At 45.1% G+C, this 70713-nt stretch overlaps 7 protein-coding genes across 7 annotated transcripts in view; 2 read left to right on the forward strand and 5 right to left on the reverse strand.

Annotated features, from left to right (window-relative positions):
- Window positions 1-1778, reverse strand: part of rit1 (Ras-like without CAAX 1) — an 8154-nt gene extending 6376 nt beyond the window's left edge. Inside the window, exon 1 of the mRNA XM_063009490.1 lies at window positions 1663-1778. The gene's annotated coding sequence lies outside the window, so the exon portion shown is untranslated. The remainder of the gene's footprint in view (window positions 1-1662) is intronic.
- A 5215-nt stretch (window positions 1779-6993) lies between these two features.
- On the reverse strand, window positions 6994-18995 carry syt11a (synaptotagmin XIa). Its single transcript, XM_063009498.1, has 4 exons — window positions 18792-18995; window positions 11889-12721; window positions 8700-8820; window positions 6994-7894 (listed from the first exon to the last, which is right to left on the reverse strand). The coding sequence occupies exons 1-4, from the start codon at window positions 18823-18825 to the stop codon at window positions 7584-7586; spliced, it is 1299 nt and encodes a 432-aa protein (XP_062865568.1). The 5' UTR covers window positions 18826-18995; the 3' UTR covers window positions 6994-7583.
- A 6144-nt stretch (window positions 18996-25139) lies between these two features.
- Window positions 25140-37008, reverse strand: smad10a (SMAD family member 10a). Its single transcript, XM_063009507.1, has 12 exons — window positions 36877-37008; window positions 32596-32836; window positions 30672-30846; window positions 29341-29364; window positions 29029-29250; window positions 28007-28183; window positions 27822-27917; window positions 27671-27724; window positions 26873-27056; window positions 26621-26789; window positions 25793-25931; window positions 25140-25695 (listed from the first exon to the last, which is right to left on the reverse strand). The coding sequence occupies exons 2-12, from the start codon at window positions 32830-32832 to the stop codon at window positions 25484-25486; spliced, it is 1689 nt and encodes a 562-aa protein (XP_062865577.1). The 5' UTR covers window positions 32833-32836; window positions 36877-37008; the 3' UTR covers window positions 25140-25483.
- Window positions 37009-39385: 2377 nt separating this feature from the next.
- On the reverse strand, window positions 39386-43317 carry snapin (SNAP associated protein). Its single transcript, XM_063009515.1, has 4 exons — window positions 43197-43317; window positions 41585-41631; window positions 41388-41506; window positions 39386-40514 (listed from the first exon to the last, which is right to left on the reverse strand). The coding sequence occupies exons 1-4, from the start codon at window positions 43310-43312 to the stop codon at window positions 40407-40409; spliced, it is 390 nt and encodes a 129-aa protein (XP_062865585.1). The 5' UTR covers window positions 43313-43317; the 3' UTR covers window positions 39386-40406.
- A 1954-nt stretch (window positions 43318-45271) lies between these two features.
- On the forward strand, window positions 45272-50781 carry chtopa (chromatin target of PRMT1a). The gene is made up of 6 exons (XM_063009525.1): window positions 45272-45514; window positions 46711-46804; window positions 47750-47900; window positions 49061-49241; window positions 49329-49460; window positions 50102-50781. The coding sequence occupies exons 2-6, from the start codon at window positions 46740-46742 to the stop codon at window positions 50299-50301; spliced, it is 729 nt and encodes a 242-aa protein (XP_062865595.1). The 5' UTR covers window positions 45272-45514; window positions 46711-46739; the 3' UTR covers window positions 50302-50781.
- Window positions 50782-52120: 1339 nt separating this feature from the next.
- matcap2 (microtubule associated tyrosine carboxypeptidase 2) lies at window positions 52121-57293 on the forward strand. Its single transcript, XM_062989223.1, has 7 exons — window positions 52121-52332; window positions 54519-55111; window positions 55185-55328; window positions 55432-55564; window positions 55642-55947; window positions 56748-56845; window positions 56939-57293. The coding sequence occupies exons 1-7, from the start codon at window positions 52308-52310 to the stop codon at window positions 57095-57097; spliced, it is 1458 nt and encodes a 485-aa protein (XP_062845293.1). The 5' UTR covers window positions 52121-52307; the 3' UTR covers window positions 57098-57293.
- A 4175-nt stretch (window positions 57294-61468) lies between these two features.
- The window catches only part of eepd1 (endonuclease/exonuclease/phosphatase family domain containing 1), a 14904-nt gene continuing 5659 nt past the window's right edge, over window positions 61469-70713 (reverse strand). The window contains exons 2-7 of the mRNA XM_063009535.1: window positions 68564-68615; window positions 64447-64557; window positions 63517-63663; window positions 62999-63137; window positions 62526-62720; window positions 61469-61935 (exon numbers count right to left, since the gene is read on the reverse strand). Coding sequence (XP_062865605.1) covers window positions 61727-61935; window positions 62526-62720; window positions 62999-63137; window positions 63517-63663; window positions 64447-64557; window positions 68564-68615 — 853 coding nt within the window. The 3' untranslated portion in view covers window positions 61469-61726. The remainder of the gene's footprint in view (window positions 61936-62525; window positions 62721-62998; window positions 63138-63516; window positions 63664-64446; window positions 64558-68563; window positions 68616-70713) is intronic.

A 70713-nucleotide genomic window follows, 5' to 3' on the forward strand; every position in this document is an offset into this window, starting at 1 on the left:
AGCACTTTTCCACAACATGTCTGTACTGTGCACCATTCTTTTCCCCGTCAATCTAGGTCAGACTGCCAGGCCCTTCTGCTCCGTAACGCAGTGCTACCGCCACAATACTTCACAGCAGAAAACCTCCTGCTACCTCAGAGGACAGTCTCCCGAGTGACTGCGCCCCAGAAACTAAAAATTTACTTTTGTAATACCGAAACCAAGCCTAAACAGTGACATTTAGCTCTGATTTAGAGGTCACAAACAGTTTGGGGAAGGCTGTTTCCTGTTTCAGCATGACTGCCACACTGTACACAAAGCAAGCTCTATTTAGACATGGTTTAATGGGTTTGTTCTGAAGGATCTCCAGCGGCTAGCACAATTCCTGGACCTCAACCCCACCGAATACCTTTTGGAAACTCTTTTGACTGGATGGGAACCAAATATCAACACACACACACTTAAAAATCATGTGGAAAGCCTTCCAAAAAGAGTGGAGGCTGTTATAGCCGCAAAAGAAGGCAACTTTATCGTTCATGGTTTTGGAAAGAGGTCAAGCGTCCACATACTTTTTGGCAAATAGTGTATACATCAATCTTATCAATCTAAAAAAGTAAATACAGGTTAATCACTTTGGTTTGGTAGTTTTTACCTAAAAGATCATTTGGTCTAATAAATACTTTAAAAATTTGCAAATGTAAAGTTTAATTTGTAGAATTTGCCTAAAATTTGCAAAAAATAAAGAGCATTAATGGAAGAACGTTACATTTTGTCTGCTTATTGTTGTTGTTGTTATTGTTATGATTAATACTTCGTTTAAATATATATAGTTTGATTATATTTTATACAACTACAGTAATAATATACTTATAACGACGTTTTAACCCATTAAAAGTAAACATGTAAGTAAAAAGTCGACTTTTAAAACAGATATAATGAATAATTCATGTATTTACAGCACTAGCACAGTGCTGCTTGTTATAGAAGAAGCCTGGAGAGGAATGTACCGGGAGCTCGGTCACTCCCTGCCCGCTGGAGCGCGTCCGAACCCGGCGTTTGGTTTCAGGAAAGGTCGGTGATTCGAAATGAGTGGAGTCACCGTAGCAACTTGGTCGGTGGTCTGCATACGCGATTTTACTCATTTAATTAAGAATTAAAATACTTAATAAGCATTAGCATTCTTATAAATGGTGTAAACCGTGTGAGGAATGTGATCTCGCTTATAAACACGAATATTAAATGTGATAAATGATTCATGTAAGTTTGGCTGAGAGGCAGCAGCACAGTGACTGTAGTGTTAATGCAACAACCGACAACCTGCATGTTATAGTAACTACTAATTCAGTTTAATACATGAGCAGAACTCATAAAGAGTCAGTAAATAAACTAAACTTGTGATTACAGATTAACTTTTTAGTAAACATAAAAACAGAAGTACATAAAAGCGAATTGAAACGTTTAAACTCCAAGTTTAAAGTCCCAACATATAAAGGAACTTCATTTATAACGTGTGTATGCAGTGAACAGTCACATTCCAGCAAATATCTTTAATTATTATTAAAATCAAACGTTTAAAACATTCCACAGTTTATAAATATGCCCTTGTTACATATTAAAATACATATTACTCTTATTATAAATAAATATTAATAATCAAAAAGTGAAGTTAAAGTATAATCTCACCGTTTATCACAGTATGTGAGTCTCCATCATTCCTGCTGCATTAATACATGTGATCATATTAATAAAGTTGTTCAGTAACAACAGTTCAACTGGACTGTAAACACACACACACACACACACACACACACACACACACACCGTGCGGTCCTAGAGTCCATGGATTGCTAGTCTAATCAGACCAGACATCATCTGAAACGAAAGTAAAATACAGAAATAAACACACACACACGGTCTGTTTTCAATCACCACCGAGTTCCAGACTCTGTAGATTAAGTAAAAACAGTCCAGGTTTCTGAAAGACAAAAATGCAGTTCAGTAAGAAGTGTTATATATGTCATTATTATGCAATTATTAACAGTTATGCAAACCAAACTTTGAAATTTAAAGTATTCAAGCAAATAAACAGAATAAATGAGAATTTATTAGGCATGTAACGATGCACCACAAGACAGTTAATAACCGACTCAAAGATTCCACGATTCAAATCGATTTGACGTGTAAAATAAATCGATATTCACTTTAAACAGCAGAGGGCACTGGCGCTATTCACCTCGCCTGGTTGACGTCACTGGCGCTATACACCTGGTTGCCAGATTCAGGGTTTTACATTTACATTTTCGGCATTTAGCAGACGCTTTTACCCAAAGCGACTTACAGTTGTGACAGTATACAATATAAGCAATTGAGGGTTAAGGGCCTTGCTCAAGGGCCCAACAGTGGCAACCTGGCAGAGGTGGGGTTGAACCAACAACCTTCTGATTACTGGTCTAGTACCTTAACCAATAGGCTACAACTGCCCAGCCAAATTGGGCTTAATTCAAAATTGTTTTTGCATAGTTTGTACCTACCTCAGAAATAAAATGAAATTCATTATTCAGATAAATAAAAGATAATCAGAAATACAGTATTTTATTTTATTTTTTTAAGAGAAATAATAAAAGGGAAAAAAATCGTATCTAAACAGAACTGGATTTTGCTAGAAATGACGTCTTAGTCAATTGAACGATGCAACAAATCAATAAAGAAAATGAACCATATGGTCTTTTAGAGCAGCAGGAGATTTTGTTAATGTTGCATGTCACAATTATTCAACCCCGACAGAATCGTACTGATCTTACAACATACTGCTAGTCTGTAGGACCTAAAGTTGGGTTACAACATGATTAAACCATCAGGACTCAATAACCAGCCCTCATCTGCTTCTGATATATTTACGTCTTCTGTTTACTGAAAGATCATTTTGTGGATCAGAAACAAACCAGCCGTGTCAAAAATAATGTTGATATTAAAAGTTCTAAAATGTCAGCTGATGATTCTGTGCCCCCATAAACATGGAACAGTGGTCTCTAGCAGGGGTTTTGAATTACATCTGATCACAAGGACGAATTTCCTCAAGGAATAAAGTGACAATTTGAGTTTTCTTCACAGCCCTGGTAAACAGATCACTGATCTAATAAATGAGAAGCACTGTATTTAAAAATAAGAAAAAGAAATGGAAGCAGTACAGGTGTAGCAGATCAGATCAGATTGGATTTTATTTGCACGTTCATCGTGTTATAACTGATTCACCATACAGAACACGTCAGCGTTAGTGTAACATGTTTAGCATAGATTTATTACAGCGTTATGCACATCACGTGTCATCAGAAGCATTTTTTAAATCTTTACATAAAATGTACCGACTTTACGTCGTCATCAAGGAACCGGGCTGATATATTTTTTAAAGTTTGCATCGCAATTGACTGTACAACACATGACAGCACTGGGAGGGACTGAGCGAGTAACAGTGTCTAATCATATAAAATATTATTAAATAAAAATAAAGGGCAGAAAGTGCTGCTGCCGGATAGTGCATTTAAACAAACGAGACTCTACAACCGCTCAGGTTTAGATTTCTATATAAACAAGAGGCTTCGTACGCTTAAGAAATGAGCAGGAAAGACAAACACGTCAAAAATATAATAAGACTTATTTCTGTTCGCTTTAACAGGCGCTGATTTGTGTTGGTTGCTTTGTGCAGCGATTTGAAAAGGAAAGAATAAATATTAATTCATTACAATTAAGTCCTTATTAAAAATGTACGATACATGAACTCTGAGTCTCCCCGAGGTCGTTTACAGCAGTCGTGTGTAAATGAATGATGTTAAGTTATGAATATTTAGGATGTTTGGAGGTTTTTTATCCCTGGTTTGTGCGGTACGTCTTGCATGCATTGCACCACAGTAAGCACGTCATGTTTAACTGCACAGGAAATATCAGGAGCGTTACTGTAGTGGTGCTGTGTCAGGATGGTCTGACCTGCATTAAAATAATGAAGACGGGAATCAGCAGAGACTGGAACAGAGACTTCTACTGGCTGCTGGAGATTAGACGAGGTTATCGTACAGTTTAGGGGTCTCTGTATGAATCCACTGCTGACCGGTGAAAAGAAGCGCCCAAAAGCATCATAACTTTCAGAGAATGTTGTGTGCCAGCCTTTGACTTCTCATAAATCTGTCCGGGCATTTACTTTCCTTCACTTTACCACGTTACCGCTCACAAAAGAAAACATGGCAGACTCACCAGACCCAAACCTTTAGTCATCTCCTCATCCCTTTTACAATCCCTCCGACGCTCAAAATGCTTCTTTACACCAGCCAGCGGCGGATTCAGAACCTGTTAAGCACTCGACCGGGCCGACAGCACTGCTGGGATATGAACACGGAAGCTCTGCAGTAATTTTCTCTGCAATAAATCTCCCATATACTTGTACCAATAGCCCGTTGATTTTCCGGTCCTATCACGTGTGACCCCCGGTTGGCCTCGGCCCCTTTGGTTGAGAACGTCTGGGCTGGCGGATTAGATGGCTGCAGCACCCGAACCACAGGTACGCAGTTTTTATTAGTGCTTAAAAACAGAATAAAAAATACAAATGCACAATACTGTATCGCATTTGATGTCCTGATTTTTTTAAAACATATTGATCTATACGTATATTAATGCTAATTAAAGGCAATAGTTTTATGAATGAGGCCTTTAATCCACAGACTGCTTACAGTTTGCAGAAACTTAGAACCATAAGATGCTGCGTCCACCGTCTACTATCCATTTTACACCTCCGGACATCAAATCATGTCAATTATAAACGTAAAATTAATACGACTGGTGAAACGCCATCAAGATTATAATACATATCAAACCCTCTTGATTAACTAGCACGACTACAGTACGTTATACAGTCTGTGATGGACCGTTTTTTGGCTTTACCTTTCCAAATGTGTCAGTTTCATCACAGGATTTGGTTTTCATCATAAATTCTTTTCTATAACGAATAAAAAATATCATAAAGTGCAAAAATTTGCATATTAGTCACATTTCCATTTTTTAGAACATGGGATGGGCTTTATGTGGCTTTATAGCAGTCGTGTGCATTATCATGAGTCTAATTCCAGTATTACATCTATAAGAGAAACAAAGCTTGGGGTTACAGAAAGGTGAGCTTCTCATCACACTTTGTACAGTTGGTTACGAGGAATATTAAAAGCAGGCATTGAAGTAAGGAAATCTTTATAAAATACGCTCACGTTCACATCCAGCAGGGAGGTAAAGGACGCCGAGTGGACCGATGTCGGGAAACCTCGCTATGTACAAGAGATGTCTGACTGGAAATGAGACCTGAAATCTAATCCACATCCACTGAGGATCCGGTTCGTTTCTTCTTTCTCTCGATCGATGTTATGAAAGCTCACGCCCTCTCGATTTCAGATCGAACCCGCAGGATCGAGTGCAGGGCGGCGGTTTGTTTAGAACTCATGATTTTTATTTATACAGACCCTCATTTATGAAGCCACGACCCTCTGCCAATGAAACCAGTTGTTTTTGAGGGCTGTGTCTTAAACCATGGTACATAAATCTGTTCTGATTGGCTGAGATAGACCAGCTGAGCAGGACTAAACTGCAGTAGGCTGAACTGCCAGGAATACAGAGGAACCTCGATTTAACATATTTCGGATTTAATGGACAAAATCTGGAAAATTCTCGCAAGAAGCGCACAGAGACCTGTAGTTCAGTAATCGTCCACCAGGCGGCGCTCATCTCTCTCTGTTTACATGAGTGTTAGGCTTTGTTTTGTCAGGAGGCTCACTTTGTTCTCTTCATTTTTCAAGTTTTAGTGTTTACCAGCTCCATCACAGTCTGGTACGGAAACTGCACTGCAGAGGACAGGAAGGAACTCCAGCGTGTAATAAAAACTGCACAAAGAATTTCTGGAACGTCCTACCCTGCACTACAGGACATTTATCAGACCAGGGTGGTCAGGAGAGCCCACAACATAATTAAGGACAGCACACACCCCCAAAACTACCTCTTTACTCCTCTACCATCAGGCAAACGTTTCAGAAGCCTAAAGGCCAGAACAACAAGACTGACAAACAGTTTTTACCCACAAGCAGTCAGGCTTGTGAACAAACACGGACTATCACATACACAACTTAGCTCATGAACATTGTACATTCTCTACAATGCACTATTGCACATTTAAATGACTGCTGCTACTTGCACATAATGTTGCACAATTTACACTTTAAAATAACTGCTGCTGTATTTTTCTGTATTTATGCTGTATAACACTGCATAATTTCTGCACCTTATGTAACTGCTGCTATGTGCCTTTTGTACTGCCTTATTTTATTTCTATTTTTTTCCTCTGTATATAAAACTTTTTTTTATAGTTTAAATTATATATTTTTAAAAAGTTTTTTCTAGTAATATTCTGTTAGTTTAATTTTGTTTTATGTTTAATACTTATTGATGTTTGGAGGACGAACAAAGTAAGAATTTCATTGTACAGTGTAACTGCTAGTTCTTCTGTGCACATGACAATAAAACTCTTGAATCTCTTGAATCTTTAGTTCTGCACCAGTTCGGCTCCAGACATCCTCCACGACACAAGGTGAATTAACCCCAGCCCCCCCCCCAGTAGTACAGGACACCCATTTAAGTATTTATTTGCAGGTTGTACATGACATATTAACATTTCTATTTACGTTGTTCACTTTACTGTTGATCATATGTGCATGTTTAGCACTTTTGTGGACCTTAGCGCTTAGTTTTTGTCTATTTTCACCCCCACGGAAAATAAAAACCTCTCTGTTAGGACAATTGCACTCTGCGGACCAGTGCTCCGCCCTTTTAGTCCGTTAAATCGAGGTTCCACTGTATAAGGCTAAGGTAAGAGGAATAAACTGCTGTAGGTTAAGTGGGACAGAATAAACTGCTGTAGGCTGAATAAGCAAGGCTATAATGCAGTGGGTCACAATGGACAGAATAAACTGCTGTAGGTTGAATGGACAGAATAAACTGATGTAGGTTGAATGGACAGAATAAACTGATGTAGGTTGAATGGACAGAATAAACTGATGTAGGTTGAATGGGACAGAATAAACTGCTGTAGGTTGAATGGACAGAATAAACTGATGTAGGTTGAATGGACAGAATAAACTGATGTAGGTTGAATGGACAGCCAATCATCAGATTTCACCACTTCATGGTTGGTTTTGAAACTGGGCGAACAGAACCGGCGGTGGTTTGATGTTTCTACGATGTCAGGATGGAATCATGTAGATTTTTTCCCACCTGCAGCCCTGTTCCAGTTACGTTTGTCCCTTTATTACAGGTTAATAGCACAGTAACGATCACGGTTTATTATATTCACAATAATCGTCTCTGCTTTCCGTCTCATGAATTTTTCTGACTACAAACGTATCCGAACTCGAGAAGACATCGTCTGTTTGTCGTCCCTTTTTTCTCCTTCCAAATAAAAGAAATGGGAAGTGGTGATGTTTAAAAAGACGTATATATCATGACAGTGATGACTGGAACATGCCGACATCCAAATTCTTCAGACCAGTCTGACATCGGGAACGAGGGACCCAGAAGCCGCGCTAGAACTCGGACAGGTTGTGCCACTTGGCGATCTGCCGCCGCGGGTTGTCGCACACCTCCCTCCAGTGCGTGACGCCGGAGGGCGTGGGGCTCTGGCCGCCCAGCACAAGGCGCCCCACCACCGCGTTCTTGGCGGTGCGATCGAAGTCGATGAGCAAGAACTCGACCGAGACGTCCACCATGAGTTCGGCCGGGACGTCGTACACGAACGACTCGTTGAACACCGGCTCCAGCGTGCACTTCTTCACGTGCGTCTTCTTCTTGGCGATGCGCCTGCGCCCGTAGAACACGTTCACCTTCACGTACGGGTCTGTATGGAGACAGAGGAGAGAGGAAATACTTTATTTAGAATAGGATAGAAGTAGAAATTAATTTAGAAAACAGCTGTAAAAAGAAGAAATGAAAAGAGTCGCCAAAGTGCTTACAAAAAGAAAAGAAGACAATAAAAAGACTGAAATTGGCGCTCTGATGGCGTATCTCGAGTTCGGCTGGCCGGGTGCCTACATGAACAATTATCGTCTCGTCTGAGGGAGGGAAGGTCGTAGGGATTCCTCATAAGTGCTGCAGTTTTGACCTCTACTGGCTGATCGATGGCGCTGCACAGAGACGGGGGATAATGGAGATCAGTGCTTAACTCTCCGTGCACGATACGGATCTTCGTATGAACCTGCCAGTACAGGTAAAAAGAAGTGGTCGGTGCTGCACACGTTTCGGAGGGGGCATGAGTTAGTCACAATGGTCAAGAGTGGAGGTCTGCAGGGAATCGGATACGACTAGATTGGGGCGAAATTGGGGCAAAAGTGGTGACAGTGGGAGGGCAAAAAGGGAAGGAATAAAAAAAGCAAAACTATGTGGACACCCTATTTTAAACCCATAAGCACCATGGTACAGCAGCCTCAACTATTCCGGAATGGATTTCCACAGGATTTTGGAGTATGCTTGTGGAAATTTGTGCCCATAATAAATGGGAGACTCGGATCATGGCTGACATTTCATTTCATTTGATCGTTTAATCGTTTAATAGGCATGATTTTAAGAAAGGACTTGAGCTGGATAAATAGCAGAGATGTCCACATACTTTTGGCAACACAGTGTAAAACATAAAGGAGACTTACTGCCCGGCAGGCTGGTGATGTCCATGGTGGGAAGATGTTTGGCTTTCAGTACCACCACGTTGAGCCTGTGGGTGGCGGGATGGTAGGACAGAGACACCAGGAGCTCACCGCGTCGTCCACACTGCAGCGGGGGGACAGAAACAAAGGACCACGCCCGGTCAGCAACAGGTGATCACATGACCTTTTATCACACATCACAGGGTAACACGTAACGTACGTTTCACGCAAAGGGGCATAAAACACTGTCCGAATCAAGAGGCGACGAGGAGGTTAATGATCGGGTGTTCACATACTTTTGAGCATATTGTGTTTTGTCCACATACTGTGAGTGCATAAAGTCTGAGGCTTTCTTAAGTACGTCTGAAATCTTAGACCTGATGATGCTACAGATGGCGGGATTAACGACCACATCCTCCCTGATGCGCCGGTTTTACTAGAGAACGCGGCTAATCTCCCATGATGCCGCAGGATGACGGTTAATCCCTCTATAAACCCACGCTTGTTACGTAAGAGCATCACGCCAGGACTCGCATCACTGTTTATTTCTTCAATCTCACGGAGAGCAGAACCACGTACGGGCAACCGTGTGTGACGCAGAGACGTTCACAAGTCACAAAATACGAGTATAATAAACACAGAACATATATTGTAAATGTAACGTAGAAATAAAGAAATAATCTGTAAGTTCAGATAAAAACAACAACAGATTAGCGAGTGTATTTAGCCGTTTTACTTCGTGTCTTTACTTTCCTCCTCATTGTGTAAATGAATGTAATTTCTGTAACAAGAAGGTTCCAGTTAAAAGCTTCAACTGATACGTTTTGTTTTCATTACAGAACAAAAGCGCTCGATAAATCACGGCACAGCGGCCAAAATCCCAAACACGGCAAAAACAATCATAACCGCTGCTTACCTTAGCTTCTGTTCTTCCAGACGCTATTACATTTATAAGCGTGCGTCCCATTAGGAACAGAATCCGTTATTTTGTAAATGTGCTTATAATTAAAAACCTCCAAACTTTTCCCGGTCGTGAAGTAAAACAGGAAGTCGTTAGAAAGACGATCAAGCGTTTCATTACCACGTCATCTGTGTGACGCAAACTGAATAAATGCAAATAACAGCATTTCTTACTAACAATTACAATCAGAAGCTCTGATTGGTTCAGAAAGCGTCTTTCAATCATTAGCGCCGATTCTGTAGGAGCATTCCATTCACCCCGGTTGTTCCTGTGAAGTGCACTACGTAGGGTATTCCACCATTTTAAGTGAGATTCAGATCCAAAGGTAACGAAAACGTTCAAATGAAGTGAGCCTCTGACTATGCAGTGCATCTTTAGTGTGGAAATAAACTACTGCTCCCATAATGCATTGCAAATAATGCAACGCTCTTACGCTCGACCCCTGTGGTTGGCAGAGGACACTGTGGGTTAAAAGCATCCTTAGACTCCCTTGAATCGAATTACTTTTCCCGTTGCTCAGGAGTCCAAGTTTTGCACTCCTTATACCAAGTGTCTTTATCCTGCACCCACTGTTCCACCCTCCTTGCTGGAACCGCTTGTACATGTTTGAATTTCACTACACTCGTCGATGCTGCAGCCGCGGCCTCTGCTGGCCACTCGAGGCGCTGCACGGAGATGGTGAATAACGGAGAGCAGTGCGTGACTCTCTGTACGCTATACAGATCTCTCTGTGTGAACCGAAACGATAACACAAGGTAAGATATGATAAGACAAGGTAAGATGAGATGAGATATGAAAAGATAAGATAAAATAGGACAAGACAAGACAAGACAAGACAAGACAAGATAAGATAAGATAGGACAGGATAGAATAAGACAAGGTAAAATAGGATAGGATAAGATAAGATGAGATAAGAAAAGACAAGGTAAGATAGGATGAGATAAGAAAAGATAGGATAAGACAAGGTAAGATAAGATAAGAGAGGATAGGACAAGATAGGATAGGATATAGTAAGACAAGAGAAAATAGGATAAGACAATATAGGATAAGAAAAGAAAAGATAAGACAAGATGAGATAGGATAGAATAAGACAATAAGAGATATAACTGGGTAATTGGGTATGACTAAATTGCGAGAAAAGGGGAAAATGCATAAACAGGATGAAAAGATGGTGAGAATTACCCGTGTTCTCATCTCTAGTTACTCTGTATTACCACCACATTTGTGTGAGAAATAAGGATGCGGTACCCAGTAATAAATGCGCTGGTGCCTGGTCCATGCGTGTGTGTGTGTGTGTGTAATGACTGCTGATATAAGTGCTGCTTCTCCGGATGGAGTCTCGCGTTTCCTCTAAATGCAGATAATAGACGTTTATGGACGTTGACGGACACGCCCTTCCTCTCCCTCACAGCTTTAATGCTCTGATGAACCCTCGATCGATACACACTCGCACCCGACACACAGCCGCCCCGGTAATACGGCTCCCAGTTTAGTCGTAGCCAGTTCCTCTTCCTCTGCTGGAGACCCCAGTGGTGAACCCTTCTTATTCGCCCGTACTTTGGTGGATCGGCGTGTGAGGTCGGTCCCGCACAGGTAGAGTCACGCACAGGTAGAGTCACGCACAGGTAGAGTAACGCACAGGTAGAGTCACGCACTCCACGCTCCTCCACTTCTGTACAGACGCCTCGGGCTATTAACCAGGGTCCTGACACAGAGTCGAAGACCACACCCACTTTTTAGTCCCGTACTTTCCCACCCAGCAGACCAGCGGCCGATATACAGCACGTTATGCTAAGCTACAAGATTCAAAATAACGTTTAGCATTAGCATTTAGCAGGGTAACCTACAGAGCTCCAGGCTAAACTAAACCAGCGCATGCTAAGCATTCTTTGTGTCAGAAATAAACAACAATGCTACAACACAGTGAATAAACCGCTATACTGTTGTAAGCCAATCAAACAGCACACTAAATGCTACAAGCTAAACGTAAACAATCGCCACCCAAATACATCTACAAGCAGTTCAGGAAGAACAACCTGCAACATGCTAATGCTAAAAACATAAAAAGCTATCATCCCAAACTAAGATCTAAGCTAATTAAGGCTAATTAACACCCTGCAACCTGCTAACATGCTAACGTGCCCCTCAATGCTTTGCTACAAACCAGAACAGACTAACAGCCTAACAAGCAAGCACATGCTAAGCTAACCGAGGCGCGGTTCGGTCCGTACCTGAACGTTTCTCCTGCTGATCTGCTGGCTGATGTGCACTCTGCCCGCGCTCAGCTCCACGCCCGCCAGCGGCACCAGCGCCTCCCCGATCACGTCGTCGCGGGCGAAGCGGTCGAAGCTCAGCACCAGGAAGTGCAGCGTGAGCTCGGCTAGCGAGCTGAACGCCACGCCGTAGAAGGTGAAGGTCTCGTCGAACGCCGGCTCCAGCGTGTTCCTCATCACGCGGGTCTTCACGTGGTGCTTCTTCTCGGGCAGGACGCTCATCTTCACGTAGGGGTCCGACGTGCCCGTCTGCTCGTTGACGGCGGGGAGGCCTCGCGCGCCCACGATCGTCACCACCAGCGCCTTCTTGGTCAAGTTGTAGTCGACGGCGAGATCGAGGCTGCCCAGAGAGGGCGTGTCCAGGCCGAAGGGCGTCGGCGTCTTACTGGAGGACTCGCTCCCGCCGCCGCTGCTCCCGCCGCTCTCCGAACAGCAGTAATTGGCACGGATGGGCAGCGCCCGCTCCAGCTTCGGAGGCACCAAGTGGTTCATCTGCAGATGGGCGTGGCCCTCCGGGTCGCACTCGTGACCCCGTTGCCAGGAGGACGACCTCCGGCCCACGCGGATGATCTTGTTGGCGTTGCTGAGGCTCTCGGGGTAGATGCTGATGCCCTTCAGCATGTGGATGAACTTCAGCGGCGGGTCGGTGGGCGAGTCGAACGGGCCGCTGTTCAGCTTGAACGACACGCGCCGGTACTGACGCTGGCAGAACGTCCACAGGAACACGCCGACCGTCACCGTGACGACCAGAACACCCGCCCCGAGGAACCCCGCCAGCACCGGCGACACCTCTGTCAGACAGACAGACAGAGAGACAGACAGACAGAGAGAGAGAAAACACACGTTTAATTAAATTCATCAAAATTAATGGCTCTTCTCCAGACCCTGGCCGATGCCCACTGTTCCACGTACTTACATTTACAGTATACAGTCTAAGCAATTGAGGGTTAAGGGCCTTGCTCAAGGGCCCAACAGCGCAACCCTAACCTGGCAGTGGTGGGGTTTGAACCAGCGACCTTCTGATTACCAGTCCAGTAGCTTAACCGCCAGGCTATTTTTAATGGGTGCAGTCAAACTATCCCTATTTATATGGGCACCGGAAATTCTCCCCCCTCCTCCCTCAGGCACAGCCAGTCCTGTTTGGGCACCCGGAGAGGTTGGTAGCACCACATGGTCATCAGACCAGACAGCTTTTATTCTGGCAGGCATTTAGCATGTTCTCCATTCGCTATTTTCCCTTGTAAAGGCTCCAGTAAGAATGCAAATACATCCACAGCATAGAATACAAGCCAAGCATTTGAGGACAAGGGGCCTTCATGAAGGGCCCAACAGCAATCTGGCAGTGGTGGGGTTTGAACCAGCGACCTTCTGCTTACTAGTCCCGCAGCTTAACCACTAGGCTGCTTTTAATGGGTGCAGTCAAACTATCCCTATTTATATGGGCACTGGAAATTCTCCCTGCTCCTCCGTCAGGCACAGCCAGTTCCTGTTTGGGCACCCGGAGAGGTTGATAGCACCGCCTAGTCATCAAACCAGACAGCCTTTATTATGGTAGACATTTAGCATGTTCTCCATTTTCTCCATCCACAGCATTGAGTACAAGCCAAGTCACTGAGAACAAGGGGTCCAACAGTGACAACTTGGAAGAGATGGGGCTCAAACCGACAACCTTCCGATCTGCTTTTTTTGTACCCCTGATTGCACTCTTGAAACAGGCGTCCACATACTTTTGCAGTCCGAGTGGATCGGCTCCAAATTCCTTAAGCACGGGTGAGTGGGTGGTGCCCAGAGACGGACTGGCACAGGGTGCAGTCCGGCTTGGCACCTAGTGTTTCGACATGGTGCTGGACCCACCACGACCCTGATCAGGATAAATTGACTAGTCAAGGTGACTGAAAGAATGAATAAATATGAGAATATGAGACCGAGACGGACTAAAGGTTTCGAATCAAGTTGGTAGAGACGGTGCCGCACGATAACATGGGACCCGGGAACTTGGGTTCGATCCGAGCCTCCGGTCATCCACTCTGGTTTCCTGCCAGTGAGTGTGTGTGTTGCTCCGTGATGAATTTAATTCCCCCCCAAACACACACACCAACACGTACAGTGTGTATTCCCGCTTTGCGTTTACAGTTTCTGGGTGACGCCGTACCCACCGGGACCCAGACCAGGCAGAATGTTTTCCTGAAGCGCTCTGGTTGGCGTTCCCTCTCTCCTCTCTCTCGGCGCTCGACCCTCGGCGGGTAACAGCGGGACGATTGTGGTCACGCCGGCCGAGCTGATTGAAATTCTGCTCTCATCCTCGGCCCGCTGAGCTGATGGGAACTGGACGTGTCGTAAACTCTCCGTACAAGGAGCCGGCGAGGAAGGACACGACAGGCCGGGCTATTATTCTGAAGGGATCTGGGCACCGCGTGCCACCGGTGCCACTTCTTTAATCACGGCTGTATTTTTCATTATAAATAAACGTTGCTCCATGCTTCTCTGTGCCAGTCAGGCTTAAAGGAACGGGCGTGGCCGTCACAAAGTGCATACGGACACAAGTATGTGGACACCTGATCGTGAGCTGGCTGGACGTCCCAAATTAAAACAATAAAAATGAAAATAATCACCACAGTAACTGTACTGGGATGAATTGGAATGTCCATTTTAAGCCAGGGTTTCTCTTTAGATAAATGCTATTTTGACCTGTCGGGTACAAATTCCTACAGACACACTCCTGTGTCAAAATCCTGCGAGTTGAAGTTTTAGAATGTCCAACACACTCATGGTCAACATCCATCATCCATCATCAATCCATCCATCATCCATCCATCCATCATCCATCCATCATCCATCCATCATCCATCCATCCATCCATCCATCATCCATCCATCCATCCATCCATCATCCATCCATCATCCATCCATCATTCATCCATCCATCCATCCATCATCAATCCATCCATCATCCATCCATCCATCCATCATCCATCCATCCATCATCCATCCATCATCCATCCATCATTCGTCCATCCATCCATCATTCATCTAGCCATCATTCATTCATCCATCCATCCATCATCCATCCATCCATCATCCATCCATCCATCCATCATTCATCCATCCATCCATCCATCATTCATCTAGCCATCATTCATTCATCCATCCATCCATCATCCATCCATCCATCATCCATCCATCCATCCATCATTCATCCATCCATCCATCCATCATTCATCTAGCCATCATTCATTCATCCATCCATCCATCATCCATCCATCCATCCATCATTCATCCATCCATCCATCCATCATTCATCTAGCCATCATTCATTCATCCATCCATCCATCATCCATCCATCCATCATCCATCCATCCATCCATCATTCATCCATCCATCCATCCATCATCCATCCATCCATCCATCCATGACACATGCACAGACTCATTCATTAACCCATGCATTTGGTTTAAATCCCATTACCCACCAATTTATTCACCAACCATCTCATTTATCTACTCATCCACCCGTTCATCCACCCAATCATCCACCCAATCATCCACCCAATCATCCACCCATTCATCCACCCGTTTATCCACCCGTTCATCCACCCGTTCATCCACTTGTTTGCAGGATATCATTAATCATCATAACTACATTAAACTACACTGCCGTAAATTCTCCTGAATCGACTAAAGCCGAGGCCACGCCCTGAGCGTCTCCTGATGGAGAACACATGTTACATTGAGCCTCAGACGTTCTGATGTTCTGACGGCAGCCTCAGACGTTCTGTCCCTCAGACGTTCTGTCCCTCAGACGTTCTGATGTTCTGTCCTTCAGAAGCTTCTGCTGCTGCACGTCCGCCAACAAACATCGCGTCTCCTGCAAGGTCAAAGTCATTCCAGGTCAAAATCAATACGCTGGCTGTAGAGCATCAGGGCTGAAGGGGCTCCTGATTCATCTCGGTATGATTTGATTAGATGGAATGAGGCCTGCTGGTTGAGACATATCCAATCTCTCGGTGTCATGCTCATCATGTGCCGTGAGTTAAGAGCTAAACTCAATCAGAGGAACACCTAATGAGATTTTTTATCCCGTCAGCGTTAACGGGGGAACAATTCACAGACTAGATGGTTCTGTAAACACGTCAGGACAAATTAATTCCACTCAATTCCACACGCCATGTGACTGTGTCTCGGTGACCAAGTGCCTCTTTGTTTGGAAGGCTGAACTGAATCAGCTCTGTGACTGAGAGAATATCAAATCTGTGAACATGTTTAGACTAAGAAGGATCTCAGGACTGGTGGGTAAAATCTTCCTCCATGAAACTCCCACACAGAGGCGTCTGCTGTAAATCACAATATAGATCTGCTCACAATAACGAACGTCCGACAGGAAACGCATCATCGTCCCACAGTCTCACCCACGCCATCATACTGACGGATCCTTCAATACTACATTTACATAAATACATGAATTATATAACATTATTATTACCTGCTGACCAACCAACTTATATACACGTCCATCCATCCGTTCATCCATTACATACAATCATGTATATATCCATCCGTCTGTCCGTCTGTCCGTCCGTCCATCCATTCATCCAGTCAATCATTTATCTAAACTTCAAATTTCATTAATCAATCCAATAGTTTAACCAGTCATTTGTTTATCTAAAGTTGCAGATCAAATTTAATGGATCTATCCATCCATTAGTCTATCAATTCATCCATTTATTTGTCCATTTAGCCAACAATCCATCCATCATCCATCTATTCATCTATCAATCCATCCATCCATCATTTCAAACATCAACCCCTCCATCAATCCAACCATTTATCAATCCATCTATCCATCCATCCATGCATTCATAGTCATTTATCTAAACGTACATATGAAATGTAATGCCTCCATCCATCTACTCATACATAACAAAGTTCATGCATTCATTTATATATTCATCCATCCATTCACCTAAACTTCAGATTTCAATAATCCATCCATAAATTTATAGACTTTTTAATTCATTATTTATTCATCTAATTAGCATCCATCAATCCATAAACATACCAATTTATCTATTTATTAATCTAGCCATCCATCCATCCATCCATCTATCCATCCATCTATCAATCCATCCATCCATCCATCAATCCATCCATCTATCAATCCATCCATCTATCCATCAATCCATCCATCCATCCATCAATCCATCTATACAGCCATCATTTCAAACATCAACCCCTCCGTCCATCCATCCATCCATCCATCAATCCATCCATCCACTCATCTATCAATCAATCCATCCATCTATCCATCTATACATCCATCATTTCAAACATTAACCCCTTCGTCCATCCATCTATCCATCCATCCATCTATCCATCTCTCCATCTATCCATCAATCTATCCATCTATCCATCTATCCATCAATCCATCCATCTATACATCCATCATTTCAAACATCAACCCCTCCATCAATCCATCCATTTATTTGTTTGTTATTTTTCCATCCCTTCCTCCATCAGTTGATCTTATTAGTGAGTCTATTAAAAGTGATCTGAGTTCTGTGATTTCAGCACTTGATGAAATTCTTTTCCGACACTTGATCACAGTAAAATTATAAATCATTAGGAATTAATTTACACCCGTAAGCAGTAAGTGTTTTTATAAAAGCCGCAGTGTACGGTGAGCTCTGTATAGAACTGTTACTGCTCACCATCACTGGGGTAAATATGATAAATGTACTGTACAATTATACTGCAGTAAATAAAACCCCGTTCGGCTACTCAGAACGACTGCAGGTATTTAAGTGAACTTTTAGGACTCTGACCCACTTCATTACTGACATTATGACCTTAGCTTTGCGATTCCTGGTAACCCAGTGTTTCCCCCACTGAGACCCTGACCAGAATCAATGATATTAAAATGAAATGTTTTTTAATTTGTATTGAACATATTTCTATATAATAAGTGTATCGAAAATAAAATGTACTATTATTATTATTATTAATATTATTACTGTTGTTGTTGTTATGAGTATCAGACAGGAACGGACAATGACGTCGTCGGTCCAGCCCTTTAGAAGCACACAGTGCGGCTTCAGTAGCAGCTTAATGAAATAAAATCAATAGAATCTCATCTGTAGAGTTAATGTGAATTATTAGAGAGTTTAGGAAATGACTAGGGCAGGGAGTGTCTGATTACAGGATTAGATCAGATGCAGAATGATTGAACAGGATGGTACCATGTGTACCACATTCACTACACCCCACTTATTATTACAGTATTAATATTATTATTATTATTGTTAGAACTACTATTGTAGTACTATTATTATTACTATTATTATTTATATCACCACTATTTTTTATTACTGTCGTTCTCATTATTATTATCATTATTGTTCATTATTATTACTATTGTTACTGTCACAATTACTGTTATTATTGTAGTTGTTGAATTTATTATTATAATTATGACTGATACTATAATTATTATCATTGGATTTACCAGTATTATTATTCATAGCATTTCTATTTTTTATTATTATCGTTCTCGCTATTACTGTAATTATTTATTATTATTATCATTACTGTTGTTACTGACACTGTTATTATTATTATTGTTATTATTATTATTATTATTATTACAGTTATTGCTGTATTTTCAGTATTTAAGCAGCACAAAGAGAAATCTCTGGAACATTCAGTACTCGAGTAAAATCTGATTATAATGATCAGACCCCCCGTGTATTTCTGGAACCCTCTGAATAAAGCTGAACTGAAATGATGAAATAAACAGCATGATGTTGTGAATCCGTGAATCGCAGCATCAGCATCAGCAGCCTGAGATGAAAACATGAATTGGGACTCACCGTAGGTGGGACTCAGGCTGGTCACCTCGGCCATGTTGAACCCCGCAGTGCCTTTAAAAACCCTTAAAATAAATAAAGTGTATAAAATAAAAGTAGAAACGGGTCCGCTGGTTATTTCATGTCCGTGAATGATGAGGATTCGGGATGGATGGATGGATTCTCCGGGCTGTGCGCACTCCCGCGCCGAGAGCGCGCCTTCTCCACCCGAGCGCTGCTCAAACACGCGCAGGCCTGACGGGAGCGCGCAGCAATCACGTCACCGGCAAGCCCGAGCTGTACTGCGCATGCGCTAATGTTCTACCACATCCAATCTGTTTTGATCGCCTCATCCTGGTCGGGGTTGCTGTAGGTCCGGGGCCTCCCAGGAACACACTCTTCCATTCATTCAATCACACGCTTGCACTTAGGTGCATTTTTTACTCGCTAATCCACTGCTGATTGTTTGTGAGAAGTGTTCAGTGGTAGTTCAGTGCTTAAAGTACAGGACTAGTAACTGGAAGGTCACTGGTTCAAGCCCAACATTTGCAAGGTTGCCACTGTTGGGCCCTTGAGCAAGGCCCTTAACCCTTAATTGCTTGCAATAGACACAGTCTCAACTGTAAGTCGCTTTGGTTAAAAGTGTCTGCTAAATGCTGAAAATGTAAATCTGAGCGTCCATTATACGACAAGCGAGGTCAGTGGGAGAACATGCAAAAATCCTAATACACAGTGACCTACAGGGAGTGCAAATGTGGCACAAGGGCACACCGGGACCCACAGCACGAGAAGGTCTGTGAAAATCAAGCCACCATCTTCCAATCAAGCCCCCCTGTGTAGATACTTATATCTATAAACATGGTTCGAATCACAGGGGGGATTAATACCTGGACACCACCACCCCCCCTTCACCAACCACTTCATCCTGGTCAGGGTCCCTCCTTGACAAGACTCAGGAACACCTACTGGCAATTTTAGAGCCGTCAATCCACCTTGACATGCAAAACTCTTCACAGACATTTACCAGAATCGAGAATCAAATCCACCTGACCTGATCTGACCCGAATTCGGTGGGTAGTTTGTCATGTTCTCCCTGCCATGAATTAAGTGAATGTGTGAGTGTGTCTTTCCGGGTGGCACCAGACCCACCCAGACCCTGACCAGGATGAGGTGGTTGGTGGAAATTAATGGGTGGTGCTAATTAGTACTAAAGAACATCACTATGATGCACTTATGATGTACCAGTTGTATGGGTCGCAGTGCTGCAGTGGTCGCTTAGTGGCTCAGAAGGTTGCTCGTTCAAGTCCCACCTCTGCCAAGCTGCCAATGTTGGGCACCTGATCAAGGCCCTTAGCGATCAGTGTATCGATATTGCAATGCATCGGTCACAACTAGATAAAAGCGTCTGCTAAATGCCATCGTATAGAGTATTTAAAACGACGCACGGCTCATTAGCGCCTCCTAAAGGCCAGTCGGAGAAGTGCGTGTTTAGCATGTGGAACAAAACGTGCTCTACACGTGGTGCCCAAAAAATACTGAAATGCAATAAAAATCGTGAAGTAACAATTAAAATCACATCATATTTGTATCAAAAATTTATTTTACTTAATTTTGGTATACAGTGAAACATACAGAACGTCGTTCAACAAGAAAATCAACCGAATTACAATATCAATAAAAGAGTCCACATTTCACAGCTGATTAAATACTGATAAATATTTATTAGAAACACGTGGAATGCTTCAGATTTTCCAGGTTCCGCTTCAGTGATTGTCATGTTACCGATCCACAGAAATCTTTTCTAAAGCGTGAGCCACGAAGCCACGAAATTAATCCTCTGGTCTCAGATACACCCGAACATCGATATATTCCAGAATAAACTGACTAGCCGGACTACAGATGGGTGTTACGATTAATCCTACATACACCGGACGGTTTTCACCCGGTTTAAAGCTGAAACAAAGATCCTCCGCTGAATAATATCAAGTCTTGTTGCACGGAGCAGCAAAACGAATCTATTCTAGTTCTGTTTCATACTAGATGTGAACAATCACCGCTGATACACTAAATATCTGTTTGTGTAAAATATTATGTACAAGGTAAAGCAAAAAAGCTGAATGGACTCGCGAATTCGAGCTCGGCGTGAAAATAAAAAGCATCACAAACAGCACAGAAGAAAGCGGGCGCGTCCGCTGCCTTTGGGATGGTTGTATGTCACACTTTACCCCAAATGTGCCCGATCGGCAGGGCATGTTCGGCAGAGACATGTTTGGCATCCTACGTCCGCTTCTTTACTTTTCACATACTTTTTAATATATGTGGTCAAACCAGCGCTGTTTATATTGGTACAGAGAAGTTAGAAAAGATGTTTGAGAACTTTCTACACTATTGAAAGAATCACTGTAGTCGCTGTATGTATATTTTTGACCCGTAATACACAAGGAGGAACACGCTACACTCAAGTATTCCTCCACCGCTCGTGTCGGCAACCTCGACCAGACAGATTTGGTCGTCCTTCAGTCACCCGAGCGCCCGACAGTCCTGCCGATAAGCAACAAGTGGGGTGAAAGTGTAACTTTAAGAGTTTAAGTTCTTGTTTAAATGCTGAATCCGCATCCCAAGCACTAGCGCACTCACACACAAGCAGGTAAATTCAAGTTCTGAAAGCGCTAAGCGAGGAGACGAGAGGCTAAACGCTAAAAGCTGTGTAGGTATAATCCTGTATATAAAGGCTTGGAGTCCATGTGACCTGAGCCAGCGTGATCCAGGAATGTTGCATCTGTCCGTTGCAGCCATCGTTTTCCGTTTAGAAACCTGAAAGTAGGGCGCGTCACTGTTCCGTGTGCGTGTATGTGTGTGTGTGTGTGAAGCAAAGCCCAGAACTGATTTGGTTGAAGCGTGAGGTGTGAGTACAGACGTCAGCAAACAATCATATTCCGGCGTCTAACCACGTGGATCCACCGTAAGTTCATGATGAGGTATTCTGAGGCTTTGGTGTGACACCACATGGCGAACGATTCGCTCCTACGTACGACGAGATGCGGCACCATGAACACCGAGACGGAATTCTCTACCACGTTAAAGCTACGATTATCCACGTCCTGTTTATTTATTTATGTATTTTTTGGTCTGAAAACGAATGAGCTTGAAGGCTACGCTGGATTCGCTCACTGTAGACGGCAGGAGTTCTGATCCGGAGGGCCGATCTGGAGCTACTGGAGTTTCCTGTGGTTTTCCTCTGAGGGTGAGGAACGCCCGGCGGGCGCCGCCGCGCTCCGTGAGCGTCCACGTGTTCACCTGCGTGTAGGTAGCGCGTACGTTGTGTCTGACGTCACTGCTGATGTCGCTATATGGCTGAAAGTATGCGGATCGCCCTCATAATGACTGGCGTCACCTGTTTCACCCACATCCACTGTCGACAGAATTCAACGTATGATTTAGATTTAGAAGTGACCCGCTTTCCGACTCAGCAACAGTTTGGGGAAGGCTTGTTCCCGCTCCTGATGCTCCAGCATGACTTGATGTTGCTCTGGAGGAACCACAGTGGGACGTAGCTCTGGCTTCACAAGTGCTCGTTTGACCGAACGGACACAAATTCCTACAGACACAATCCAAACTTCTATCTTTTTTAAAATGCATTTTCTCCCCATTTTCCTCCCAATTTAGCGACTCAGTTTTTGTCTTCCGCTGCTGAGAGATACCAGATTGCATCCGAGGAGAGCACGTCACTGTACACGCCTCTTCCGAAACGTGTACAGCCCTCCTCTTCTCGCCCCTGCATTCTGCACGGGCGTCTCTTCCTCCAATCAGGGTCCTTACACAGCGTATGAAGACCCACCCACCCACACATAGTCCGGCCCCCACCCTGCAGATACGGTGGCCAATTAGTATCTGCTGCAGGCACTGCCAATTATGCCCGCCAGATGGCGCCCAGCCGACCAATGACAGCACAGAGGAGTTCAGAAACTCAGTGCTGGTGTGCTAGTGGAATATCCCGCTGCGCCACATGGGTGCCCTCAAACTTCTATGTTAAGTTATCTCAGAACAGTGGAGACTGTTGTGGCTGCAAAAAAGCTCATAGTTTTGGAACGCTGTGTCCAAAAAGCTCACGGTTAGGTGTCCGCATACTTACAGCCTTACAGCGTTTATATTGTAAAACTTACTGACTTCAATTTGAATGATTTCTGCAGCTGTCGGCATTCTAATTCATCCCAGGATTCTAATTCACCCCATTGGGGTTAAGAACACACCTCTGAGCAGAACCCTGGAGTTTTTCGGCACAGAACTTAAACCATTGTGTTAGCAGTGGGTGTGGCTAAAACACCTTAACTTAAACGTTACTGGGGTGTCCACATACTTTGGGCACGGCTGGATGGGGATCAGAAGGCCTGGCTCACAATCGGCATTCCAATTCCTCTTAAGAGGGTTCATTGGGGTTAAGAACAGACCTTTGAGCAGAACCCTGAAGTTTTTCGACACAGAACTTAACACACCACGTATATAGCATATGGAGATCGCTTCGACCTTGTACAGGGGTGTGATCATACTGGAGCAGGAGCGGGCCTTCCCTAAACTGTTGCTACAAAGTTGGGAAGCATATAAGGCAGGTGTAGGGCAGGTGTAGCCTTGCAGTTAAAGTACTGGACTAGTAATCGAACGGTCGCTGGTTCAAGCCCCACCACTGCCAGGTTGTCACTGTTGGGCCCTTGAGGGAGGCCCTTAACCCTTAATTGCTTAGGCAGTATAATGCAGAAAATGTAAATATATAAGCAACTTAATAAAACTGATTAAATATAATAGACTTGTTAGTAGCGGGTGTGTCTGAAACACCTGAACTTCATTATTAGGAGGGCGTCCACATACTTTTGGCGATATAGCGCACATGTCAATCAGAAGTGTATCCAGGACTGTAGGAGGTAAATGTGTGGTCATAAAATGTATTTATTCTCTCTCAATATTGCAAATCTGTATTATTATTATTATTATTATAAATATGTGTGTGTGTGTGTGTATTATTACTATAATTTAACAGTGTGCATACGTGTGTGTGTGTGTGTGTGCAGTCGTTTCCCTGAACGTAACCCTGGTTTGCAATGTCATTACGACAGCGGTGTGAAAAAGTATTTGCGCCGCCCCCCTTTCTGATCCCCCCTATTTGCATAACTGTCACACTGAATGATTCATTAATTGATTAATTGATTCACTGGTTGATTCAGTGATTCATTCAATGTCTGTTTTGCCACTGCTTTAGCCTGGTCAGGGTTGCAGTGGGTCCGTTCATTGAGCTAAAGGTAGGAAACACTTCGGACAGGTCGCCAGTCCATCACAGTGCACACACACACACACACACACACACACTTAGTTTAATTTCTAGTATCTCTAGTTAACCTGACTGCATGTTTTTGGACTGTGGGAGGAAACCGGAGCACCCGGAGGAAACGCACACAGACACAGGGAGAACATGCAAACCACACAGAAAGAATCGAACCTTTCTGTTGTGAAGAAGGGAAGCAGCAAAGCTACCTACTGCATCACTGTGAACTAAATGATTCCAGATCATTGAAGTGTGTGTGTGTGTGTGTGTGTGTGTGTCCTGTAATGGACTAGCCTGTCTGGGGTGTTTCCTACCTTTCGCCCAATGAATCAGACCCACCGTGACCCTGACCAGGATGAAACAGACAATAAACGAATTAATCAGTTCATGAATCAATTAATGAATCATTCAGTGTGACTCTTATGCAAATAGAGGAATCAGACGGGGGGGGGGGGGGGGGGGGGGGGGGGGATACTTTTTCACGCCGCTGTTTGTACATACAGCATCTCGCCTGACTTGCATATGGATGAACAGTAACATCTCATGTGTCCCCACTGACCCCGCCCGTGTAGATCACAGGGCTGTGAAAAAGTATTCAACCCCCAACATTCACCACATGGCCAAAAGTATGTAGACACTCGGCCATGAGATTGTTAAGCATCACATATAAAAACCACGGCTGGTAATATAGAGTTTGCTTTCTTTTGCAGCTATAACAGTCTTAGCTCATAGCCTTCTAAGCTCAGCCGATGCTGGATAGGCAGTTGTAGCCTAGCGTTTGAGGTACAGGACTAGAAATCGAAAGGGGTCTGGTTCAAGCCCCACCCCAAGGCCCTTAACCCTCAATTGCTTAGACAGTACACTGTCACAGTACTGTAAGTCGCTTTGGATAAAAGCGTCCGCTAAATGTCGAAAATGTAAATGTAAACGGATGGGGATCAGAAGGCCTGGCTCACAGTCGGCATTCCAATTCATCCCAGGAGTGTTCACTATGGTTATGAACAGGCCCAGAACTCAATCAAACCATTGCGATCCAGGGACAATTTGGACCTGTTAGCAATGGGTGTGGCTATAATACCTTATTATTACGAGGGGTGTCCACATACTTTGGGCACTGCTGGATGGGGATCAGAGGGCCTGGCTCACAGTCGGCATTCCAATTCATCCCAAGAGTGTTCATTAGGGTTAAGAACAGACCTCTGAACGGAACTCAACTTAATCTTTACGAGAGGTGTCCACATACTTTGGGCTATAGAGTGCATATTTGAAATGTTCAGGGGGTTGAATACTTTTTCACAGCTCTGCATATGTGTGTGTGTGTGTCAGGAGGCGCGTGTTACCCTGTGTGTGTGTGTGTGTGTGTGTGTGTGTGTGTGTGTGTATGAGGTTCCTCCTCCCGCTCTCAGTTAGACGGTCCGGGATCCGCCAGCGGCATGGTGTGCAGGACCTCGTCCAGCAGCTGCAGGGCGCGGTGCAGATGCACCTCCACCCAGCAGGGGGTGTGCGTGATGCTGTGCCGGGGGTAATCCGGCCCCCAGCCCTTCACGAAGCTCAGGCGCAGGATGCACAGCCGGCGCAGGTCGTCCACGCCGATCCCCGCCGCCGCCGCCAGACCTGCGGGGCGAAGCGAACAGGAAGACGCGCGTCCGTATACATCCGGATAATAACCGTACAGCGAGCTGCCAGCGTGTGAAGTGAAGTGCGTGCTTACTGATGGCGGGTGCGATGCCCCCCACGCTTCCCGGACCCGGGATGTTCCCCGCTACGGCGGCCGCCTGAGCCGCAGCCGCCGCCTGAGCCGTCGCTGCCTGCTGCTGCATCTGCCGGTGGCACTGACGCAGGTCGAACACCTACACACACACACACACACCATAACAGGGAGCTGCAACAGCGACTCCTAGTGGCATCGTCAGGTATTCTGTACACGTTGAAACTCTGTAAGACGTCTGGAAGGCAAAGTGCTACCCTGTTGCCCTTCCTCTGAAATGCACAGGGGAACTGGGTATGCCAAATTGACCCTGTTGTACTGGTGTAGGCGCCTCGACCAACCAGCAGAGGTCACAGTTGTGCCATTTGTGCCTGTCAGGATGCCAGGCTGGGTTGAGATTCAAACTCCACAGCTGCCTGCTGCTACACCACTGGATATCACTGGGAGACGGATTTGGGCGTGTTACAGGAGGCGTGTGCTACCCTGTGTCCCTTCCCCTGAAATGCACAGGGGAATTGGGTATGCCCAAATGACAACAATGCATTTTTGGGTCATTTTCCAATTCCTGTTGCAATCCCCTTGCCAAAGCGCCACCCGTGCACTAGATCAGGAGAGCTGACACTATCACGCAGGCCATTTTTTCCACCTGCCAGGGGTGGGTTATCACGCTAAGCCTTTATTAAATGACCTTTTTGTATTGGTGCAGGCACCTCGACCAACCAGCAGAGGTCACAGTTGTGCCATTTGTGCCTGTCAGGACACCAGGCCAGGTTGAGATTCAAACTCGACAGCTTGATGCACCGCTGGATATTTCTGGACAGCTGCACTGACCTTGATGTATGCTCCGGGGTAGATCTTGTGGACGGCGTCGCCCGGTGCCCGCCCCGCCTCCCGGTCCAGGTAGTAACTCTGGACGAAGACGGCGTGGTCGCTCAGGCATCGCATCCACACGTCGCCCTCGCCCCGACACTCCAGCTGCACGCCTTTACCTATGTGCAGCCTGACACACCACAAACAAAACGGCACGTTAAAATCCGATGGGGATCGAGGAGCCTCCTGAACGCCGGTGGACGGCTCACAGACCTGGCCCTCTCGCTGGCCTCCGTACGATGGACGTTGCTGAGCTGGCCGAGACAGAAGCGGTCTCCTCCGGATGGATCCACGTAGCCGTCCACCGTCACCACGGGGCAGCTGGACAACACCTTAAACATCTCCCCGACCTGAACGTCCATCTCGAAGTAGGAGATGGAGCACCAGAACTCCGGCCCTGTGGATCCCAAACGTCATGAACATGTTGAGAGAGAGATCTACAGGATCAAGAACTTCATACGACAGTAAAACTAAAGTGTTCAAGCTGATTAAACAAACACGACTACAACGGCTGGACACTGAAAGCCTCAGTTGACGTTCTGGCTTATTCCAGATCTGTTGAGTGTGGCAGGACACAGGAGTTTATTTAAACTGAGCTGGAACAGTAAAGGGCCTTCCCTAAACTGTTGGTTTAGAGTTGGAAGCCTATTATTTCCTTTATATGACTGATTTATTACACCTGTTAGCAACTGTTGTGGCTGAAACACATAAATTCAATTATTAGAAGGGGTCTCACAGCAAGAAGGTACTGGTTTTGATCCCCTAGGGTCCTTTCTTTGTGAAATTTGGCATGTTCTCCTGTGTGTGGGTTTCCTCCGGGGACTCCGGTCTCCTCCCACAGTCCTAAGACATGCAGTTAAAATAAATAGAGCTACTAAAATCTGCCCAAGTGTGTGTGTGCGAGTGTGTGTGTGTACTGGCGACCCACTGCGACCCTGACCAGGATGAACCGGTGGTCAAACACACATTGAATGAATGAATCTATATGAGATCTATATGTTCCTGCATTACCTGGATGGTTGGAGACCGGAGGAGGAAACGGTGAGGAACTGTGATGCTGAGACCCTGAACATCAGAACAACACACAAACACACAGCATTAGCAGGCTGCCTGTGGTGGGACTCGAACCAGCAACCTCTCTTACAGTACGATCGGTACTTACAGTAGTGCAGGTGGTGGAGGGGAGGCTGGTGGGCGCGGCTGGTCTGCTGGGGTCCGACGGGCGTGTAAGACGCCGTACTGCTGCCCGTCCAGGTAGCTGAAACATTCAAAGTGGTCCGAGGGATTGAGATGCGATCCAATGTACCGCCGTAATCGAATGTTTCCCTGTAACGGGAGCTTACTCACTGTGGATGGAACCCGGGGCCTGGGCGTGTTTAGAGCCGCCGTAGCCGTTCTGAGTGGGCGGGGCCTGTGGGGGCGTGGTCGGGGGAGGAGTCTGGGTCATGACCTGAGCCTGAGGGGATGCGATTTGCAGGAGACCCTCACCATGACCCCCCTGCATGGGCATCATCGAGCTGGACGCTGCAGAGAACAATACAAAGGGATTCAGAATCATAAAGTGAGAGTGATTCAGAATCATAAGGTAAGAAAGTGAGAGTGATTCAGAATCATATAGTGAGAAAGTGAGAGTGATTCAGAATCATAAAGTGAGAAAGTGAGAGTGATTCAGAATCATGAAATTAAAGTGATTCAGAACCATAAAGTAAGAAAGTGAGCGTGATTCAGAATCATAAAGTTAGAAAGTGAGAGTGATTCAGAATCATAAAGTTAAAAAGTGAGAGTGATTCAGAATCAAAGTGAGAAAGTGAGAGTGATTCAGAATCATAAAGTAAGAAAGTGAGAGTGATTCAGAATCATATAGTGAGAAAGTGAGAGCGATTCAGAGTCATGAAATTAAAGTGATTCAGAAGCATAAAGTAAGAAAGTGAGAGTGATTCAGAATGAGAAAGTGAGTGATTCAGAATCATATAGTGAGAGTGATTCAGAATCATAAAGTTAGAAAGTGAGAGTGATTCAGAATCATGAAGTGAGAAAGTGAGAGTGATTCAGAGTCATGAAATTAAAGTGATTCAGAAGCATAAAGTAAGAAAGTGAGAGTGATTCAGAATGAGAAAGTGAGTGATTCAGAATCATATAGTGAGAGTGATTCAGAATCATAAAGTAAGAAAGTGAGAGTGATTCAGAATGAGAAAGTGAGTGATTCAGAATCATATAGCGAGAGTGATTCAGAATCATAAAGTTAGAAAGTGAGAGTGACTCAGAATCATATAGTGAGAAAGTGAGAGTGATTTAGAATCATAAAGAAAAATTGATTCAGAATCAAAGTGAGAAAGTCAGAGTGATTCAGAATCATAAAGTGAAAGTACCCGGTGGAGAAAGTGGCATGTTGGGGTAGAGGGGCGTTGGCGGGGGGCACCGTGCCGCCTCCGGGGGCATCTGTAGCGGCGGTAGCGGTTGTGTGTAGTGATCCGGAGGGGGAAGCTTCATCGCCCCCTGGTGGTCAGCCTGAGGAAGTAAACAGGGAGGAGGAATGTCCATCTGAACGCAGTCGTGCGTGTACTCCTCTTTGATCAGCCGGCCGGGCGGAGCTGCAGGGCAGAATATAATAGACGTGTTACCATAGAAACTAAGTGGCGTGCACATGTTAGACCAGCCCGCCGTTTATAGCGTAGACTCACCTGTGTTCTGGAGGCTCAGACCAACTTAAGAGAGAAAAGAGAGAAATAATTATATTAATAATTTATATTAAACTAAAATACACGACATACAATCAGTTCATTTATTCACATCACTAGTAATTCACAGGCAGGTGTATCGACTGCTTATAACCAGCTGTTATAACCACTAGGGGAGCTATACTACTGTCCACAGTTTTGGAATGGGATGTCCAAACAGCTAACAGCCAGGTGTCCACTTACTTTTGGCCATCTATTCTAAATCAGTGCAGCTAAGGAGCACGTCATGCTCACGTCAGCACCTCAACCAGCCTGTAGGTGTCACTGTTGCTACAGCAAAGATAGCGTCTGTGAAATGCCCATCCAGGCAGATGGCACTGCAGATGGCGCATGAACCTGGCTGGCACATAAGACGCTATGCGAGGTGATGGTACCTACAGGGAGACCCTGAACTCACTGGACGACATAAAGTATCATAAAGTGAGAAAGTGAGAGTGATTCAGAATCATAAAGTGAGAGTGATTCAGAATCATAAAGTGAGAGTGATTCAGAATGTTAAAGTTAGAAAGTGAGAGTGATTCCGAATCATAAAGTGAGAAAGTGAGAGTGATTCAGAATCATAAAGTGAGAAAGTGAGAGTGATTCCGAATCATAAAGTGAGAAAGTGAGAGTGATTCCGAATCATAAAGTTAGAAAGTGAGAATGATTCAGAATCATAAAGTTAGAAAGTGAGAATGATTCAGAATCATAAAGTTAGAAAGTGAGAATGATTCAGAATCATAAAGTTAGAAAGTGAGAATGATTCAGAATCATAAAGTGAGAGTGATTCAGAATCATAAAGTGAGAGTGATTCAGAATGTTAAAGTTAGAAAGTGAGAGTGATTCCGAATCATAAAGTGAGAAAGTGAGAGTGATTCAGAATCATAAAGTGAGAAAGTGAGAATGATTCAGAATCATAAAGTTAGAAAGTGAGAATGATTCAGAATCATAAAGTGAGAGTGATTCAGAATCATAAAGTAAGAGTGATTCAGAATCATAAAGTGAGAGTGATTCAGAATCTTAAAGTTAGAAAGTGAGAGTGATTCCAAATCATAAAGTGAGAAAGTGAGAGTGATTCCGAATCATGTGAGAGTGATTCAGAATCATAAAGTGATGTTCGTCATCACGTCAACACCTCAACCAGCCTGTAGGTGTCACTGTTGCCACAGCTGGGACAGCGTCTGTGGAATGCCCATTCAAACAGATGGCACCGCATATGGCGCATGAACCTGAACTTTTTGCTGGGCGCTACCCGCTGGGCGAAGATCACGTGAGTGTTAGCGATGGTGACTTACCGATGCCGGGTGACACCACTCTCTCGTAGTGATACGGGTTCACGCACACGTTGTCGTATTTCAGATCGAAGGCGAACTGGCAGAACTTGACGTGCTTGAGCTCGTTCTTGTGCAGGTCCGGCCAGCGCCACAGGCGGGCGTAGATCACGTGAGGGAAGCCTTTACGCCCGGCCACCTACACACACACACACACACACACACACAGAATCATGCGTGGTAAACTGTCGGGTTGAGAGGAGGAACATCAGGAGCTCAGAGATCTCACTCCGAACCTAGCAAGGCAGGAATGCCACTGTATGCCAATTGGCAATTTTATCATTAGTGGAACAAGTGGACCCAAAGCGCCCCTCACCACCTTCACCCCTCACGCCCCCCTCCTCCATCGTTCTCTTTCCCTGGACGCGTGATCCCGACATAATCAAGCCGGACGTCGAACTTCTTAATCAGATGTAATCGTGGCACAGTTCTGCTATAAATCACCTTGTTGCCATGGACACGGTTGGCAAGGGATACCGGAGACTTAATAGGTACGGGCGAGTTCCTCAAAACCACCGACGGCTGGCAGCGGGCACGGTTCAGCTAGTTCAACCAGATCAGATCAGATCCACCCCAAACCTTCAGACCTCCAGATCAGATCCACCCCAAACCTCCAGATCAGATCAGATCCACCCCAAACCTCCAGACCTCCAGATCAGATCAGATCCATCCCAAACCTTCAGACCTCCAGATCAGATCAGATCCACCCCAAACCTTCAGACCTCCAGATCAGATCTACCCCAAACCTTCAGACCTCCAGATCAGATCAGATCCACCACAAACCTTCAGACCTCCAGATCAGATCCACCCCAAACCTCCAGACCTCCAGATCAGATCAGATCCATCTCAAACCTTTAGACCTCCAGATCAGATCCACCCCAAACCTCCAGATCAGATCTACCCCAAACCTTCAGACCTCCAGATCAGACCTCAAACCTCCAGATCAGATCCACCCCAAATCTTCAGACCTCCAGATCAGATCCACCCCAAACCTTCAGACCTCCAGATCAGATCAGATCCACCCCAAACCTTCAGACCTCCAGATCAGACCCCAAACCTCCAGATCAGATCCACCCCAAACCTCCAGATCAGATCCACCCCAAACCTTCAGACCTCCAGACCAGACCCCAAACCTCCAGATCAGATCCACCCCAAACCTTCAGACCTCCAGATCAGACCCCAAACCTCCAGATCAGATCTACCCCAAACCTCCAGATCAGATCCACCCCAAACCTTCAGACCTCCAGATCAGATCCACCCCAAACTTTCAGACCTCCAGATCAGATCCACCCCAAACCTTCAGACCTCCAGATCAGATCCACCCCAAACTTTCAGACCTCCAGATCAGATCCACCCTAAACCTTCAGACCTCCAGATCAGATCCACCCCAAACCTTCAGACCTCCAGATCAGATCTACCCCAAACTTTCAGACCTCCAGATCAGATCCACCCCAAACCTTCAGACCTCCAGATCAGATCCACCCCAAACCTTCAGACCTCCAGATCAGATTCACCCCAAACCTTCAGACCTCCAGATCAGATTCACCCCAAACCTTCAGACCTCCAGATCAGATCCACTCCAAACCTTCAGATCAGATCCACCCCAAACCTTCAGACCTCCAGATCAGATCCACCCCAAACCTTCAGACCTCCAGATCAAATCCACCCCAAACCTTCAGACCTCCAGATCAGATCTACCCCAAACCTCCAGATCAGATCAGATCCACCCCAAACCTTCAGACCTCCAGATCAGATCCACCCCAAACCTTCAGACCTCCAGATCAGATCCACCCCAAACCTTCAGACCTCCAGATCAGCATGATCAAACCACCATATGAAGGCGTTGCTGTAACAGACCCAGATTTCCCGTTAAACTTGCCAAACTCACCTGCAGTCGCCCGTCCAGCGTCCTCTGGATGGTGACGCACTTGCTGGGATGGACGCCGTTGGTGGTGATGGCGGTGATGAGCGAGTCCAGCTCATCCTTCTTCTCCTTCAGCTTCTTGACCAGGCTCTCGATGGCTCTCTTGGCGAATCCCTCGTTCTCACCACCCTGCCTGTGGCACATGAGGCTGTGCACGATGCTCAGGCAGGCGTCGTTACTGCTGGGGGGATTCACCGACATCCTGCTGCCCGGGGAAAAGGATGGGTACAGGGGTGGGGGTGGGGGGTTTATACATACAGTTTATACACTTTACATACAGAACATGTGTGTTTGGGAGATCTTAATCAGCCCTCCATGACTTGCTGTTTCACTGAGGTATAAATGTGACACAGGGGTCAAGCACACAGGGCCAGAAGCGCCACTGTACCCTCACAACACGCTCGTCGAATTTGTACACAGGGCCACTGTCATCCCGGAAGAGGAAAGGGCCTTCCCTAAACTTTTGAAGATAGATCTTACACACCAGAGGCAGAATAAACCCATACCGGAGGCGAGAATCAAACTCAAGTCTGTAGGACCCATGTATCTCTGCAGCACCCAAGCAAAATAATGGTAGTCGCTTCATAGCCACTTTTTGGCGCTTCGAGGGTGCAGAAATGGCGACACCGACCTGAAGAACAGTTGAATCTGAAACCCTTGATTCGATTTCTGGGTCTCCGACTGAAGGTCACGGGATCGAAACGTCAGCGGGTGGGTTTCAGCCCCCCTCCCAAAAAACGGTCTAATCTCAGCTATGTGAGCGTGTGTTCCTGGTGTGTAACTCTAGACCCACTGTGACCCTGACCAGGATGAAGCAGTTGGTGAAAAAGACGGTGTCTGGAGGCGAGGATCAGACCCCAAAGTCCCCAAAACTGAAGATTTCAAGAAGGTCAAGAAACCGGTTGAGGTCAAGGGCCCGGTTTTAATGGGAAACACTGGGCGCAGGGCAGGAGCACCCTGGACTCGGTGCCAATCCATCACAGGGCTTCAGCCGGCCGACAGCACATTCCAGGCACATCTGGAGATTAGGATCTCACAACAAATTCGTATCACTGGCTGTGCCTTCGACCTGACCGGGTGTCCAATCAGGCACAATTTGCTGTGCCTGAGGGATGGAGGCCGACTGGGTTTCATTGCGTCTGTGCAATAGCGACCTCTGCTGTCATGCGAGGTCATAGCACGACTCTCCGTGCGCGGTGCGGCTTCTGTGTGGTATCAGATACATAATACGGTATTTTTTTAGGCGTGGTCACGTCTGGACCAGAATTGGCACCGTTTTTACTCTGGCGCAACCCAGGTTTGGGACCTGCACCGACGAGCGCACCTTCTAATAGCCTGGCGGGTTCGGCCGCTCCACCCCCCTCCGTGCAGACGCCGGACCTGTCGATAGCACCGCTGAGATTCGAACCCTGTATCCTCAGATCTCTGCAGTCGTGGGTTGGCACAGCCACGCAGAACAAACTGGACGCATTTTTTTAATAACAACAGGAAATCAAGCCGCTTCTCTTTTTGCGGAGGTGTGATCGGTGCGGGGCGCAGAACGGGTTTCGGTTGGTACGCGCTGCACCCCTCTCGCCTCGAGCGAGCGCTGGGGTATTACCGCGTTCTTGCATCATGTTCACTGCGGCTAACCGAGCGTCTGCGCGATGCTGAGAGGAGATTCTGTTTCCACGGCGAGTGATGCAAAGACGGACCGTCCGAATGCAACGCCTGGTCAGAAGTATGTGGACGCTCTGACGAAGAGCTCAGTTCAGTGCTGTTGGGCCCCTAAGCAAGGCCCTTAATCCTTTAATTACCTGGATAAGGTGTGGATAAGAGCATTTATTCAGTGATGCGTGGTTGAGGTACCGAACTAGTAATTGAAAGGTCGCTGGTTCAAGCCCCACCACTGCCAGGTTGCCACTGTTGGGCCCTTGAGCGAGGCCCTTAACCCTCAATTGCTTGGACAGTATACTCTCTCATGCTGGAGGAGGAAAGGGCCTTCCCCAAACTTCTGAATCATATACACTTCATTTCACATACCTGAGGGGTGTCCATATAATTTTGACCATAAGTGTTTGTCCTATGAAGTGGGGACGCAGACCGTATCAAGTCAATGATATGAGCGGCTCATTCATTCATACTCACTAACAGACTCATCCTGATCAGGGCCGTGGTGGGTCAGGTGCCACTCGGGTACTCAGGTAGGCACAGGGCGGGATTACACCTGGACAGTGTGCCACTAATACATTTGCTTAGAGCGGCAAATCCACCTTCCGCATCATTTTGAGAGTACCTAAAGGGAAAGCCACGAGGGTCTTCCTCGGATCTGGTCACCGTCTGTGGAAGTTTGGCATGTTCTCCTAACATCCGCGTGAGTCCGAGATGTAAGTGTGTGTTGCTCTGTGACGGATCTGTGCCCTTGATCAGGTGACACCGGACCCACTTTGGCCCTGACCAGGATGAAGGAGCTAAAGAATCATAAAGAAACATCAAAGCTGTAAGATTTTTAAATTCTACAAATAAATTCCTTTCATGTCAGAACTTCAAAGCAAGGCCGTGGTTTTTAGGGTGTGGACACGCAGCATGTCCAAAAGTTTGTGGACGCCCCTCTTAATTGCTTTCAGATCTGTGCCGACAGTTTGGGGAAGGCCCGTTCCTGTTCCAGCGTGACTGTACTGCTGTGAACAAAACGAAGTCCATGAAGTTTAAGTTCGGAGGAACTCCAGCGGTCTGCTGATCACCTTTGGGATGAATCGGAACGCTGACCTTGAGTCAGGCCTTCTCGTCCAACATCAGCGCCTGACCTCACAAAAGCTCCGTCAACTGAAGGGCACAATTCCCCACAGACACAGTCCAAAATCTTATGGAAAGCCTTCTCCAGAGGAGTGGGGACTGTTATAGCTTTAAATGCCCATGTGTCCTCAGACTTTTACCTGGTCAGGGTCACAGTGCATCCAGCATGATCAAAAAACAGTGAATGCAGGGCAGAATCACATTCTGCCCATTATGCCAGTCTACCACAGAGCAACACACACACACACACACACACATTCACTTGCTTACACACACACACACACACATTCACTTGCTTACACACACACACACACATTCACTCGCTTATACACACATACACACACACACACACATTTACTTGCTTACACACACACACACACATTTACTTGCTTACACACACACACACACACACACACATTTACTTGCTTACACACACACACACACATTTACTTGCTTATACACACACACACATTTACTTGCTTACACACACACACACACACACACATTTACTTGCTTACACACACACACACACATTTACTTGCTTATACACACACACACATTTACTTGCTTACACACACACACACACACACACATTTACTTGCTTATACACACACACACACACACACACACATTCACTCGCTTATACACACACACACACACATTCACTTGCTTATACACACACACACACACACACACATTCACTTACTTATACACACACACACACACACACACATTCACTCCCTTACACACAACCAGTGGCAGTTCAGAGCTGCCAATCCACCTTCTGCATGGGCTCATAGGAAACCCACATGGGATGGAATCGTGCCCAGGTGCCCAGAAGTTTTGATTCTCTATCTGACCACTTAGCAGGGTTCGAACCCAAGTTCACGGGACCCGTGTTGCTGTGCGGCACCCACACTATCCTGGTCAGGTCTGCAGTGAGTCCAGAGCCTATCGTGTAAACACTGATGCCAGTCAATCGCATCATACTTACATACATCTTAGGCTAAGTAAGGGCAGCCTGACCAGCCTCGTGCATGTTGGGGTGTGGGGGCAAAGCGGACTACCCCGAGGAACCGACATTAGAAGAACATGCCAAACTTCGAACAGCAACCGGAGCTAAGGAGAAGAAAGTAGTTCTGGCAACCCGGTCATGCCATGGCAGGGGCACGCACCGGGCACCGTGGGGTTCAGTCGCGTGATGCCAAGGCGGCCGCGCCTTCTATGGTCACGTGACGTCATCGAGGCGAGGGCAACAAGCAAAACGAAAACCGGGCATCGCTGCGGGCACCGGTGCGTCGATAAACCGAATAATCGATTCATGCAGCGTTGCGTAACGTGACGCGAAATGTACCGAAACGCACCCCGAAAAAAAGAGCGCACCGAAACGAGCGCGCGCTAAAAGTCGCACCTGCTTCCCTCAGAGGTGCGCACTTCCCAAAAAATGTGCATCAAGGGGTGAGTACTCACACATCAGGCCGGGCTGGTCACGCACACAGGAGCACGGTGGGGGTCGAAATCGATCCCAAAAATTCCTCCTCCCACCCAGCCGGTACCTCCGCTCAGGCTTTGATCCGAGCCGCTACAGCCGCATCTCGGCGCCCGCCGCTCCGCTCCGCCGCTCCGCGCTCACTACCATCACAACAAAAAAGCGGCTGGACCCGGTGCGCGTCTCGCCAGGCGCCAGCCAATCGGCAAGCAGCGGCCTCTGGAGGAACGGCGCGCTCGGAACCAATCAGGACGCAGCATTTCGGGGTCTGCGCGTCCTGTCTTCATCCTTATTGACACATCGGCGGCGCGCATCGGTGGGTTTGTTTTAAGGTGGCGCCGCTGAGATTACTGTGTACCCCCTTAATTACCCCCACATAATCACTACCCGGTCCACGGAGTCCCTACCAGCCTGTGCCATCCTGTGCCAACCTGTGCCAACATATGCCAATTAACCCAGACTAGCTAAACACTGTATACAGGTGGTGGACAAAATAATAGAAACTGTATATTAATAACCATAGATCAGCTTTACAGCTTGAGAAATGCAGCAACTAATAGAGTTCCAAATATGACCAACCCATTACCCCTGATACCCAGGGTTCAAATCCCCAGCTGTGCTACCGGCCCATCATTACCCCCACATAATCACTCCCCGGTCCAGTCTGTGCTGACCTGTACCAACCTGTGCCAACCTGTGCAGGTCTGTACCGACCTGTGCTGACCTGTACCAGCCTGTACCAACCTGTGCCAATTTGTACCAACCTGTGCCAATTAACCCAGACTAGCTAAAGACTGTATACAGGTGGTGGACAAAATAATAGAAGCAGTATATAAATAGCCATAGTTCAGCTTTACAGCTTGAGAAATGCCAGCGATTGACTGGCATCCTGTCCGGTGTGCTACTGTTTGTGAAAAAGCTTCACATTGCTCGCTGAAAACAGCAGGACGACATGATGTAAGCAAGCCGTAGCCTAGCGGTTAAGGTACTGAACTAGTAATCAGAAGGTCGCTGGTTCAAGCCCCACCACTGCCAGGTTGCTGCTGTTGGACCCTCGAGCAAGGCCCTTAACCCTCAATTGCTTAGACTGTACATGTAAACGTTAGTTTGTGAGACTCGTCCCTGTTTAACGTTCCACACAGCCGGACGAAATCCGTCATCGTTAAAGCGTCCGAATATTCACAACAACGTCCAGCACGGATTCTTATTCTGTCTCGACCTTTAACCTGATCAGAAATCCCCTAAACCTGAGGTCAGCGCCGACTGCCCTCTCGCCCTAACACCCTCCCGCCTCTCCCATTACAAAACATGTATTATTTACACAGGATGTGAGGAACATCGCTGAAATATCACTGCTCGCTCACAGACGCTCTCACTTCTCACATCGGTTCCTGTTGGTTCGTAAAATACATTTACATTTGCATTTGTGTACGCGTGGATGTTTTTGTTTTTATCAGCACATCTAAGTTGTTCCCAGACCAGGACCGTCTCTTGGTACTAAGGGCATCCAAACCAGGAGGCCCAAACAAGACAGTGTCAGATCAGTGGTTCTCAACCAGGTGCCCGGGGCCCACTAGGGGACCTTACCCTGTGGCCTCCATCACACACCACAGAACTGGAAAAGACTGAGCACACACAAACACAGGACTACGGGTCACACACGAACTATGCAGCATCTGCACACACACAGTTAATATTTAATATTTAAAGCAAAAATGTAAATTCACTTTACAAGAGAGCAAAGATTTTATTTTTTTTATCTTTTAGAGTGTAAATAATTTTAATTACTTGTATTAATACTACTACTACTGTCTTTCTTCTTCTTCTACTGCTGCTACTCTATTGGAGAGATGCCACTCGAAATTTCATTGTACTTGTGTATAGTGACAATAAAGATTCTATTCTATTCTAATGAACCTAGACGGGGGTCACGCTGCATTTGATTGTTAGGAGACAACTTTTCCCGGTCGTGAAGTAAAACAGGAAGTCGTTAGAAAGCCGATCAAGCGTTTCATTACCACGTCATCAGAAGCTCTGATTGGTTCAGAAAGCGGCTCTTTCAATCTTTAGCGCCGATTCTGTAGGAACTTTCCATTCACATTATTATTACATTACTGTGAAGTGCACTACGTAGGGTATTCCACCATTTTAAGTAGGGAGCGACGCTTCATCACTACGCCGGAAGCTGGCTGGAACATTTACACATTGTGTGTGTTGCAGGTTAAGACCGCCGGAGCGTTATTATTATTATTATTATTATTATTATTAGAGAGCAGAAAATGACACGATCAGAATGATGTCATATATATAATTGTCACACATAACTGATGTTAACACATGTTTCTGACTTTCGTTGTATACGAGTCATATTTTGTGAGTCACGAGTCGAGTCCGAGTCATTTGAAACGAGTCACGAGTCGAGTCTGAAGTCGCTGTGTGTGCTCTGGCGTCCACATACTTAATGTATATGCTAAACAAAGAGGCTTAAAGATCTTTACATACTCGCCTTTAATAAAATCAGAACCGTTTACATGCAAATAAATCACGTTCAGAATCTCAAAACATTTACACGTGAACCATGCGACAAATAATTAAAAGCACGACAGCGTTACGTACATGCTAGATTTAGAGTGTTTTTTGATCAGAATTCATGCTAACAAGTAACAGTGACGGTTTGAGACCTCACAAAGACTCACCAAACAAAAAAAGAGTCAACTGTTCTGCATAACTTATTTAAACACGTAGCTAGCTGATTAGCTATTTAGCAAGATGCGACACTTATCATGAATGAAAACGAAGCCGCGTGCTACTTTAGCGACATGCTACAAGTAACACAGCTCTGATCTGTAGATCTACAGCCAACAAGACAACGTAAATTATTGCAAACTAATGGAAAACAGAAACACTAGACGTCAATTAAAATACAAATTTAAGCGCCACGCCCCCGCCCTGCCCACCCCGCATGTATTCGCTTAGCCAAGGCGTCTGCAGGCTGATGTTTGCTTCTTCAGGTGATGGGAGTTTACCCAGTTAACCTCTGCCTCACCAACCAGAGGAGCACGCTACACCCAAGTGTTCCTCCACCATCGGTGCAAACGTCTCGACCAGACAGCAGATGGCGCTGCTGCAGCAGGAACAACAAGACAAGCAACCCGATTCGACCTTCTCTCGCTCAGACGTGGCGTGGTGTGTCTGTAGAGCGCCCGACCAGCCCGGTAGCACAGTTTATTTACATAAACGGTATAGTTAGACTAGTTAAAGTAGTCATTTTACACTTACATACACTAAACATGCCAGCAAATCTGAATCAGCTTATCGGCTACATTCGGAGTAAAGATCAGAACCACTATTAAAATTATTTTAATTATTAGCTGGGACTCGTTAGCAGTTAGCATTCCGTTTGGCTGCTTTACTATACACTATAGATGATGGTGCACGTCACTGGAACTACAGCACAGTGTTCATTCTTAAAGCTCCGTAGGTTGACGTGATGTTTGGGGTCATCAGGTCATCAGGGTTTGTTGGGAGAGCGAGTGGAAAACGCTCCCGACGTTTCCAGCATGGTTTTTCGGCGTGCCGTCTCCTTCGCTACGTTATGGTTCAACCGCCTCAAACGTTCCTGCGCGAGATACGAAATACAAATAATCACTTCACTGCAAGTACGAGGGTCTTCATAACGTTTCTGACTGTATATTACCACCACGGTCATACACCGATCAGCCATAACATTAAAACCACCTCCTCGTTTCTACACTCACTGTCCATGTTATCAGCTCCACTTACCATATAGAAGCACTTTGTAGTTCTACAATTACTGACTGTAGTCCATCTGTTTCTCTACATGCTTCAAAGGTCAGGACCCCCACAGGACCACCACAGAGCAGGTATTATTTAGGTGGTGGATGATTCTCAGCACTGCAGTGACACTGACATGGTGGTGGTGTGTTAGTGTGTGTTGTGCTGGTATGAGTGGATCAGACACAGCAGCGCTGCTGGAGTTTTTAAACACCTCACTGTCACTGCTGGACCGAGAATAACCCACCAATCAAAAATATCCAGCCAACAGCGCCCCGTGGGCAGAGTCCTGTGACCACTGATGAAGGTCTAGAAGATGAGCGACTCAAACAGCAGCAATAGATGAGCGATCGTCTCCGACTTTACATCTACAAGGTGGACCGACTAGGTAGGAGTGTCTGATAGAGTGGACAGTGAGTGGACACGGTGTTTAAAAACTCCACTCATACCAGCACAACACACACTAACACACCACCACCATGTCAGTGTCACTGCAGTGCTGAGCATCATCCACCACCTAAATAATACCTGCTCTGTGGGGGTCCTGACCATTGAAGCATGTAGAGAAGCAGATGGACTACAGTCAGTAATTGTAGAACTACAGAGTGCTTCATAAAATGGACGGTGAGTGTAGAAACAAGGAGGTGCCTGATCAGTGTAGAATGTCCTATAAGCTCAGGGTCAGGTGTCCATATACCTGGGCATTCTGAAGGATGTTGTTGACCAGGACGACTCTGCGTCTGGCATTCAGCAGCTTCTTCACGTAAGGGTCCAGGTCCAGGGCGACCTTCTGATGTTCATTAATCCTGCACAGCTCTGAAACACAGAATCTAGATTCAGCACCGAGAATTCAGTACAGGAAGATTCTGATCACGCCTGTACTGACACACGTACCCGTCGCCAGGTTATCGATGTGCTCCCGGAGCTCCACCTGACTCTCTCTGTACACAGAAACACAGAGGACGTTAAACCGCAATATTAATCATGTGTGAAACGTGTGGATTAAATCAGTGTCAGAATCGAGGCAGGATTACATGCGATAAAAATAATCAAATCATTACAGGTTAAACCACAAGGATTATCTCAACTGGGTAACATAGACCAAGTCCTGCGCTTATTTTTAAATACTAAAGAAGTGAATCAAATTTAATTACGAATTAAAGTAAAGTTTTGCTTTTTATATACAAAACTGAATGATTACATTTCCCTGTTTCATCACCACTTTATCCTGGTCACGGTGGGACCCATTTCATCAGAATTACTGGGCACTATGAAGTCCCTGACAGGACGCCGGTCTATCACAGGGCTTCAGGTCCTGGGTTCGACCCCAGGCGGGGCGGTCCGGGTCCTTTCTGTGTGGAGTTTGCACGTTCTCCCCGTGTCCGCATGGGTTTCCTCCGGGAGCTCCGGTTTCCTCCCACAGTCCAAAGACATGCAAGTGAGGTGAATTGTCCATGACTGTGTTGGATATAACCTTGTGTAATGAGTAACTACCGTTCCTGTCATGAATGTAACCGAAGTGTAAAACATGACGTTAAAATCCTAATAAACAAACACACAATCACAGGGCTTCATTCTGTCTCTCTGTATCTTTTAGTCTACTTTATAGTCATGAGTTCTATTGTAATCATACGTATGTGTTCGCACCCTGGACCTTCTTACTGTCCCTTTGATCGTTCTGTTACTTCCTCATCCTGAAAGTGTTCACACCTCGTTCAACAGCTGCCCGCATTCTCCACCAGTCAGTAGATTTAAATATTTTGGATAGAATTTTCTCAAAAACATTTAAAATCTATCACAATCACCCCCTCAGACACAACCAATCATGTTTGTATGTACAAGCCTGACCGGTCTATAGCACCGCTGGGGATTTGAATCCTGGATCCCAGCAGTAGCCCAAGCGCCTACTTGAGCGCCCACAGAGTTCCCTGGGTAAATCTTGTTATAATAAACATCTGTATCTGTTTTATGCTCGCTTTTGCTTCCTCCTAAATGTATTTCCTCATGAAAGGACCTCCAAAACAATGAGGTTCCCATGAGGTTCCATGCCAGTAGAGGTTGTTAATGAGACATATTGGGAGATTATTTGGAAGCTATAATAAACAGCCCACTTTATTAAAGATAAATCTTGGAATAAAAAAATACATTTATTTGGGATTTTAAGGATTTTTTTTATCCATTAATCCAGGAAACATTAATCAATTATTTACAGTGTCATTAAAATGAAACATTTCCAAACCACCTTCTGCTCTGCACTTGAAAACTGTTATTAAAGCTTATGTAATGTATTTTACCAGATAAATACTGGAAATAGTCTGTTGATTTCTTTATTTTTAACAGAAATAAAGAGTTTGCTCCTCAAACCGTCTGATAACAAACCCAAAAAAACGAAGCCTCGTGACGTCACCGCGATCATATGACACACTCCTGTCATGTAAGCAGTTCTGACTGATTATCTGAAACCCAGAAGCACACAGGTCAGAGGTTTAGATTTAGATTTATGTACCTGATTGAGTAGACATGAAGATCGAGCTGCTGCACGGCAGGTTTCAGCAGATCAAGCAAACCTTCAGCCAGAACATCGCTCCCTGATGGAGACTCCACCGCCGCCAGCGCTGCCATCTTCCTCAACACACGAACTCTCGCGATGCTTCAGTCACGAGATTTCATGCGTGACCGGAGCCGCTTGTTTGTTACCCACCCGCATTCCGACACATCCCACCTCATCTCAGGATTAAGTGTAAAACTATATATAATATAAGATAAGATGAGGTAATATAGCCTTTTATTATCCTACAGGGGGGAATTTGTAACGTTACAGCAGCTTTAAAAATATACAGATATAAAAAGTTTTATACATATATTAACAAAAGAAATGTAAGAAATGTAAACATATATAAAAGATATACTGTATAGAAATAATATATATAAAAAATTACAAAAATACAAATTACAAAAGAATCACAGTCTTTGAAAAAAACTCAGAAGTAATACACCGATCAGCCATAACATTAAAACCACCTTCTTGTCCATTTTATCAGCTCCACTTACCATATAAGCACTTTGTAGTTCTACAATTACTGACTGTAGTCCATCTGTTTCTCTACATGCTTTGTTAGCCCCCTTTCACCCTGTTCTTCAATGGTCAGGACCCCCACAGAGCAGGTATTATTTAGGTGGTGGATCATTCTCAGCACTGCAGTGACACTGACATGGTGCTGGTGTGTTAGTGTGTGTTGTGCACACGGTATTTAAAAACAGGTTAAAAAGGAATGTAGAGAAGCAGATGGACTACAGTCAGTAATTGTAGAACTACAAAGTGCTTCTATATGGTAAGTGGAGCTGATAAAATGGACAGTGAGTGTAGAAACAAGGAGGTGGTTTTAATGTTATGGCTGATCAGTGTATATTGCATTGTTTTAGTGAACTGCACATAGTATGAGAAGTATTACACAGGATTACAAAATTTATTGCACATCGAATTGAACAGAGTATGACTTAAATAAATATATTTATAAAAACGTTTAGTAAGACCAGTAAAATAGTTGTACCCTGGAAATGCATGTGTAATTATTATTGTTAGTAGTAGTAGTATTTTTTATTAGTGTTATTATTATTATTATTATTATTATTATTATTATTACTATAAAAGATTCAGGTGGAAGTTTTTGTGTTATATTCTATTATAATATTATATAATTGCTATAAATGTTTTTCATGTTCAGACTCAGACTCAGCTTTACTGTCATTCAACCACGTACATGATAGAACGAAATACAGTTACCCAGGCCTCGGTGTGTGTGACATGAATAAGATAAGTATAAAAATAGAATAAACTAAGAAACTAAAAAAGTACAAGTAAAAGTATTTACATTTTAAAGTATTGCACAAAAAAAACTGCAGCAGCTTATGTTGTCTAAAGTGCATAAATGTTTGTTATTATCATTATGTACTAATACTTCTAGTTTTTCTCTCATTTTTCTCTCACATTATTATTATCATCATCATCAATGTGTTTTGTATATGCATTTTTTTAATTGACTGAGTTTTTACATGTTCATGAAAAGGTATATTTTGTATTTAATAATATTATTATTATGATTATTATTACTGTGAGACTTTTATACATTCTGCTTCGTTTGCATTAATTGCTGTTTTTGTAGTGTTACCCTGTGTTGCTTTTATATAATGTCTCATATTTTCTTGTGTTTATCTGTTTTTGAGAGGACGGTTGCTTTCTATATTTTGTTATTATAAGTACTAAAATGTTAATTTCTTCTTTTCTGTATATTTTTTTAAAGTGTTGTAGGTTTTTTTTAAATAATAATAATAATAATATTAATAATACTAATTATTATTATTGTATTTTATTTTATTGTAAATAAATCCCTACCTACATTGATTGTTTACAGAGGTAACTTGTTGCAAAGGAGTTGTGACTGACTTCTGGATTATCCAATCATGCTTCGAGAGTTAAACCATCCAGCCAATAAGAGTGCAGTAGGCGGGAGTTGTTGGTCAGTAGTTTGTTAAAACCAGCGTGGGTGGAGCCTGGTCTCCATTTTGCTCCGCTGCAGCTGTTAGAACCATTTTGTGAGGGAGGGTTTAGGACAGGGTTATTTTTTATCAAACATTTTAAAATATCGCCAGTTTTCTGGTGATTATTTATTTTTTAATAAGAGGGGGGTACGAAGATATAAGTACTTTAGAAGACGTTTGAGCTTTTAGAGAACAGCTGAGTCAGTTAGCAGGTTAGCTGAAGTGTTAGCCGGGCGGCTAATAAATCTGCGCGTAATAACCGACATTTACACACATTCCAGCAAAGTAAGTATTTAATATCTATTATTCAAATGTTAAAGTTTTTGTAGTATGTTGTGTAACGTCTCTTATTTCTATACTGGACAAAGAAAAGGGCCAAGAAAGCGGATTAGCTTTAGCTGAAAGCATTTGTCATGGTGCAGTCACATCACAGTGTTCCGCACAGCGCATTCTTTTGTTTACTTTAAAATTCTGAGGTTCAATTCGACTATTTTCATCTTTTAATATCTAACCATTAACTATGAGATAACAAAAGGTCAATGGATGTACATTATTCTTTCACAAAAGAAAGTTTGATTCATAGTTTGACCTTAATGTAAATACAAACTCATTTCCAGAAAAGTTGGGACTTGCTGTAAAATACAATAAAAAGAAGAATCTGTGATTTGTTAATGTACTTTTTTTTTTTAATCTTTATGTAAATGACAAAAGCAGTGTTTTCATTAATCAAATATATTTTGTAAATATAATCAAATTAGAATTTGACACCTGCAACAGAAGCAAAAATAGTGAAAAACTTATAAGAAGTAAACAATAATCAAGTTACACTTTAAAAATATACATTTATTTATGGTTTTAGCTATTTAAATGTTAAGTAGAATGATGAATGCACAGGGATCACGATTGGGTATAAAAAGATCCACCAAACTGAATAAATAATTTATCAAGCAAGCTCACACACACGATGTGGGTATTTTACCATCTACCGTACATAATATTGTAAAGAGATTTATCTTTAAAAAAAAAAATCAAGTTGATGAAAAGGAATCTTGTTTTTATTACATTTTACAAACGCTTTAATGTATGAGACATGTCTCATTATTACTCGGTCATGGCCTTAAAGTACATTTTCAGCACATAGCGGACCTTTTTGAAAACAACGTATAGTATTGTGACAGTATATTGCCTAAGCAATTAAGGGTTAAAGACTTTGCTCAAGGGCCCAACAGTGCCAGCCTGGCAATGCCACTGCAAATGCCAGGCACTGGGCATTTATCTCATTTTAATCTTAACTAGCTTTATTTATTTATTTAGTTAAGGTGCTGGACTAATAATCAAAAAGTCGCTGGTTCAAGCCCCACCGCTTCCAGGTTGCCGCTGTTGGACCCTTGAGCAAGGCCTGCGAATGTAAATGTCGTAGAGCAAACGTAAAGCGTCCACTTGCTGATGATGCTTCTTCTGACCCGTTTCCCCTCCCACAGGAACGACAAGAGGCGAGCGCGAAGAGAACATGAGCAACCCCTCGTCCCAAAAAGTCGTGCTGAAAAGCACCACCAAGGTGTCGCTGAACGAGCGGTGAGGCTCCATGCATCCTGACAGCATTAGCTCAAGCCCGGGGGGGTGAAAATACAATCATGCAGAGGTTCTTAAAGCACGGAGCGGCGAGCCGCGCTCTGTGGAGGTCTGGGAGAGGAGATACCAGACCTGGCACCGCGGGTAGAACGCCCACGGCGTGTGTACTGCTCACTGGGCGTTTATCTTATTTTTTATCTTAAATATCTCTATTTATTTATTAAGTTCTGGCCGTCTTGTGTGAGCAGTACACACCCTGATCTGAGAGGGTATTAGTAATCGTAGTGAGGTAAGCTACCTGCAGAATGGCCCTCTGGAACATGCTGGTGAATAGATGAGCGGGCACACGATGGGCACGTTTCTACCCTCTCAAACAGACTCTCTCTTTCCTAGATGCACTTTCCTCCTCTTCTCATCTTTCTCTTCCTTCCTCTCCTAACAAACAAGGTGCCTGGTCCATGCCTGGACGTGACCCGCATCCCTCGACCCCCATAACGCGGTTCCCTCACGTCCCTCCAGCAGGAGGAGTCGAGGTCACGGTCCGGGCTGTAAGTGGCCAGGTTTCCAGACACCCCTCTTAAGTCCTGGACCGCCTTCACCGGTGTCGTTTTAAACCGGTACCAGGGGTCCGTAAGTGGCACGAAGCTTCTCATTCTCCTCTTTGGTTTGTTCTTTCTTTCTCTGTGCTGCTTCCTCTCTCTCTCTCTTTATCTCTACAGCTCCTTTAGGCCTGTGTCAAATTCTGAACATGCACGCCGGGGTGTCGAAAGCCTTCAAAAAAAGAGAGAGTGTAATCAAAGCAGTGCCTGAGCCCATGATGTGTGAAATGATTTGATTTGGAAACCTCCTTTCCTCGTTACCCCCCTTCCCTCTCCTCCTCCTCCTCTTCCTTCCTCCCCCCCCTCCCCAATCTCTTTCCTCCTGCTCCTTTGGCTTGTGTCCCACAAGATTCACTAACATGATGAAGAACAAGCAGCCGGCGGCGGTCAGCATCCGGGCGAACCTGCAGCAGCAGCACATGGCCAGCGCCAGGAACAGACGTCTCGCCCAGCAGATGGAGAACAGACCGTCCGTGCAGGCGGCCCTGCAGCACAAGCAGGTGGGGAAACCAGTTCAGCGGAGAGTGAAGGTGCATTCACATGAGAAGCGCTCAAAGAGAAGAGGACGGGATTCGAAATACACTCGGCCATAACGTTAAAACCACCTCCACTTACCATATAGAAGCACTTTGTAGTTCTACAATTACTGACTGTAGTCCATCTGTTTCTCTGCATGCTTTGTTAGCCCCCTTTCACCCTGTTCTTCAATTTGACTGACATGGTGGTGGTGTGTTAGTGTGTGTTGTGCTGGTATGAGTGGATCAGACACACCAGCGCTGCTGGAGTGTTTAAACACCGTGTCCACTCACTGTCCACTCTATTAGACGCTCCTACCCAGTCGGTCCACCTTGCAGATGTAAAGTCAGAGACGATCGCTCATCTATCGCTGCTGTTTGAGTCGCTCATCTTCTAGACCTTCATCAGTGGTCACAGGACGCTGCCCACGGGGCGCTGTCGGCCGGATACGTTTGGTTGGTGGACTATTCTCAGTCCAGCAGTGACAGTGAGGTGTTTAAAAACTCCAGCAGCGCTGCTGTGTCTGATCCACTCATACCAGCACAACACACACTAACACACCACCGCCATGTCAGTGTCACTGCAGTGCTGAGCATCATCCAGCAGCTAAATAATACCTGCTCTGTGGTGGTCCTGAGCATGTAGAGAAACAGATGACTACAGTCAGTAATTGTAGAACTACAAAGTGATAAAATGGACAGTGAGTGTAGAAACGAGGAGGTGGTTTTAATGTTATGGCTGATCGGTGTAAGTGCCCAACAAGCTCACGGTCAGTGTCTCAATACTTTTGTCCATATAGTGAATGATCGGGAAAGTCGCAAGACCTGGTAGTTTTGCTCTTTGGAAACAAAAGTGATCAGTGTCACGGTGGGTCCTGGCAATGAGGCACTTGGACTTTGGGCATGGAACCAATCCAGAGAAGGAAGGACTTACAGTGGCTATTTGAAGCAGCCAATCCACCTTCTGGTTGAATCAGAGAAAGCCCATGCTGCCAATACGCTTCTCGTGTGAATGCGCCGGTGCTCTCATGGCCCATCCGTCCGACACCTCTTATTCCGTTGCACGGTACCCTATGATGTTCACTCATTCCGAACCTAACGCTGCGTTGGTACTTCCTCCGTTCTGATTCCTCTCCTCTCCGCAGAGTCTGAAGCAGCGACTCGGGAAGAGCAACATCCAGGCGCGGCTCGGCCGCCCCGTCGGCCCCCTGATGCGCGGAGGACCCGGGGGTCGCGGCTTCCCGATGGGAGGGATGCGCGGAGCCGGGCGAGGCCTCAGAGGGCGAGGTCGAGGGGGCGTCATGAGAGGAGCACTAGCACTCAGAGGTGGGCGTTTCAGCCGAGCGGCGCCGTTCGTTTCCCGTCTCGCGCTTTCAGGGTGCTGGAGTTAATTCGGGGTGTGTCTGTGTGCAGGCCAGATGAGGGGGCGTGGAGGTCCGGGACGTTTGGGCATCCGGAGAGGAATGCGCCAGCGAGGAGGAGCCTCCGGGCGCGGAGCCGTCATGACCGCTCGAGGAGGTGCGCGCGGAGCACCCGGAGCCCGAGGTGAGGAATCGTAAATGATAGTTACCTCGGGGGTTACGACTAGTAGACGCTAGGGGTAGTATCAGGGTAAATCCAAGTAAAGAATGTTAGACCTCAACAGTTTAGGGATTTCCTTTTGCATTTCTGTGCTTTACCTATCAATCCACAGTGGCTCGGTGGGTAGCACAGTCACCTCACAGCAAGAAGATCCTGTGTTCGATTCCCAGGTGAAGTGGTCCAGGTCCTTTCTGTGTGCAGTTTGCATGTTCTCCCCGTGTCTGTGCGGGTTTCCTCTGGAAGCTCCGGTTTCCTCACACAGTCAGGTGAATTGGAGATCCACCAACCAGCAGAGGCCGCCACTGCAGCAGCAGTTCCGAACCTGTAACATGTCTGTAGCACAGCTGAGATTCAAACCAAGAGCTGAAGATGTTTTTCAAACCCCGGGTTGCAGAGGAAAAATAAAAATAATTAAATAAACCTTTATGTTTTATCTTGTAATCCACAGTGGGACCAGATTGTACAGAGCAGAAAGAGTAAGGTTCATTGTATGTGTTGCCTGGGTCATGGACGAAATGTGGGTTGCTTGTCCAAAATGTTTGAAAAACCCCGGACTAGTGCGTTACACCGCTCGGTCACTGAACTTGCTTTCTTCACCCCTCCAGGACGCGGCGGTCTGCGAGGTCGGGGCGGTTTCGTCGGACGAGGGCGCGGCCGTGGCAGGGGCAGAGGAGCGGGCCGTTCCGCCGTCACCAGAGAGCAACTGGACAATCAGTTAGACGCCTACATGTCCAAAACCAAGGGGCACCTGGACGCCGAGCTGGACGCCTACATGGCTCAGGCCGACCCGGAGAGCATGGAGTGACCCGCCTGTACCGATGACGAGATCTTGGTGACCGGGTGTGGCGTTACAGGACGTTTTTATTAGAATCTTAATGTTGTTCAGCCTGAATCATGGGCTGTTGGGCTCGATCTACAAAACAAGCCAGTTTCTTACGAGTAGATGGACTAGTCGCTCAGATGTTGGGTAGAACTCCATAAGACCTGAAGATGATGAAGGTGGAACCTGTGTACACCGGTCTGATCTCCTCTCTCCCCTCAGAATCGGAAGAATTGGGACCTTGGTCTCGAGAGCTGAGCGTCGGGGGGAGTAGAGAAAACGTCAGCTGATTTGTTTTAGCAGCGGTTAGCCAGCGCTGGGCTGTTTTATCTGTTTTATTTTAACGGTCACATGACTGATGAATTTATTGTTTAAAAAAAGTCACTGAAATATTTGGATTTATTGTAAAACCACCTGTTTTTACTTTCTTGTAATAAATAAATATCGGACCTGACGGACCAAAAACCTGCTGCCTCTTACTTGGTATAAAGAGCTTATTGTGTGTTTTCTGGAGTTTGGGAGCTCGTGCTAGGCCACTGACTCTGAGATCTGGGTTTGAATCTCAGAAGTGCCGTCGACCAGGCAGACGTCTACACAGACGACGATGAACCGTGTCTGATGGGGGAATGGGCGAAGCTTTGATGGATTGGCACCCTGTGTTCCCAGACCTCGCTGGTGTCACTAAATCATGTAAAACTTTTAATTTCTAGCCACCTAAGTCTTAATTACTTTACTTTTTAGTTTTTGGCTTTAATTCTTTTTCTTTATATGTTAATTGGTTGCTTATTTTTCTCTGTTTGACTTTTTTGAAGATTATAAAATTTTGATTTGGTTTTTATTTTATTTTCCTCATTTTCTGTGTATTGTAAATTCTCGAGCGAGTAATTAAAATGAATCAAATTAAAGTTAAAAACACTCATAATAAGTCGGCTGATAAGATTGTACAATACATCAAAGAAACTAAAAAAATAAAGGGATTTTTATTTATAGGTGACAACTGTTTTTTAATTTGTTGTTGTTATTGTTTAGGGCTTAACGCTGAATGTGAAGAAATAAGATGATCTGACCATAAAGGCCCGGGTTAAAGAGCAGCTGTACATTTATTAAAGTTCAGTAACACAGCTGGATGGTTGTTGACTTTAAAAACCTGAATATGGTCACCCTAGCTTCACCCTAATAAATACCCCCCACACTCATTTACATTTTTGGCATTTAGCAGACGCTTTTATCCAAAGTGACTTACAGTACTGTTACAGTATACTGTCTAAGCAATTGAGGATTAAGGGCCTTGCTCAAGGGCCCAACAGTGGCAACCTAGCAGTGGTGGGGCTCAAACCAGCGACCTTTCGATTACTAGTCCTGTACCAGGTCATGCATGCCATCCATGCTGGCTGAAGAGAAGCGCAGACTAGCACACGTGTCCTACAACTCTTGTAAAGCCGTTAGTTCATTTTTTGTTCCTATTATTTCTTTTTAGCAGGTGTATATTCTGTATGAAACACAGTGCTAGTTTAGTGGTTAAGATACTGGACTAGTAATCATAAGGTTGCCGCTTCAAGCCCCTCCACCACCGCTCTTGGGCCCCTGAGCAAGGTCCTTCACCCTCAATTGTTTAAATAAACTATATTCAGTCATAACTAAGTCGCTCTGGATAAAAGCTTCGGCTAAATGCTGAAAATGTCAAATAAAACGCAAATCTAGTCTCGTCTTTAAGTGTCTCATTTTACTGACTGGATTTGTATACATGACGTCATTTCCTGTGACGTTGCCTGGCAACAAGACGCGGCTCCTTTGCAGACCGAGCGGAGATCAGATCAGACTGAGCGAATATAAAACTATTAATATTTCATTATTTACTCTATTTTATATCATCTTACATAAACATGTAGTTTACAGTTATAACATGTCATCTATACTGACCTCTACTGTCTGATTATTTGTGTAATAATATAAAGATATAAACAGAAATATAAACTTATTTACGTTCAGCAATGCTGGAGTCCATACACATCACCGGTGAGTCTTATTATTATTATTGTTATTGTTATTATTATTATTATTGTTATTATTATTATTGTTATTAGTGTTATTATTGTTGTTATTGTTATTTTATTGTTATTGTTATTATTATTGTTGTTGTTATTGTTATTTTATTGTTATTGTTATTATTGTTGTTATTATTGTTGTTATTATTATTATTATTGTTATTATTACTGTTATTATTAATATTATTATTATTACTGTTATTATTATTACTATTATTATTATTATTATTAATATTATTAATATTTTTATCGTTATTATTGTTATTGTTATTAGTATTAATATTATCAGTAGTAGTAGTAACTTTATTATTTATTTATTTTAAGCTTATCTGCTTTTGCTGTTGACTTCTCTGTGCTCATATAATTAAATAAAGTTTAACTCTGCCCATTAAAAAGCACATGGAACAGTGGGCTCTAGTCAAAATCCACACAAAAGCACATCGAACTGTTACACTGTGCCCAAAGAAATTAGTGAAGATGTTTAAATGTAATAAAGAAAATCAGAAACACAATATTATATTTCAAAACAAATAAATAAATAAAACAAGAACAAGCGTATTCAGTAAACAGTGTGTACATTGATAATCATAAAACTAATAAAACAATAAACAATCGTGTAAATATGATACAAAATAGTAAATCAGTTAGTACAATACGTTTTAAACATGATAAATTAAACCAAATAAAGTGAAAAGAAAAAAGCACAAACATTTTTTTCATACTGGGTTTATTTTATTTTAGTTCATTTTAAACACAGATAAATTAAACAGAAGCTTAAAAAGGTTCCAAATAAATGAATGTAGGTACATTTATAATATATATAGAATGGTTTTCAGAATAGAGCACAGAAAGTGTCACCGCGTCTTCATTTCATTATTGTTGCCAAGAATTATGTACATTTACCACTTATTATTGTATAATAAAATCCTCATATAAAAGTAGTAAATTGAAGGTAACAGGTTTGTGAGTGTTTGTATTATGATACTGTAACTGTATATTATTATAATATTGATTATTAAACTGTGATGTAGTTGATGTGATGTAATGATTATAATAACGAGTAGTTTGGTGATGCTGAAGCAGTTATTTCGGTCCAGTGCTCGTGTCAGAAACACAGTGGTGATTTTGGTGGTAATTTGAAGCCTCGAGGCCTCAAACTGACTCTGTTCTCCACCGTCCAAATACATTAACCTCAGTGTAATGAACTCAAAGCTCAAGCTCATCGGTTTAGATTCCTGATGGCAGTTTGATGAGATTTGATAGTAAGAAATGAGCCAGTAAATAAATAAATGCACTTTATGAGATAGTTGAAGCTGAAGTATGTTCAGTGTAATCAAATCTTACTTAGGCTTTTCTGAATGAGAAGGTTTTAGTGTTTTTATCTTTAATAAAGTCACAACCTTCACATTGATTGTTGTAATCTGATCTACGAGGGATGTTTAAAAGTTTCCTCTCTTTTATATTGTGGTTATAAGCGGTGAGGGTGGAGGAGGAGGAATCGGTCATGTCTGAGAGACTGAGAGACTCTTATAGTCCGCATTTCGCTCAAAGAAGCTTTAAGAGGAAGAAGATTTTCATGTGATGTGAAAGCAGCGGCGCATCAGTGGCTACGAGCTCAACCCAAAAAATTTTAGCTGACGGCATTGAAAGAACCCTCGTACTTAAAGTTAACTGGGTAAAGTTTTGGTTAGCAGGGTTTGCTGGAAAGTGAGAAATAACAGATAGTACGAGACTCATCCTCACCTGATTAGCACATTTAATGATTCCATTTCTTTACACAGAGAAGAATCAGATCAGCTGCATAAATAGGAACATTTTGGGGCTACAAGTCAAAAGTTACAGACACTTCTGACTGGAACACTGGAAAAAAATGTGACAAAAGCTACCTGGTTAAAAAAAATACATACAGCAATACAATTTCTGTAATGTTATTTCCTTAGACGTCTTGGCACCCATATAAATAGGGATAGTCTGAGTACACCCAATAAAACTACATGGAACAGTTGTCTCTTTGCCTAAGTTGCACATTACCAAGTGTGACCTTTGTTATCAGCAGAGACAGGAAAGCCGTTCCTCTCACCCTCAGGACGGCTAATTTTACTCCATTATCTGCTGAGATTGCACACCAACATTATCTACTGTCACATTCCTCTGTAGAACGTCTCCAGTGGTCCGAGACAGACACGGCTAAGAAGCGTGGACTGGAGAAGCCAGTCAGTTCAAGTCAGGACTGTGTGGAGCGCTGGTCTTCAGACGTCCTGAGGAATCGGTTCTCCAGCAGCTATGATAAGAAAGAGGACGAAGGCCAGAACCTCAAACTTCACCATTACAGGCAGCTTAGAGGAACCCAGGACCTCGTCTCCACCCCGGCACGCCAAGACTCAAGACTTCTCATGCTGATGGGATCAGACAGCCGGTCCTCTCAAGACTTCAGACCCTTCACACCGGGGAATAACATGTCCGTCCTGGGCAGTCCGATCGGCCTGTGTCCTCGCCCCGCCCTCAGACCGGACGCAGCTTTTCAAACCCGCCTCAGACTCCCACGTCTCGCCAAAGCAAGCACGAATGCAGAGAACGGCAGGAGGAAGCTGTGCATCCTGACGGCTATTAAACCAGCCAACGTGGAGAGCGAGAAGTCCAAGTTCTTCGAGTCAGGATTCACGTATAATCCGCAGTTCAAATACCGGAACCCGGCGCCGGCTCAGGTGCTGGAGAAGCACGGCCACGCCTCCGACCGCTTCCTCACACAGGTAAGAAGGAACTTCTAAACTTCTCAGATTTATTCTCTTCACATTTTTATTTTGGTTCTTCTGGACCTTTCAGGCCGTGCACATCATGGAACTGGCCCTGCAGAAGTACGGGAACTACGAGAAGTTCGAGCAAGCCACAGGAGGAAACCTGCTGACCAGGAGCCGAATCTGGTTCCACGTCAAGAAGTACATGGAGAAGGAAGGCTGTGTGGGAGAGGTACGAGAGATGCTCAGGACATAAACCTGGTGTTTATTTATTAATGGTTCTCTGGAGAATTCATGTCACTGCATGTTTATGTTGTTTGTTCATGTGAGAGAAGATCGTGGTGTATCTGACCGATGACCTGCTGTCCAGAGCCTCCATGACCGTGGTGAACGGCAGACCCACGCTCACCATCAACACCTCCACGGCCCGGGAGCAGTGGCTGGAAGGAATGCTGAGGCATGAGATCGGTAAGCACCGGCGTTAACTGGATCCAGCCCAGTTTGGTGTTTTTTCCCGCTCTGACATCATTTCCTCCGTCCTGCAGGTACTCACTACTTCCGCGCCTTCAACAACAGCCAGCAGCCGTGGGGCAGCGGCACGGGGAGGAAGACGCTCGGCCTGAAACCGGTCAACCCCACCGAGGAGGGGCTGGCCAGCATCCACAGCGTGCTGTTCCGCCGAGACCCCACGCTGTGGCGAGCCGCGCTGCTTTACTACACCGTCCACCAGGCGGCGCACACGTCCTTCACCCAGCTCTTCCACGACCTTCAGCGCTTCGTTCACGACCCCGTCACGCGCTGGGACTACTGCGTCCGGGCCAAACGTGGCCAGACGGACACCTCTCAGCCCGGTACCATCCGTTACTCTCTGTCAAGCTTTGTGGAGGTGGCATGGTTGTGTGATTTGGCAGAAATGTCAGATTAAATTCAGTTTAATTGAGTTTAATTGACCCGAGTCTCGTGTTGAGTCTCCGGTGGTGCTGCCGACCTGACCGGTTGCTCCGTAAACACAGTTGGCAGTGTCTGAGGGGTAGGGAGGCCGAAATGGGGTTCACAGTAACTGCTACAGTCTCATCAGAGCACCAGGATAATCTATTCTGAACCGTTGGGCAGTAATATGTCCCAAGCACAGCCTTTACTGTTCTGGGAAGGCATTCTAAGATTTTGGAGTGTGTCTGTGGAAATTTGTACTCATTTTGTTAAAATAGAATTTGTCAATTTGCCTTAACAGTAAAGGACCTTCCCTAAACTGTTACTATAAAAAGTTAAAAGCAGGTCTTTGGTTCCATATAATTGGTTTTGTACTCCTTAACTTCCTGAAGCTCTGCACTGCCAAGCTGCCACTGTTGGGCCCTTGAGCAAGGCCCCTAACCTTCACACAAGTGCTGTAAATGAAATTAGAAAGCTAGTGTATTAGGCTGATGCATCACTAAAGCTCCCCTACAACACGGAGCTTTTTCATTGCTATTGTACTGTATATTCAGGTGTCGTTATTATCTCTCTCTCTCTCACACACACACACACACATAATGATTTACACATAAATTTCACACATTAAACTTGTAGCTACGCAGCAGTGAATCAAAAATAATCAGAAATCATCCAAGTCCAGACCTGAGTGAATTATTTAACACCCTTCATTGTTCCCTAGGCTGCTTCAATAAGGACCAGGTTTATCTGGACGGCATCCTGAAGATCCTCAGGCACCGAGAGAAGATCGACTTCCAGCTGCTCACCGCACTCGGGAAGGTCGACCTGACCGACTTCTTTACCTTCATTCATTCACGAACACGTTTCTGTTCTGTTCTGGGTGGCTAAAGAAAGTACGTGTGTGTTCCTCAGGTGTCGTACGAGGACCTGGACCGGCTGAAGGACCTGGCCGTGATGGACCACGTGCGAATTCCTCACTTCCTTCAGGACCGGGCTCGTTACGCCGAGCAGCTCCAGAAGATCATGGAGGTCAACCAGCTGACCGATGAGGAGCTGCGAGCACACATCTGAGCGCGCTCAGTACCACCCGGCCTTGTGTCCAAGCTTGCATCTAAGAACCATCCTGAGACTTCTAACCACAAACTGTGTCCAGTGCTCAGTGTGTCCAGTGTCGTTGCTCTTGTAGTGCCACAGTCCCAGGGTACAAAACATCCTGAATTTGCCAATCCTGAGCCAACCAGAGCCAAAATAAATCTGAGTAAATCTGCTGATGAGCGGAACTTTGTGTTTAATAATGAATCGTTCAGTTTACAAGCTCAGTCGTGTTGAAAGATTTCTTCATCTTATAAACACTTTAATCTGTAAAATAATGAAAATAATCACAGTAAAACGCGTTTTTATTTAATTTACCTAGTTTCCCCCCTTCATTTTTTATGTGTAATAAACTCTTTTACACACTTGGTGGCGCTGTGTGTCATGAAATGATTCCGATCGTTAGCAAGTAATCCAGACTAGTTAAAAATATAAATATATATGTAAATAAAATAACCTAGTCACAATCGGACTCGCATTTCTCTCAGAATGAACCTAAAATCAGTCATAAACCCCAAAAAATAAACGATCCTGTTAACCATTGCGATCGAAGTTTGTTGTGAAAGTATTCAAGCTAATTTATTAGCAATGATCAGTTTAGCAATGTAAAAATCCCGACATTTCATCAACATTCACGTTTCAGGAATCTGTACCAAGTATCAGAGGTTTTGAGAGACTTATTACACTTATTATAAAGCTTGTCTTAAAAATCCTAAGAACTGATACACTAGTCCACCATGTCTAGGCTAATCTCTTGATTTATGAGTGACTGGTTGCCACTGGCCTGTACTTTGACCTTTAATCTTTCTCTTTAATACTTGTTTTTTGGTAGAATAAGATTTTTACATCATTTCACGTTAGATTTTATGCTTCTGATGCTTTAATGAGCACCAGAAATTATAAAATAATCATGTGGTATTTTGGTGTTCATGGATGTATCAAATCCCTGTTCCTACATACACTGATCAGCCATAACATTAAAACCACCTCCTTGTTTCTACACTCACTGTCCATTTTATCAGCTCCACTTACCATATAGAAGCACTTTGTAGTTCTACAATTACTGACTGTAGTCCATCTGTTTCTCTACATGCTTTGTTACCCCCTTTCATGCTGTTCTTCAATGGTCAGGACCCCCACAGAGCAGGTATTATTTAGGTGGTGGATCATTCTCAGCACTGCAGTGACACTGACATGGTGGTGGTGTGTTAGTGTGTGTTGTGCTGGTATGAGTGGATCAGACACAGCAGCGCTGCTGGAGTTTTTAAACACCGTGTCCACTCACTGTCCACTTTATTAGACGCTCCTTCCTAGTTGGTCCACCTTGTAGATGTAAAGTCAGAGACGATCGCTCATCTATTGCTGCTGTTTGAGTCGCTCATCTTCTAGACCTTCATCAGCGGTCACAGGACGCTGCCCACGGGGCGCTGTTGGCTGGATAATTATGGTTGGTGGACTATTCTCAGTCCAGCAGTGACAGTGAGGTGTTTAACAAAATCATCCACTCATACCAGCACAACACACACTAACACACCACCACCATGTCAGTGTCACTACAGTGCTGAGAATGATCCACCACCTAAATAATACCTGCTCTGTGGTGGTCCTGTGGGGTCCTGACCATTGAAGAACAGGGTGAAAAAGGGATAACAAAGCATGCAGAGAAACAGATGGACTACAGTCAGTAATTGTAGAACAACAAAGTGCTTCTATATGGTAAGTGGAGCTGATAAAATGGACAGTGAGTGTAGAAACAAGGAGGTGGTTTTAATGTTATGGCTGATCAGTGTACATTGAAATACCCATACAAACAGCACACATCTTAACCAGAGTTGATTAGCATGAACTGTAATAAATGTATTATCTCACTTTTCTTTTTTTGGGTGATAATGTAACCTAGTCATTTCCAATTCCCTATTCTTATGTCATTTGCACGGCTTCAACACTGGCCAAGGAGAGCTGCAGACTTTACATTTATATTTACAGCACTTAGCAGATGCTTTTATCTAAAGCCAATTACAGTTGTGCCAGTGCATGCAATTAATGAGTTAAGGGACCTTGCTCAAGGGCCCAACAGTGGCATTAAGTGCCCAAAACAGCTGTCACAGACCAGCACCCACTTGCTTCAACGTGTGAAGCTCGCAGCCGCATACTGTGCTCAGTGTTCCTCTACTTCTCATACTGGTTCCTCAAACCAGACAGCAGGGGTCTCTGTTACAGCAGCAATAAGGAGAAACTTTATTAGACCCCCTCCCCCAGATCCACAACTAATTTTGTCCCTTGAGAGCCTGGCCAGGCTGGTAAAACTACTTAGGCTCAAATTCTCTGCGCTGTTGGACTACCGTATTAGATTTCAAATTGCTGAGATGCCCGAAAAGTCTTGGACTTTGAGTCTGCTGAAAATAGGGCGCAAAAGTAAAGCAAGGTATCTGTAAATCAGTAAAATGTTAGCTGCCAGCATCACAGGATGGCCTTCCACAAGAGTATGGAGTGTTTTTGTGGGAATTTGTGTACATGTAGTCAGAATAGTAACTGTAAGGTGTCCCGGCTCACAATGAGCGTTCAAATTCGTCCCAATATTGCTCAGTGGAATTGAGGATGGGGCGCTTTGTAGGGTACCCGAATTCCTCAAAAGCAAATTCATCAGACCAGGTCTTTGTGGATCTGACTTTGTGCTCAGGGGCCTCAGACACGCCGAAATGAAAAGGCTCTGTTAGAACATGTTAGCAGTAGACGTGGGTTTAAAAAACCTCCACCTCCACATACCTTTGCCCATATAGAGCATTTTTTCTGTATGGTACCTGTGTGAAAGTGCCAGACTGTATAGAATGTTTATTAAATATGATAAACCTGAAACTTCCCTGACAAGCCAGTGTAAACCAGCATTATTTATTGCTTTGATACAGCATTACAGCCACTGGGTGGCGCTCTCACCACACAGCAGGCGAGTCCGGGGTTCATAAACACGTCCTCCATCTTGTCACTGCACCACGTTCATCATTTTGTTTGATTAATCCACATTATGTAGACACACCTCATGATTACTGAGTCCTGCTGTTTGTCACACACATGGGTTACTGGCGTACACAGTCAGTAATCAGCTTGGGGAAGGCCCTGCGCTGTCACAGCCTGACTGCACCCTTGTGCGTAAAAACGAACCACATTGAACAAATTTGGGATGTATTGGAACGTCTGCTGTAAAGACTGTCCTAGCTGAAAGGTGTCCACATACTTTTGGCTCTTTATTCCGCTTTCAGAGTCCTAACTATATGTGAGGGTGTTCACTTCGAAAGGGTAAAATAGAACTCGCCCCATTTGAGCAGGGCTTTTTAGAGGAAAATCATTTCTATGCTTTATACACTGTATGGCCAAAAGTATTTGGATCTGTAGTCCCACAGGACCCCCCACAGAGCAGGTATTATTTAGGTGGTGGATGATTCTCAGCACTGCAGTGACACTGACATGGTGGTGGTGTGTTAGTGTGTGTTGTGCTGGTATGAGTGGATCAGACACAGCAGCGCTGCTGGAGTTTTTAAACACCTCACTGTCACTGCTGGACCGAGAATCGTCCACCAACCAAAAATATCCAGCCAATAGCGCCCCGTGGGCAGCGTCCTGTGACCTCTGATGAAGGTCTAGAAGATGACTGACTCAAACAGCAGCAATAGATGAGCGATCGTCTCTGACTTTACATCTACAAGGTGGACCGACTAGGTAGGAGTGTCTAATAGAGTGGACAGTGAGTGGACACAGTATTTAAAAACTCCAGCAGCGCTGCTGTGTCTGATCAACTCATACCAGCACAACACACACTAACACACCACCACCATGTCAGTGTCACTGCAGTGCTGAGAATGATCCACCACCTAAATAATACCTGCTCTGTGGGGGTCCTGACCATTGAAGAACAGGGTGAAGGGGGGCTAACAAAGCATGTAGAGAAACAGATGGACTACAGTCAGTAATTGTAAAACTACAAAGTGCTTTTATATGGTAAGTGGAGCTGATAAAGTGGACAGTGAGTGTAGAAACAAGGAGGTGGTCATAATGTTATGTCTGATCGGTGTATATTGTCACAGTACTGTAAGTCACTTTAGATAAAAGCGTTGGCTAAATGCTGAAAATGTAAATGGGCCGCTAATTTTGGACGACGTTCCGGTTCATTCCTGATATGTTGAGTGGGGCTGACTGTAGGACACTGGACAACAGGAAAAGGCCTTCCCTAAACTGTTGCTGCAAAGTTGGAAGCATATAATCTCTTATATTTATATATATGGACAAAACGTGTGTGAGTTTTTAATGCTGTAAAATTCTCTGTATTGCTTTATTTCAGGTATTTCATTAAAAAGATTTTGGCATGTGTCATTTATTTTCAACACACTCATATATAGATTTATATTTATATATTTATATATATATTTAAATATGCGAATCTTTTAAAATTAATTCTAAATTCTACATCATTTTCTACTGTACATCAGCTGAACGCGCCACTCTCAGTCCGTCTCTCTGTACGCATCATCGCTCCTGTCCTGATGATGTCATTGCATAAGATCGGGCGGGTCACGCCCCCTCTCCTCGGTAACGAGCACCCCGACCGCGTCAGGGTCACCGTTCGTGTTTGGGTGTGACGTCGCCCCGCTCCACCGCCGCCACGCTGTTCCCGTTGTGCGGCGGCTCCTTCGGCGTCTTCTCGTTCACGTACGTGGTGTAAAACTCGGCCACGACGGGGCAGTGCTCCGACGCCACGCCCCCCCACGACCAGTTATCAGGGATCCAGGGGTTGGTCAGGCCCTCCCGCACCACCGAGCAATGACCTGCACACACACACACACACACACACACACACACAACCATAGAGTTTAAATTTGATTTATAAAAACATGCCCTCTGGCACCCTCTGCTGGTGCACGAGAGTCTGATTATGTTCGGAGGACCACGCTACAGTCTCTGTATTCCTCCATCATCAGCACTAACGCCTGGATCAGACAGCAGGGGTCGCTGTTGCTGAACAAGGAGCCGGTCCCCCATCCAGCCCTCCCTCCCTTAAACATAGCTGCGCCAACCGTGTCCGCTCACACCAGGACTCAAATTTAAAAGGGGCACCAGGGTGGCGCAGCAGGATAATCCGCTAGTGCACCAGTGCTGGGATTCTGAACTCCCCAAGTTTGAAACTCAACACTGCTCCCGGTTGGCTGGGCGCCCCTAGCAGGCATAATCGGCAATGCCTGCAGCAGACAAAATTGGCCATTAAAGCCTGCTGGGTGGGAAAAGACCAGACCGAAAAGGTCAGTAGCTTAAGGCGCCTGTACTGAAAAGTGGAGGAACCCGGATGAGCCCTCATACGTATATCCAGCGAGAAGTATGGACGAATAAAGTAGAATTAAGATGAATTCGATCTCCTCACCTGCATAGATCTTCTTGATGGAGCGACTGACCCAGATGTTGTCCACACAGCTGGAGCCCTGCGGTGACCTGGTGCTGATGTTGGTGTAGATGGAGGAGGACACGAGTGCGCTCAGCTTCTCCTTCTTCAGAGACTCGAACTCGGCGCTGTCCGGTGGAAGACCAAAGCCACCCACCACCACCACGTTCTTCACTCCTGCACACACACACACACACACACACACACACACACACACACGATGAGTACACACTTAAGACTGAATTAAAGCTTAATGTAAGACATGTCCAGTTCCCTCACTGCACTCTTAACCTCCTCATGTTGGTCACGGAGTACCACAGACTAGCACCACCCACTCAGACACGTGTTCTTCGACCAGACAGTAGAAGGCGCTATCGCAGCAGCAACAAGGGGGATCCACATCTAACCTTTCCCCCCTCAGACACCCGACATCCCTGGACAGAGCAGCTCCTCACCTTTCAGGGTCTCCTTGACCGCAGGGCTCAGTCGCGGTGCTTTACGCTGCTCCGATTTGTGGCTGCGTCCGTTCTGCTGCTTCTGCTGCGCTGGAGCTTTCAGGTGAACGTTCACCACAGTCAGATCCGACGAGCCGACCTGGTAACAGAGGCAGAAATCAGGGTCAGGAAAGGTTCAAGGACTTCATATTATTTATTTTATTATTTATGGTTACATTCATGACAGGACGGGTAGTTACTGGTTACAACAGATTCACCAGTTCAGGTTTTTAATGTCAAACACAGTCCAATTATTTTGACTGCACGTTTTTGGACTGTGGGAGGAAAATGGAGCTCCAGGAGGAAAACCCACGCACACAAAAAGGACCCGGACCGCTCCACCTGGGAATCAGTGCTACCCACCGAGCCCCGTGCCGCCCTACGACTTCATATTAATAATGGACATACTTTTAAAATGAGCAGAGCCCACATGTCCACATACTTTTGGCAGAACGGAGGTGTTAAATCAATTTACTCACGTAAAAGCGTCCGAGGAAGGCTTTGGGCTGGGCGTCGCTCCCGTTCCCGTTCCCATTCCCGTTCGCCACGACACCATCCAGAACCAGCGTTTCCTCCAGATGAACTCCGGCTGAGGCGTCCCAGAGGAAACCGGAATATTCCGGACCCTACGTAAACAACACAAGCCCACAACAGCGTGAGCACCGGTTCCTCAACGACACGAACCTCGATACAGAAGAACAGACGTTAAAAACGCTCCTTTCTTCCCTGAAACTCGGCGCTGTGAGAAGTTATTTGCAGGCTAGCATGCGCCTCCTCAGACGCGGAAAACCGCTGACCGCGTCTTCACACCAGCCTCAGCGTGATCACGCTACTCTGTACTGAGTACTGCTTGTACTGGCACCTCAAACCTACTGGTAGGAGTCAACGATCGTGTCTGTCGAGTGCCGAGTCAAGCCAGAGATGCCGCCAATAACGATTCCAAACTTGCAGGCACCAAACTGGCACCCAGATCCCTACGGTTTTGAAATGCGATGACCAACGAGCTCATGGTCTGGTGTCCACACACGAGGGATCTTCACAAAGTTTCCTCACTTGTATATTGTGGTTATAAGTGGTGAGGATGGAGGAGGAGGAATCGCTCGTGTCTGAGAGACGCTTATAGTCCGGATTGAGCTCCATCTGATCTCCACCTTTTTGGACGCTCAAAGAAGCTTTAAGAGGAAGAAGATTTTCATGTGATGATGATGTGAAAGCAGCGGCGCATCAGTGGCTACGAGCTCAACCAAAAACATATTTAGCTGATGGCATTAAAAAGTCGGTACGACACTGGAAGAACGCATCAACTCGTACTTCAGGCTGTACGGTGCAGGTGTGTGTTAGGTGTGTTAGGGCTGTTATGTGTGTTAGGTGTGTCAGGTGTGTCGTGCAGGAGGGGAGAACCAGCTCACCGTGGAGGATTCACCGGTGGGTTTTTCCGATGCAGCACATTTCCAGACTCCTCGAGGACCTTCCCAATTACAAACGCTGGAGAGAGTGTGCTGATTCAGCTCGGCGCAGAACTGAAACACACACACACACACACACACACACACACACACACACACACACACACACACACACACACACACAGAATGAGTGTAAAACACATAAAATATGACAGAGATTCAGCAGTTCCTCTTTACAGCTGTAGTAGGTCATCCGACCTCAGGTAACCCCACCATGAGCTTCAACACTTATTCAACAGATATTCAATCACTGACTGTTCACACAGACACGTGGACATGAGGAGAACATGCAAACTCCACACAGAAAGGACCCAAACTGTTCCACCTGGGAATCGAACCCAGGACCTTCTCGCTGTGAGGTGACCGTGCTACCCACTGAGACACAGTGCTGCCCCTAAGGTCTGGCCATTTCTTGACAATCGATCAATAAGTGAGTAAATAATTAAAATAAAATTTAAAAAAATAATAAATAAAATTACATTTTAAAATAAAAAATTAAATTAAATTAAAAAATAATAAATTAAATTAAAAAATAATAAATTAAACTAAATATTAAAAATATTAAAAAAAATAAAAAATTATAAATACAATTAAATTCAAAATAATAAATACAATTAAATAAAAAATAATAAATACAATTAAATTAAAAAATAATAAATTAAATGAAATATAATAAATACAATAAAATTAAAAAATAATAAATTAAATTAAAGTAAAAATAATAAATACAATTAAATAAAAAAATTATAAGTAAAATGAGCTTGTTGGAAAGCCAATTTTTAAACCACAGACTGAAATATGAAGTTCCTTCCTCGTTATTGTGTTACTGTGTTATCTGAGAAGCTTCTCACAACACTTTGGAGTTTGTCTATAGGAATTTGTGCCCGTTCAGTAAAAAGGTGACAGCATCTGTATGGCTGGGTGCTCAGATGATGATTAATAATTTATTAAACACATGAATTAGGACATTATAAAGGGTGTCCAGATACTTTTGATCATGTGATGTGTGAGCAGGTTTGAACTCTGGAACCTCGTCAGTTAATCATTAACAGAAACGATCGCAGCTTCAGCTCAGCGGGTTCAGTTCTCTACACACAGCTGATCTGCTTCCTGTTTCTCACCGATCTGCTCGGTCAGCGAGGGGTGAAACCGACCGACGGTCTGCGGTGAGCACCGATGACCTATAATGACCCCACGTGCCACGCCCACCTTCCACCTTCCACCTTCCACAGCACGCTAACCGACACCTCCGCCGACTGACACGCCACCGCGGATCCTGTTAGCAACCGTCCCGCACCCTGAGGGACGTCCATTCACCGGGCACAGAGCAAAAACAAACCCATCTGCTCATGCCTGTGGGCAACCAATCCACCTTCTGCATGTTTCTGACTGGGCATTCGTTCATTCATTCATCATCACTAACTAACTAACTTTGTTCCGGTCAGGGTTCCGGTGGGTCCGGCGGCACCGAGAGTCAGACAGCAACAGACCATGAACACACTTATACACTCAGCTGTTTACACCCAGAGACAATCTGGAGCAGCCAATCCACCTTCTGCATGTTTCAGACTGGACATTCATTCATTCATCCATCATCAATAGCAGCTTCGTTCCGGTCAGGGTCGCTGTGGGTCCAGCAGCACCGAGAGTAAACAGACCCTGATCAAGGTGCCAAAATATCACACCCACTTATACACTTAGTCATTTACACCCAGAGACTATCTGGAGCGGCCAATCCATCTTCTGCATGTTTCTGACTGGACATTTGTTCATTCATTCATCATCGATAATGGCTTTGTTCCGGTCAGGGTTCCAGTGGGTCCAGCGTCACCGAGAGTCAGACAGCAACAGACCCTGAACACACTTATACACTCAGCTGTTTACACCCAGAGACAATCTGGAGCGGCCAATCCACCTTCTGCATGTTTCTGACAGGGCATTCATTCATTCATTCATCATCAATACAGACTTCGCTCTGGTCAGGGTTCCTGCAGACAGGAATAGACCCTGAACAGGGTGGCACATTACTGCACCCACTACACTTAGTCATTTACACCCAGAGACAATCTGGAGCGGCCAATCCACCCTCTGCACAATTTTGGAAGGCTGGAGAAGGTCAGGAGTGAAGGTTTGCAGCAGGGAGGGAAATTGGGAGGAAATGCATATAAATATTACATCTAGAAATAAACACACACAGTTCAAACAGAGAGGAAAACAATCAGATCTGTCCTAGATCAGACTCATAAACCCTACTGCGCAGCAATGCAGATGTAAAACTAACGCAGCACGCTGAACCTGATAAGTGTACTCTGATATTTAAGGTGCGTCTATAATTAGCGATTCACACTTCAGACCTGAGAGCTTAAAATAAATAAAAGACGTGATTGAGGACAGGGCCGCTTTTCTAACATTTAGCTAAAATGACCCGTTAAATTCTGTCGGTCCAAATGTGAGCTTGTGCCCGACCTGCTGCGCCAGACTGGCATCCAGTTACTGTAACTGAATAGTGGAGATGATTTGGCATGAAGCTTTGGCACTGAATCTGTTTGAGTGCCAGATCCTCGTCCGTCACGTACGCGCCTGGTGGCATTTGTAATCATAAGGTCGCTGGTTCAAGCCCCATGAGCAAGGCCCCTAACCCACCTCAGACTGTTTACTTAGACTGTTTTCTGCTAAATGCCAAAAATGTATGGGGCAAGTCATAGCCTAGTAGTTAATGTAGTGGGCTAGTAATCAGAAGGTCTCTGGTTCAAGCCCCTGTTGGGCTCCTGAGCAAGGCCCTTAATCCTCAATTGCTCAGACTGTATACTGTCACTCTACTGTACTGTAAGTCGCTTTGAATAAAAGGCGTCTGCTAAATGTAAATAGTGGGAGTAGGCCAGTAGGAGGCGCTGTTGCATCCGGCCTTCCATCCTTCAGACATGCCGCATTTAAACTCGTAGCCACCACCGAGATTCAAACCCCCAGACTGGAATGTCAGCGATGTTGGGCTCACCATGTATTCAAGTCTCGTGGACTTCTAGCTTACAGAGTAATAACATCTTCAGTCGCAACATTCACTACTGAGTTCCAAACTGCCTCTAGAAGCAACATCAGCATAACAATAGCACATCTAAATGAAAGTGAATCCCCACAGTAGTGTTCCAAAGTCTGGCGGCATTTAGGTCCACGTGAAAGAAGAAAACAAAGATGAAAGACGGAAGGAGAAGATGAAGGAGAAAGTGATGGAACGAGGACGCAGTGCAGAACAGAAGGACGAGAAGAACATGCAGCGTGAAATCACACACACACACAGAAACGCTCACACACACACACACACACACACACACACACACACACACACACACACACAATGAGCGCAAACTGCAGTGCAGCACAAAAATAAACGGTGGAAAGAGCTGAAACTGAATCACTGACTCACTCACTGACTCACTGAATCAACTCTACCTACTGCACCACCGTTCATCAAAATTTAAAATCTTGCTAAATCCACCTACTGGCATGCACAGGTCTTTCGTATCCAGACTACAAAATCCCTGTAAGTTTTGAGCCCAGCTTTCTGGAGCCGTGCTGAACCAACACTACCTCTTACATCCTGGGTTTGACTCATGCATACAATTACAGTGTGTGAGAGTTTGGTCTGTTCTCCCTGTGTCTCCGGGGCCCTCCTGTGGAAATTTGTTTTCCTTTTTTTGCCCCCAAACATGCCAGTAGGTGGACTGGCTGCTGTAAGCTGGTCCTTGGTGTGAGTAAATGTGTTGCTGTGTGATGGACTGGGCTCGTGGACCCACTGCGACTCTGATCAGTATGCAGGGAATCGTGCACTCATTAATTTTAATGTAGCCGCACATGAGTGGCGGTTCTGCAGGTTTTGGGGAGGTGAGGAGGGACCGGGGTACCAAATAACTACATCAAAACCAGTAGTGGAGGAACATGCGGTGCATAGTGTGACTCAGCACTGGGGCGGAGGGAGCGGGTGCTAGTCTGGCCAGCACAGAGGAATTGCTAAAGGGAACTGGAAATGACTAAACTGGAATAAAATGTATGAAATGTACAGTACCTTGTCCAGAGCTTCTCGATTAGCCAGATCCTGAACCGCCAGCAGCTTAATACTACAGAGAGAGAGACAGGAGAGAGAGACAGAAAGACAAGAGGGAGAGAAGACAGAGAGACAGGAGAGAGAGAAAGAGACAGGAGGGAGAAAGACAGAATAGAGAGAGACAAGAGGGAGAGGGAGAGAAAGAGGATGGAAAACACAATCAGTAACCATAATCCACAAGCGTCTCAATATTTATGATCAAAGTCCACAGATGAATAATAATAGCTGTCATAACAGAGAGCAAAGGGCATCGAACTAATCACCAACCGAACCCTCCACGTCAGCACACGCCCTGCTTCAAAAACAAACAACATTAAAGCAGAGTGACCATAACGGCCGCTCTCACTGAAGTATGTCTGTGGGAATTTGTGCCCGTTCAGTAAAAAGACGACTGCGTTCGATTGGCTGGGCGCTCGTCAATCAGTTGACGTTCTAGTTCATCCCAGAGCTGTTGAGTGGGTCTGAGGTCACTGGAGTTTCTTTAAACTGAGCTTAGGTCCTTCCCTAAACTGTTGCTACAAAGCTGAAAGCATAATGTTTACTTTATATCAGTGATTTACAGCTTCAGTAATTATAACGGCGTCCCAATATTTTTGTCTGTGTTTTTTATGATTCTGCTGTGCTGCTGACCCGACACACCCAGCAGTGTCGATTAAACACAGGACTGTGTGTGTGTGTGTGTGTGTGTGTGTGTGTGAGTGTGTGTGTGTGAGTGTGTGTGTGTGTTTGCTCTGAGCCGCTTGTAACGCTGCATGCTGAACTCTGTCCCACTTACACAATCGAAAACATCAGGACGGACTCGGTCCAGCGGCTGGACCGTGTTACAGCATCAGAGCTGATACAGCAAGAAACGGTACAGCTGTGGGAAACGTGTCACCCACACACACACACACACACACACACACACACACACACACACACACACACACACACACACACACCCACCACCCGCGCCCCAAACAGCAGGAACCCGAACCAGACTACCCCCCCCCCCCCCCCACACACACACACACACACACTCCACCCTAAACATCAGGAACCCGAAACCGACCCCCCACACTCTCGTCTCACACACACTACACACGCAAACACACACCACCCACACACCCACACACACACACACACACACACACCACCCACACACACATCACCCGCGCCCCAAACAGCAGGACCCCGAACCTGACCCCCCCAAACACGACTCACACACTTCACACACACCACCCACACGACTCACCCACAGATATACTCCAGCACCCCAAACAGCAGGAACCCAAAACCAAACCCCTCCCTTCCACACACACGCCTCACCAGCACCCCAAACAGCAGGACCCCAAACCCACTCCCCACGTCTCATCAGCGCCCCCAAAAAGCACACACACGAACACCGCCAGCACCCCAAACAGCAGGACCCCAAAAGCAACCCACACCTCTCCAGTGCCCCAAAAAAGCAAGAGTCCAACCCCCACCCATGCCTCACCAGCGCCCCAAAAACACACACATCACCTGCGCCCCAAACAACTGCAACCCGAACCCACCCCCAGCACCCCAAAAACACACACACACACACACACATCACCAGCACCCCAAACAGCACCGACCCGAACCCCCCGTCCCCCCACGGCTCACTTGGACCTGGTCTTCTTCGGTAGCGTCTTTAACACGGTCAGGGTCGCAGTGGTCTCGCAGCACCTGACGTCTGCTCTGACGGCACTTGAAGGCGGCTGTGTCCCAAATCACACACTACTGAAGAAAACACTAGGTGTCCACAGGTAAGTGTGGTCCAGGCCTTCTCGTATAAACAACCGTTCGACCGAACAGGCACAGATTCCCACAGATACGGTCTGAAATCTTGTTCAGAACCTTCCCAGAAGAGTTGAAGCCGTTACAAAAGTTTACAGGCGTCCACATACTTTCGGTCATGTTGCGTCTCCAGGAAAGGAGAAGCGAGAGACGTGAATCAGACGGTCGGGGAGAAACCCGGCGCAGTTATGACTGCGCACACGTCAGACAGACGGTTTCCTGGGAGACGCAGCGTCTCTATAAACACTGGCGTCATATACACTTCCCATTTTCATCTGCTTTCATCAGAGGTTTGTCGTGTGTTTTCTGAA

This window comes from Trichomycterus rosablanca, chromosome 2 (genome assembly GCF_030014385.1).
Source record: "Trichomycterus rosablanca isolate fTriRos1 chromosome 2, fTriRos1.hap1, whole genome shotgun sequence".
NCBI lineage: Eukaryota > Metazoa > Chordata > Actinopteri > Siluriformes > Trichomycteridae > Trichomycterus > Trichomycterus rosablanca.

What these genes read in the sequence shown, in the direction of transcription:
- syt11a (XM_063009498.1), bottom strand. Translation starts at nt 18,825, where the DNA reads ATGGCCGAGGTGACCAGCCTGAGTCCCACCTACG. An exon ending in CAGCCTGAGTCCCACCTACG is followed by an intron (nt 12,722 to 18,791) that starts GTGAGTCCCAAT and finishes TCTGTCTGACAG; the next exon opens with AGGTGTCGCCGGTGCTGGCG. An exon ending in TCAGCAGGAGAAACGTTCAG is followed by an intron (nt 8,821 to 11,888) that starts GTACGGACCGAA and finishes CCCCCGCTGCAG; the next exon opens with TGTGGACGACGCGGTGAGCT.
- smad10a (XM_063009507.1), bottom strand. Translation starts at nt 32,832, where the DNA reads ATGTCGGTGAATCCCCCCAGCAGTAACGACGCCTGCCTGAGCATCGTG. An exon ending in CGCTGGACGGGCGACTGCAG is followed by an intron (nt 30,847 to 32,595) that starts GTGAGTTTGGCA and finishes GTGTGTGTGTAG; the next exon opens with GTGGCCGGGCGTAAAGGCTT. An exon ending in CCTCCACCACCTGCACTACT is followed by an intron (nt 27,725 to 27,821) that starts GTAAGTACCGAT and finishes TCTGATGTTCAG; the next exon opens with GGTCTCAGCATCACAGTTCC.
- snapin (XM_063009515.1), bottom strand. Translation starts at nt 43,312, where the DNA reads ATGGCAGCGCTGGCGGCGGTGGAGTCTCCATCAGGGAGCGATGTTCTG. An exon ending in CTTCATGTCTACTCAATCAG is followed by an intron (nt 41,632 to 43,196) that starts GTACATAAATCT and finishes TTCTGTGTACAG; the next exon opens with AGAGAGTCAGGTGGAGCTCC. An exon ending in ACATCCTTCAGAATGCCCAG is followed by an intron (nt 40,515 to 41,387) that starts GTATATGGACAC and finishes TATCTCGCGCAG; the next exon opens with GAACGTTTGAGGCGGTTGAA.
- chtopa (XM_063009525.1), top strand. Translation starts at nt 46,740, where the DNA reads ATGAGCAACCCCTCGTCCCAAAAAGTCGTGCTGAAAAGCACCACCAAG. An exon ending in AAGGTGTCGCTGAACGAGCG is followed by an intron (nt 46,805 to 47,749) that starts GTGAGGCTCCAT and finishes GTGTCCCACAAG; the next exon opens with ATTCACTAACATGATGAAGA. An exon ending in AGGAGCACTAGCACTCAGAG is followed by an intron (nt 49,242 to 49,328) that starts GTGGGCGTTTCA and finishes GTCTGTGTGCAG; the next exon opens with GCCAGATGAGGGGGCGTGGA.
- matcap2 (XM_062989223.1), top strand. Translation starts at nt 52,308, where the DNA reads ATGCTGGAGTCCATACACATCACCG. An exon ending in AGGAAGGCTGTGTGGGAGAG is followed by an intron (nt 55,329 to 55,431) that starts GTACGAGAGATG and finishes ATGTGAGAGAAG; the next exon opens with ATCGTGGTGTATCTGACCGA. An exon ending in AATGCTGAGGCATGAGATCG is followed by an intron (nt 55,565 to 55,641) that starts GTAAGCACCGGC and finishes TCCGTCCTGCAG; the next exon opens with GTACTCACTACTTCCGCGCC.